Genomic DNA, 72,089 nt, shown 5'->3' with positions numbered 1-72,089 from the left:
TCATATGAATAAACACATAAAAAACTAAAATACCCCTGCTCCAAATACTTCCAAGTAATAATTCTAATGCTAGCTTTTATTAAAACAATACAGTTCACAGAAATTAAACATTTTCCAATTATAGGTGAACATAAAATGTTGCTTTTCTCTTGTATGCTTTGATTTGTTGGTTTCATTTTATAATCTGTAAAAAATGTAAGTACCTCTGGGATTAAAATCCTGTAAATGCCAATTTAAGAACATTATGTCTGTAATCTTAAGAGTCTGCACTAAAAATAAGGTTATGCTATGGTTTAGTTTATATTTTTATGTGGATTTTATAAGTTGCATTTAAGAGCGGCCATGGAGATTTATATGTTGGCAATGAATTGGAGTTTTACTTTCTATGTACATATTATCAAATGTTTGTGTTTATTTCAATAGCTGCTTTATTTATGCCAGATCACTACTGTTTCAACATAGTGAGACAGTTATTTACTATACAACATGTTTGGGGCTAATGTATGGAGCTCTTTTAGGGTCTAGGGGCCACACTCAGCCTGCAGACCTTTAGTTGGATAGCTTTGTTCTTAACCAACAAATGGTTCCACAGTAACTGCTGTAGCATACCTTTTAGACTGGAGTCTACCATATAAGATGACAGTTATATATCCACATACATATTGTTTAAATATATATATATTTATTGTATTATATTTACTTATCAAATATACGTTATAAAATATTAATATGTCAGACAGCTGTACCCCATGGCCATGATGAAGTGTTTTTAAACCAAGGTTATACACTGAAACAGATGGCTTGCTGTCATTTAAATGGTCTCACTTGTGCTCCATCCTCTATATCATGTAATCCAATTGGACTAATGCAGATTTACATGCCGTGTGGGTTGCAATAAAGTTGCACTATAGCAGTAAATCTGCATTTGTCCATTTAGTCTCTAATCACAAACTATTACCATGATGTAGTGTTTCGTGATGACCGAATCTGTCCCATTTGGCTTTGGTGAAAAATTTGCAAAATGGCGGCACTGAAGTCAATGGGTGTTTTTATTCACACACAATGCATTTTTTCCTACATTTCACAGTGTGCGAATATAATTACAATACTGCACAATATATACTCTTATTACTCTCTTTTAGCTCAAAGCGCTGGAGTTTGACCAATAGGCATTGCCAGTTAATAGTTAAAGCTTCTCCTGGTGATTCTGGCGTTGCTGGCTCCATCTGTTATTTGTGAGTATCCTGTTATGGTCAAGTCCTCTACTGGACTTCAATCTTATTAACCCCTGCGGTCTTAACTTTGGACCTTTCCCTGCCTGTGCCCCCTGTGCCTCATTACAGAGTATTCTTGCTTGTTTCATACATGCCTAACTGTCTGTTTCCCAGCTAAGCCTCTTCCTTTATTCCTGTTCCAACAGCAGCCTCTGGTTGTTACATTATAAAGGTTGCTACAACTATAAGCCAGTCATATGGACAACAAGTGAAAATAAAACATGGTTTCTGCAATGTTGTGATAGATTAGAATAATATGGAAACTCTTACAGTTTTAGCTTTTATAGAATATACAGTACCCATAAAATGCATTATATAACTTACAGTACTCTGACTTTTTGTTTCAAGATGTTTCATGTAGACTAGAGAACACTGCTATCATCACTTTATCATTACATCTTTCACTGGCTCTGCTGCTATTCTACTGTAAGTTTTTCAAGGACATGCTAATGTAAAGCTCAAAGCAATTTTTGAAATGTTAAAAAATCCCTCTTGTCAAATTTTCAAAACTTTACTTTTTAATTCACTATTCCTAGTACAAGTATAAATAATTAAATGAAGATTAGATGTTCAAAGAAACTAGAAACTCCACCCCTACCCAGTTTTTACATTTTAAAATGTCCAAAATGTGTGATATCTAGGGACACGGGTGAATCTAAATGCTCTGTGGAAGTAAGAAGTGCCATATGCAGTAGTAAAACTACATTTTGATATAACTAGTGTTAATGAGGGATATTTATGCAGTAGCAAAAATTGGAAAAAAGTTCACCAGGAAAATCTGCTTTATAACTATACTAACACTGCACAATACAATAAATTTGTCAGCATTTTAAGAAATTTGTTGCAAATGCATCTATATATATATATACAATTATTTTAATTACTTTTAGCTCCAGAGTAACTCTTGATTGGTCTAAAGCACCATTTTTTGCATACAACCAGCATATGTTGTGTGGTTCCACTGTGCAGGTGCTAAGGTACAACAATCATGGTGGTCAAGGATGGTCCACCAGTGAGTCGCAAAACAGAACTGGTTCATATATTCTGGGTCTTATTTACATTGCTTGTGTTTTATATTTCTGTATTTGACATTTTTACAGTTTTTTCAGGTCCATGTACATACAACTTGCCTGCATAACTAGCACAACTAGAAGGTTTGCATTTGAGGGTTCAGCCATAAAGAAAAGGCAGCTGCCTCTATAGCGATTGATTAAGATATCACTACAGGTATGGGACCCATTATCCAGAATGCTAGGGACCCGGGGCTTTTCGGATAAGGGGTCTTTCTGTAATTCGGATCTCCTACCTTAAGTCTACTTAAAAAATTATTTAAAAAGTAATTAAATCCAATAGGATTGTTCTGCCCCCAATAAGGGGTAATTATATCTTAGTTGGGATCAAGTACAAGGTACTGTTTTATTATTACAGAGAAAAAGGAAACCATTTTTAAAAATGTGAATTATTTGATTCAAATGGAGTCTATGGGAGATGGCCTTTCTGTAATTCGGAACTTTTTGGATCATGGGTTTCCGGATAAGGGGTCCAATACCTGTATTATATTTACTATTAGTTGTGGCGTTCTCTCTATTTATATAATGTTTTATTTTCTTTCTGAATATTTTATATTCATATACCCTGACATTTAAATCATTGTCTGGTAAACTTAGTCCAAATACCATACTGCAGTAGTACAGGGGACCTGTTATTCAGAATGCTCGGGACCTGGGGTTTTCCGGATAAGGGATCTTTCCGTAATTTGGATATCCATAACTTAAGTCGACTAATAAATCCTTTAAATATTGAATAAACCCAATAGGCTTGTTTTGCCTCCAATAAAGATTACTTATATCTTAGTTGGGATCAAGTACAAGGTACTGTTTTATTATTACAGAGAAAAGGGAAATCATTTTTAAAAATAAGAATTATTTGCTTATAATGGAGTCTATGGGAGACGGCCTTTCCTTAATTCAGAACTTTCTGGATAACGGGTTTCTGGATAAGGGATCCCATACCTGTAGTAGTAAATCCATCTAAAAGTCAATAATAAAAATGTAGGTCCTGTAAGAGAAGATAAAATGCTGGACAAGTAAAAAAAAAAAAAAAAAGGCAACAGTACTTTTCTTTTTTTAAATGTAGTCTGATTCATGTTATCTGGTAGGTCTAGCAACACATTTGTCGAGCTCACTAAAAGTTTGCTGTGAGTAAAGGATGCTGCAGCCTGAGTAATATTACAGATCAGAGATGAACAATTACTTTTGGAAAGCCTTAATCAAAAGTATTACCTAAGTCAATAATGTATGACACATAGAATAGACAAAGGTCTTGTCTGTATGATGAGCTTGAGGCCTTTCAGGCTTCTTTCTCAATTTTATTTCTCCTATCCTGTGTGGTAAAAGGCACCTTTAATAAGTAATTGACCTAAAGGAGCTACCAGTTTCATTACAGCGAGACCTATGATCATCGTGTTCAGAAACCTTTTAAGAATGGAAAATGTTACCTCTGGTAAGGTACTTGAAGAAAAAGGAAACACTTGTCAAACAATAGGTACATCATTCCAAAAAAATAGAGTATATATATATTTTTTTGGAATTGAGCTATACACATTTATATATGACACTGGTCTTTGGAATAGCTATGACTATTAACTAGCTGCCCAAATTACAATATCCTTTTAGCACAACAACTAACAGCTAACTGTTTTGCTCTTGGTTTGCAGGTTTGCAATTCAACGCTATGCCTGCCAAGGAAATGTGCAATATTAACTCAGTCTGTGTATTACTGAATAGCCCCTCCACACTTTAAAGGAGAAGAAAAGGCTAAGTCACTTGGGGGTGCCAAAATGTTAGGCACCCCCAAGTGACTTAAATCGCTTACCTTGTACCCCGGGCTGGTTCCCCTGTTAAGAGAAAACAGCACCAGCCCGGGGCACCTGGAGCGCTTCCTTCTTCTGCATTGGCACGCTTGCGCATGCTCATTAGAGTGAAAATACGAACTTTAACAACAAAGTCGGCTTTTCACTCTCATGCGCATGCCTAGGGAATTCGCCGCAGAAGAAATGCGGAAGAAGGAAGCGCTCAATACAGGTACCCTGGGCTGGTGCGGTTTTCTCCTAACAGGGGCACCAGCCCGAGGTAAAAGGTAAGCGATTAAAGTCAACATTTTGGCACCCGCAAGTGACTTAGCCTTTCCTTCTCCTTTAAGGCTAATTTCATGGGGCGGATGATATCGCTCCAACTTGCAGCTCAGTTGTAAAGTGTGACTGAAGTTTATCAGAGCACAGGTCACATGGCTGTGGCACCCTGGGAAATGAAGCATATGGCTGGCCCATGTGAAATTTCAAAATTAAATATAAAAAAATCTGTGATTTTGAAAAACAGATTTCAATGCGGGATTCTGCTGGAGAAGCTCTATTAACTGATGTATTTTGGTAAAAAAAAAATTTTTTTCCCATGACAGTATTCCTTTTAAGTATAACAATTCCATATATTGCAAGTTTAAAAACACGGACTAAGGGATGCGATGTCATCTCAGAGGAATCCAGTCAGCAAAATGCGTCAGTGGTGGAAAGAGACCCCGTTTCCCATGGTGCTAATAGTGAAATAGTAAAAAATGTTGCATATTTCCGCTAGGTCTGGCAGCTGCCTTTGTGTATACATAGGAATAGGTTGCTGTGCAAATAACGGCGTATTTTTGCAAACGCTTGAAAAATCTGTGGTAGGGCGTTTCTAGCGTATTTACGCATTGTGTGGTTTCCTTCGAGTCTTTTCAAGTTATTTCTATGGATGATGATATTGTGCGTTTTTCAGCCGCCGAGAGAATTAGAAAATACGCAGCCTAAAAACGCCACGTGTGGCATCAGCCTTAAACCTCATCTGGGAAGTCTAGACAGAAGAGGGTGCTCCAGAGTTAAGTATATGTACTTTGGCTCAATCAGAAGTTTAAACTACAAAACAAATAAGATGAGGTCTGACTGGGGTACCTGTGCAGAGGCAAAAATACACATTCCTATACATAACATCATTTGCAGATGTTGTGTGTCATGGAGAATTGTCCAAAAGCATTTTTCAAATCTAAATGTTCCCAAATGTATCCCTTTAAATATTATCATTGGCCAGGCAATCTATATTAGATTGATCTACCCTGAATTGTATATGCAAATTAATTGGACATAATTTCTATGTAACTATGCCATTTTCCATTAGTGTGATTCTATCTGTATGTATGTATGTATAACTTTATTTATAAAGTGCCACAAGGGTACGCAGCACTGTACAGTCTTACAGAATACAAAATTACACACAGGGAGGACAAGTGATATAATAAATAAATACAATAAATATATATAAATGCAGAGGGAATAAGTGCCATGTGGTATGAGACACAGTAGGAAGGAGGTCCCTGCCCCGTACAGCTTACAATCTAAGTGGTTGGGTAACATACAGGCACAAACTGGAAGGTAAAAGTGCATCAGGTATGGTATCTTCTTCTTTATATAACATTAACAAGGTCATACATTAAACTTTTTTTGTGTGGGACCCACAATCAACTGTGACCATATCCACGTCCATTCTTAGCCTAATTCAGATATTCTTTACAGTTCACAGTACATAGCAAATGTTATGAGAATTTTACAAAGTTCAGGTATTTTATGATGTAGTTTGGAACCACCTCATTAGATCTAATGTCTTGGGAATTTGGTATTTTCAGAAATATATATTTTCATATACTTTCTACCAAAAATAATGCTAATCATTTTCTGACACTGATTATAATATACACATAATGATACATGTGAAAGCAATATGTAAACATGGGGGGTTGGTAGACCCTTGGTTTATAAAAGGTTAATAAAAATGAATTGAATGTATGAAGCCTTTGGGTTTAAGTCTCATTTAAGTGAAATTTATTTGCTGGAAAATGCTACTTCATTTAAGCAATAGTAAATGCCCCCTTACGTGTATCTTGTAAATAGAAATTACTTTTACAAACTAATATTTATTAAAGAGTGAAAAAGTGAATTAGATTTGTTTATCTTTTTAACATTGTCTTGTCCCATTGTGAGCTACTTCAATACAACATTAATTACTTAGGACTTTTGCTTCAATTTTGACTCAGTTTTGCTTTACAGTTGTCAGTGTTGTGAACTCCCTTTGATTCTAGCATTTGTTCGTCTCCGTCGGTGTTTGGATCTCTTCATTTCCCTTAATGTGCACCATCTGATTCCTTATTAATAAATTATAATAATGTATCTGCCAACGCAGCACCCCTTGCAGAGCATTCCACATTCTGTCTGACCTTTTTGTTATGAACCCACTGACTAGAGCTTTAATATTTTAATCACCAAGGGATGCCCATGTGTAAAATGCATATTAATTGTCATAAACTACATTTTATTGCTTTTCATCATTGCTGAAATCTTTCACTCCCTGTTGTGATTTTTAATTCCCCTGAGTGAACTTCTTACAGTTTACTATGTATTTTTAAAATAAACTTACACTAAAGTTAGAAGGGAATGTTGCCAAGACTTTTGAGTACATAACAAGACTGTTTAATTTGTCACTGGTTATTATTGTTTACTCTAAATAACGTCTATGTTAGTGCAGATAATGCCACAAAAACTTTTGCCGATACAACAAAATTCATATTCAACCTCTGCCCTTGTCGGGGGAAAAAAAAATTACATTTCTTTAAAAAAATATTTGAAGCATATGAAAATCCATCCATGAGAGAAGCTCTTAGCATTGACTGCACACAAGCCAAAATTCTGATCTCTCTTGGTTTCTGCCCAAGTGGCTCAGTCACAATCACTGAACTATCGATTAAGTTGTTTGTTCTAAAATAAGTATATCCCTTAATTCTGGCTTCTTACCAAGTAAAGACATCCTTATTTTGTATTGCAGCACAGGCAAAAGTTTGCCTTTACATAGCATTGGTGCAGCATGTTTGCTCTACATGTATAAAATAAATTATTTTCACTTGCAGTAATGATATGGGAAAAAAAAATTGTATTGCGTTAAAATGCCAATAATGTTTTGATATCTTTTTTGTCAGAGTCTTTAGAGATATTAGTATATTTTCTGGTATCAAGACAGTACTTTTCCATCAAAAAGAAGTTTAGATTGGCAGTGAGTATTAGTGCTTCATTATGTACCTAGTGATAATAATAAAGATGAACGGGAAAACAGTGCCAAAGTTTGGCCATGAATTTCATTAACAAAGTCCATGTTTGAAAAAGAAATGAGCCCCTTAGCTACAGTATATGTTGCACAAAGTTTATCTACAATAATTTCAACCATCTGTAACTGGAAATTAGTGTGACAGATACCAAAGCTGCAAGATGCTTATGGTGCTTAATGTTCTATTTATATATTTTTGTGACCTCTTGCAACTGACCGCATTGCCACTAAAATTTTAAATCACTACAGTGTCAGCAGAGGCTGTTTTGTAATGTTCATTACAAGTAGTTACAATAGTTTTAGATATTTATTGTCCATGCTAAAATGATTTGTTTCATCACAGAAAAGAATTGCCCAAATTGTTGAACATGATTAGCTTTTGGGATAAAAATTCAGATTTCTTCTTATTATTATTAGTATTATTACTATTATAATTACTGTTCAGCACAATCTGACAAATTGCAAAATTTATCAGCAAATAAAGTTTCAAATGGTTAACACTTTCCTGACTGTCAGAAAATGACAGTTATAAAAGTGTTGATAAAGTCATAAATAAATCAAATTACTGGAAATCCTTTTAGATATCTCAGTTTAATCAACAGTACAATAAAACAGCCCCTTGGTGTCAAAGAAATAGACCACATCTAATGTGGCCCAACTGTACCCAACCCGCCACTCAACATCCCTAAGTTTCAAAAGAACATGAGCAGTATCTCTAACATAGCTGTCCAGTCTAAGTACAAGTGGTTGAAGGTATACATCCTACCACTCTGAAAGATGTCCATTTAGTGACCCGATCCCTGAGATGATTGGCCTCCATACTGGTCTCTATTCCTTATGTACCTTAGGCAAATTATAAAATGTTGGGTTTATAGGATGTTTAGGCATAAGAAATTTCCTAATCAAACCATTAATTAGATTTAAATCTACTGGTATATAAAATAATATACTGAGGTCCTTAAAAAAAAGCCACTGTATTGATAACCAATATTACCTTTAATCACCTAGTTGTCTCAAAGCTTCTTCTCTATATATTTCCAAGTCCAGTATAACAAACATCCCTCCTTTGTCTGCATTTTTGATTATTATTGACTTATCCTCTTGTTATTCTTTTAATGCTGGTTGTTCCTCCCTAGTCAGATTGGGTGTACCCTGATGATTTTGGTCTCATCGAAACATTGCCAAAAAGCTGCTTCTACTCTCTGTTGGTAAATGTTAACCAGGGGACCCCTAAAATGAGTAGGTTAGAAGCCGCTACGGTTTTTACATTTGGTGTTATCTATATGATCAGCACCCACTTTGTCACGGATAGTTTGTGGTCTCAATAGTGTCTCATTTGGGCTGTGTAAAAAATATTTCTTAAGTACTACCTTCCTAATAAATTGATTAACATCTAGGACTAAGATATCAAAATTTATACTAGGTGAGAAGGACAATCTTTTGCTCAATACTTTAATGTGTAAAGCAGACACACATTTAGATGACAAATGTAATACTTTCTCTGTGTCGTTCTCCATAGAGTGTATCCATCTCAAACTTTCTCTTTGGATTGTACAATACTCTGTTGGTCCTCTTCCGTGTCCATTGTATGCTTGATGGTTTAATCCCACTTTGTTCTCCTAATAAACTTCTTGAGCTTTTATCATCCTATTCATCTGTGGAGAAATAGGAGAAGAGCCAGCAACAGAACTATACAAAACATCACAAGCCAAACTTGAAATGCTCACTTTTTGGTGTTCCCTTAAGACTTGACCTTTTTGGTTTCCTCAATTTCCTCCTAATTTGTGCCCAATTGTACACCTTGCATTTGCCATAATCTATGGTATCTCTCTCAAATTTACTCTTTATATTTTCCATGATTTCCAATTCCAATTTCTTTTTTTCCAACCTTTTTTTTTTTTTTACTTGCATTTTATCAAATTGTGTGGATTTCTTAAATTGATCGATATATTTTTCTACCTTTTTCAACTCAACTATGAGCTGCTCATATATAATTGTGATTATATAATGCACAGAAATATCCTGCTAATTATACCGGTGCTTAGTAATGTACTTTGTGTCATATGACTCATTGAAACTTGTGCATTATTAGGATGTTATAAGTCAACTCCATTGCCTGCTTTTAGCTTTGCACCTTTACATGGTCATGAACTCATCATGACTTATATTAAGCTTTGTACTATAGGGGTGCACTATTAACTGTAAAAGTGCACAAAACTGGCAATAAATTTGAATTAGGGATTCTGAGATTTGCGTTATTTTAATAAATAGCATACATTTGAGTTTTTGTGTTTTCTCAAATTAAAAAAAAAACCTTAATATCACAAATTCAAAAGTTGATAAATAGGCCTAGAGTCACAGTTATTCACCCCTTAGTGCTCTTGCCCATGCTTCTCGGGCAATACTGGATGAGCAGCTCGAGGTTACAGCTGCTGAAGGTAAAAAGTTCCACAATGCAAGCAACAGAAAGGGTTTTCACAGAGTGAATGATTCATGATTAGAGATGAATTAATTTTCTTGGAATCCTATTTTCTGAAATGCTAATTATGGCAAATATTAATTTCAGGGTTCACTGAGACAGTGGGCCAAAGCAGCAGGATTCTTGAGTTGCTTTGTTTTCTTGTTTTTTAAACAGCAGGCTTGTTTCATTGCTTTAGACGTGAAATTGATTTGTTTAGTAAAACAGCAATTTCACTAAAACAACTGTATCAGATTTAATAGGTGACTAACCAGTATGATCTGGTCCTACAAAGCCAGAAAAAGACTATAATATCTATTCTTAATTTATTTACCAAAAGTGGACAACAATTTCTTACTACAAGAAAGCATTGTTACATTTTTACAATCATTATGCATTGTTACCACTTGTATAACAAATACTAATAATTAATACATTTGCTAAAATAAAATCTTCTACTATACCCTTCAACCCATTTTAATTTTTGGATTACATATTTATGTTACAGTTCATTTGAATGGAATAGCTTGTAGACAAACCAGCCTCATAGAAATGTTTATTCTTAAATCTGCAGTCATTGTGTTAGACATTAAGACATTATAGTGTAGAGAATAGTCCATGGATGGCCAGTAAGACCTCAGCATCAATATGGAATAATGTAAGTTCATAAAAATGTATTATGGAATTTTATAGTGAATGTACTCCTGACACAAAATCAATGGAATGCATAGAAATAAGTAGCGGCTTGCTTAAGTGGGTTTTGTATTCATTTAAGAAGCACCACTTGAGAATAAACATGAACTATATGTGTGCGTGCATGTGTGTGTGTGTGTGCGCGTATGCCCCACTTCTTTTTATCTTAATTCCTGAACTATCCCCCTCTCTTTATGCTCTCCTTGCAGTGAGTCATCCTTCCTGTAGGCTCATTGTATCCCATTTCATCATTTTACTGTGGTGGGGTGGGGTGGGGTGGGGCGGTGCATAAAATAAATTAGAAGTTGATTCAATTGAATAAATAAAATGCAATTTACTGAATAATGATCATTTGATTAATGAAATAAAAATAGTTAAATAAATGAATGCATTGATGATATAAAGTGTGTGTATAAGTACACACATAAGTTATGCTTATTTATATAGTATGTGCAGAGGTTTAACTATATTTCTATATATTAACTATTAAATAAACTTATTAACTGAAAATTAATACAGTGTAATTTTAAGTTAGTAACTTTATTTAATAGTTATTTAATGTGTCCATTAAAAATTTTCAGTTTGGTAAACATTTGCTTTATTTTGTCATGTGAGCATTAAGGGGAGCCCTTGAGGCCCTAGGTCCCCAAGTCTGATGCTTTTTATTGTAAGAAAAGAACAGCATGAGAAGGTGATATTTAGGGGCACATTCATCAAAGTACGAGTTTGAATCCCAAAATGGGTAAAATTCAGATTAGATATGATAATTTCTGATGATCACAAATATCACAAAAATGCTTACGGAAAAATTGTATTAGTCACAATAATATTGTATTGGCGATCTGAAAGTCACAACATTTTCGTATCCGAACAATTGTAAGCATCTGGAAAACCTTTCTGACTTTGATCCTTCTGTGCATGATTTTGGAAGCCTCCCATAGGACTCAGTGGCACTCTGCCGCTCCAACCTGGCCCAAGGAAAGTCTCCCATAGGGCTCAATGGCACTCTGCAGCTCCAACCTGGCCCAAGGAAAGTCTCCCATAGGGCTCAATGGCACTCTGCAGCTCCAACCCGGCCCAAGGAAAGTCTCCCATAGGGCTCAATGGCACTCTGCAGCTCCAACCTGGCCCAAGGAAAGTCTCCCATAGGGCTCAATGGCACTCTGCAGCTCCAACCTGGCCCAAGGAAAGTCTCCCATAGGGCTCAATGGCACTCTGCAGCTCCAACCCGGCCCAAGGAAAGTCTCCCATAGGGCTCAATGGCACTCTGCAGCTCCAACCCGGCCCAAGGAAAGCCTCCCATAGGGCTCAATGGCACTCTGCAGCTCCAACCCGGCCCAAGGAAAGTCTCCCATAGGGCTCATTGGCACTCTGCAGCTCCAACCTGGCCCAAGGAAAGTCTCCCATAGGGCTCAATGGCACTCTGCAGCTCCAACCCGGCCCAAGGAAAGTCTCCCATAGGACTCAATGGCACTCTGCAGCTCCAACCTGGCCCAAGGAAAGCCTCCCATAGGGCTCAATGGCACTCTGCAGCTCCAACCTGGCACAAGGAAAGTCTCCCATAGGACTCAATGGCACTCTGCAGCTCCAACCTGGCCCAAGGAAAGCCTCCCATAGGACTCAGTGGCACTCTGCAGCTCCAACCTGACCCAAGGAGAGTCACGATACCAAAGCTTGATTGAATCCAAAACTATTGTACTCGGCGCGACAATACGATTTTGTCACACACTTTTTGTCGCAAAGTATGAAAAAGTCGTGCAAATATGTGAAAAAGTACGCACAGAACAAAAAAAATATGAATTTTTTGTATTTCAGACCTGTCATACTCTGATAAATCAGCCCCTTAGTCTCTCTAGTTGTACTATGTTTTTTAATATTTTGGAAATATTACCGTCTGTGTGTTTATAAGGTTTATTGTAGCCAAGTGAGACAGCTCCTGTGAGCAGACCCCTGTTGGGAGAAGTGTATAGACAGGTCTTGTTTGTGTGTCTGCTAGATGGAAGCAACTTTTGCAAATGCATTGGAGAGAGTAGAGCTATTGATTGGTAGATGGTTGCGTTATTAATTGACCTTGAGAGGTACATAAAGCCAGTAACTGAACACAACTCTATTTGTCCCATCCAGCTTTATATTGTGGGACTGTCACTTGAAGAGATTAAAGCCAAAATATTGGTAGACATGTGTCATAATTAGCGATGGGCAAAATAATTTGGCAGGCATGGATTTGCAGCGAGTTTCCGTATTTTGCCATTGGCGGATTTTATTGTGAACTGGGAGACAAAATTTGCCACAGAAAAATTTGCCATGCTTCAAAAAATTGTTGCCTGCACAAAAAAATTGTTGCACGTAAAAAAAAATAGTTGTGTGCGTCTTTTTTCATGTGCAACATATTCGCCATTTCTCGAATCTTGTAAAACATTTTGCCATTTAGCAAATCTTTTAAAAGATTTACAATTTTTTTGCCATTTCAAAAATCTTTTAAAAGATTCGCAAAGTTTTCAGCAAAGTGGAACAGGACAGATTTGCTCATCACTGCCCATTCAGTTGCTTTCTGTATGACAAGTACTGTAGATGTAAAGCTTTGTTGGTGCTTTACAGACACACTTGGTTTGCTTAATTAGTAAAAATAAAAACAAAAAAAAGCAAATTCAGTACTTGGAGAATGGCAGAGTTGGTCTATGTCTTAAAAACACCACCCTTCACTCATTACAGTGAATGGGAGAAATAATCTGTCAAGCTATTGCACCATATAATATGTTACTAATGAATTACAAACACTTTAAACACTGTCAGGGGTTAGGTAGCTGGGACCAGCTTTCTGGGGGTAAAGCAGCCCTTGGCACAATTACAACATGGGAGAGTGTACTCTCTTTTAGGCAGTTTATTTTCACTTGCACAAAAATTGTTCAAAATAAAATCCTTGCCACTTAATTGGCTCTAACTAATACAGGTAAGTTGTCCTAACTAGCCAGGAGCAGACCTACCGCCTGTCTCCCACACAGAGAAAAGAGAAAACAAAGTTCAAACCTTGTAGTGCTTTCCAAACTCTCAGTCAGCTCACACAGGCAGCTTCCCTGTGTCTTTCCCCCAGACTGCAGCCTTCTACTTTGCTCAGGCTGCCTTTTAATTAGCCAGCTGGGATGCCTCAGGTAGACCCACAACACCTGGGCTGCACTAGCAGTCCAGGAACCATTCTTTTGGGAACCTGGGACATATATAAGCTCCGTCCTGGACTTTCCCAGGTATCCAGACAGTGACCTTACCACAACACACATTCACCAAAAAGATAAAGTACGTAAGAAAGTAGAGTTTTATAGATACTAATAGAGACATAATCCATAGAAAAATGATAATGAATAAATTAATATTATTTATTCATTATTTACAGTGAACTTTAATGAAAAATTCATTAAAATGTATACATTTTAAACTCATATATTAAATTAATTTAAGTAAAATGAGTGCTTGGATAAAAAAGACAATAAAAATTAAAAAAGCAAAAAGCTAGTTATTGCCCATTGTTAGATGCACTTACTAGTAGGGATTTGCTCAGTTGTATAGAAGGATGAATTATTTTTAAAATAAGTTAGAGGCTGTTCCACAAAGTCTAGCTGTCCTGTATTGCAGAAATGAGGTGATTCGGGGCACACACAGGCGCAGTATATCTGTCAGGAGCCCTGGGCATGCAAGTCCTCTTTTTTTCCCCTTTCTAGCAATGATGCTCAGATGACATGATCTCTCAGCCCCACCTGCTATAAATCCTGCTCCAATTAGATTTATATTTGGCTGTTACTATAGAGACGCCCTGAAGTTCGGGTCTGTCTGACTGAGATCTATAATAATAATATTCATTTTCAAAACAGAAAACATTCGTTTTATTTCTTTAAAAAAGGTTAGGTGCAAGTGCAGTAGCATTCAAATGCTGGGTCAGTGACATGGCTAAAACAAAAATGGCGGCTACAAACTGTGAAAATGTCTAAGGCAAGAGTGTGTGAAAAAGGTAATAACAATAAAACTTTTAATGTAGCATTTCAGGAGAGGGGTTATATGGAGCATTTTTACATTTTTTCAATAATTAAGGTTTTGTTCTCCTTTAATGCATTTATTCAAACTGCTAGTGATCAGCAAATCATTTTGCCTCACCGAGAAATTTTTATAACAGGAAAATTTGTGAAATGCATTGTCATTGGTGGGTTTTTTTTGTGGCAACTCTTTCCATTCCACATTACTTTTTTTTTTTTGTTTTTTGAGGTCATTGGAGTCTATGGGTCTTTTCATTTTTGTGGGGAAACCTAGAGAACAATTACTAGAAACTGCCTAATTTAGGACTTCTAATGTGGTCAGCTTGTATATATCAAAGGTTTCTTGTTTTTTCAGTATTGAAAATATATCACCTCCATGACAAATATGTGACATGTTCATGTGCCAAAAAACATAAGTTAGATAGATCACTTTTATGGCTTATTTGGAAGTAAACTGAACCCTGGCCCAATGATAAATGTTTCTAACATTGTTTTTATAACACAAAGGCTGACTGCTGTCTTAGTTCTGGCAATATATCATTTACTGCAAGGTCAAATTATGACATAGATCAATTAAATAGATGATCAATTAAAAAGATCAATACATAGATTAATAGAAACCCCATGCTGAATATACCAAGTCACAATATTCATACCATGGACATGGCTGTTATTGGTACACCTTATGGTAAGATTTGCTTTCTACTTGGGAGAAGTTTTAATGGGAAATGCTAGACAGAGCTGTATGATTTTCAGTATTAGATGAATGACTGCAATGTCTCCTATTTAGTGTTATAACAGTTATCCATCACAAATGGCTTCTTGCAATAAAGCAGTCAGAAGTTTTAAAACATGAAATATTTTCTATAAAGAATGCATTATGTATGTACTTTTTCAGAATCAACTACAATTTGAAAGAATAACTGAAGAAACAATTGTACTCACTATTGCTCACTGCTGTATGAATACTAGTTTTGGATAGTTGTGTTTTACCCTGTTTAATAGAATATATATTTTTACAGTTTAATATGGGACATTTTGCCTACTTGGTAATTTCAGTATGATGACCTATTAAAGTGTTTTTGCTTATAGAGGATGTCATTCTTTATTGATTTCTTTACATGGTATGATTATCTTATTTATAGGTGAGATTCATTTGTATGTGTTTTAATATGAGAGCAAGAAACTGTCATTTCACTCTTACTGTATATGTAGCACTGTGTTTTGCACTTCCATATGTAAGCCCTCACAGCCAATGCCTTCCTGTTCCACATGCTTCACCTACTGTTGCAGAGGAATCCATGAGCTCCAGCCATCTCCGTGCACTTTGCTTACTGCACTTGTATGAATTTTGTGGTCACAGCCTAATGGTTTAAAATCATTGAAAATGAAATGTGTGTTATACAATAAGCATAATAAAATCCTTTCTGACAATCTGCAGCTACATCTTTGCATCAGGGCTTAAACTACAAGAAGCATTTTAAAAAAAACTTTAGGATCAAAGGAACTAATATTCATGATTGCAAATGTGTTTTTGATTTTCCTTGGACTAAATCTTATTTTGTTTTTAATGATAATTAACTACAAGTTAAAAGGACCTCTGTGATTGTTTTGTTCAGACGATGGACATTTGAAATTTGAATAAGAGAACAAATTGCGTCTGTAAAATTACATCCTGTTGATCAGTACCTTTTCTGAATTAGCCTAAATGTACGCTGACCACTTCTGACCTTTTTGTTCAGATATAGCTTTGGATTAAGCTTTATAATAGTTTGAAATGATTTTAAATAATTTGTGTGATTTTTAGCTATTCAAGCCAGAAGATAAACAAGCTGAATATATAATTATACCAAGTCAAATGTAGCTGATTTGTATCAGAATTATACTATCAAAATCTCAATCAAATTGTGGGCTCCCTGTGTAAGTTTAAAAAATGAGAAAATGTGTGGAATCAACAGACACGGAAAAAATGACAAAGTCCAAACTAACAAATATTCAGCAAAGATAACCAATATCTGAAACTGTGTATAAAAGTATTATGTAAAATTTCTTACCAGCATCTAAAAGTAAGATTGACATATTATGAGCAACATTTTTTTTCAGTTTTACATGATGAATTTATGAGAAAACTACTGTAAACAGGATTTAATATTTCATCATATTGTTCTAAATCTAAAAGAACCAATTTTTGGGAAACCTGTTTATGTTTTACTAGTGTAGCAAGAGAAGTGAATACCTAGCATTCCAGTCATTTCCTTGGACTGCTTAGTTCTTGGTCAGTGCCAAAGAGTAACGTTAATGTATTCATTTTACAAGAAGTGATCCAGTGTTTCAGGAGAGGGGCAAATCAGTCTGAGGGATTTGGGGAATCTAGAAGGACCTAGGAAGATCCAGATGCTATAAAGGGTCTTCTACTGAGCTTGGTGAGGAGTAGAAGCTCTGCTTAGCAGGAAGGCCTACCTGCTGATTTCCAAGCTGCAAGATGCTGATGAAACAAATTACCCACATTATGAAAATGTCAGTGCTGCAGACCTGTCTCTGATCTCCAGCAAGCCAGCCCCTAAGTGTGACAAAGGACACAAACCTCCACTGAATTACTCAATTGCATTACATTGAAAGCAGCAATTTTACCTCAAAGAAGATGTATTCTGGGGAAGGTAGTATTACCAATACCTTGGATAAAAAGCTATTGCAGAGTAAGTTTGCCCTTTAATGACCCATCTGGTACTTTTTGAGTGGATTGTCACTTTATTAGTTTGCTCTTCAACAAGGCCCCATACCCCCAAAAGCAGGTATTGTTTGATGTATTAGATGACCACTGTATATTTATGTTTCTTATATAAAGTCCACTATTGTTGCCTTATCTATGTTTTTATTGCCAATAAGAATATCTAGGGGAAAAAATTAATTGGAGTAACTAACAAATTGTTGACAATACATACTTCAATGGCAATATAGTGATAATAATGCTTGATATTTTCATATATATGATTGATAAACTTATTCTCCTATGCTGCCTTGAATATATTAGCATAAGTGGGAGCAACGTTGCTTCCCATAGCTTTTTATTTACTTTGTATATTAACTGGAATGTTTTCCTTCAAATTCTAAATAACTCTTTTTCAAAATAATTTCCAGTAAAACTATCCAGAAGGCAACATTGTATCAGAGTATTTTGAAGCAAAAATGTGCTGTTTAACCTCTCTACTCATATTGTGAGAAATATTCATAGACAGATTGGAAATATCTATTTGGCCAAAATGAAGTCATGTTCTAAACAGGTTCCTAATCCTACAGAAAATCAAAGTAATCCCTAATGCAGGATAAGCATAAAGGTACCAATGGTTGAAGAACAGAATCCAGAATTTGTGAGACCAGTTGACAAATTGAGTTAGTAGCTAAAATAATTGGTCTACTGGGGGTTTGTACAAGTATCTTTAGCAGAAGATACAAACATTGTCTAAGAGAATCTATAATGAGAAACTCAGCTAGATATTGAAAAACAAGGTCAATATCCTGAGATTCAGTAATAATCTTTCCCAATTCAGTCAAATGTTGATGAGTTGGAACAAAAGGTAATATTTTATAACACTGATGCTCTGAAAGCTTTTATTCTGTACTAATCCTGGATGACAATCTCCCCCTCCCTTAATTTAATTTTAGTCAGGCCAATATTTCCATTTTCTCTATCTCCCTTTTATCTGACACAGTACCAATTAATTGGAGAAATATTTTTGCAATTCCAGTATTAAAAAGGTGGTTTTGGCAAACTGGCAATTATAGGGATGCAAGTTTGACATACATTGTGTGGAAGTTATTTAATAGTTTATAAAGAGGTCAGATGTAAAAGAGACTGGAAGAGGAGAGAGTTGAATAGAAAGAGAAGTAATAAACAATAACATTGTAGACTCACAGAGCAATATTTTTTTTAGCTGCTGGGTAAGTTAACATTTGAAAGCTGGAAGAAAAAAGAAGAGAAAGTCAAATAGCTCAAAATTTAGAACAAATAAAGACCAATTTAAAAACAAGAGCATCCTTTAGTCAAAAGTTAGCTAAAAGGTAAACTGTCCCTTTAAAATTATGTGATGGGAATGGATTTATATAAAGTAAATATTTTTGCAAAGGAACAATCATGTTTAACAACTTTTTGTGATGTACAGTAATAGGCAAAAAAAATGGATTGTCGGGTTCTGGTTGATTGTCTGTTAGGCTTTAGCTAAGTGCTTGATATAGTGCCATTTATTTTTCTTTCTAAATCAATTGTGCTCGTCTTGCTGGGCTGTTTGTACATGGCAAAATGATGGGGTAAAAAGACTACTTTCCAATAATACATTGCATAAATGGACTGTTTATTAATGACCTAGAGAAGGACACTGATAGCAATGTAAATACATTGCTAATATTTAAAGAATAATTTAATGCTTTAAAGAAGATCCTGGCAAGCACAATCTTTAATGTATGTATGGCAAGTTGATCAAGCTGTCCAGTTAATTCCCAATGTATCCTTTGTACCCACATGAAATGAAATCGCACCCCCTGATATAAAAAAGTAATATTCTTCATTTTTCAATAATTTGATGTATATAAATGCCCATTATAATGTAACATCTGTATGTATTTTGATAGTGGCACTGCCCAGCAAGTCTACCTCTAAAGACCATGAAATGAAATCATACCCATGAAACTAACTGGTCATTACGTGATATTATAGAACTATTTTTACCCCAATGGTGTAGGTGGTATGAATGATACATTAACTTCACTAGGGTAGAAATAAAATGGTTTACAGCATTTATACTATATCACTGAAAGCTTGAATAATCATTCATATGATTCAGAATGAGCTAGAAAATGCCTTGAACTACCTCTAGTGAAATTTACCTTAAGCACCAGGTATTCCAGTTATATATTCCCTTAATACTGATGTATCAGTTGTAGTACTGGATTTAATATTCCTAATATTATAACCAAGGCATGCATTTTTATGATTCCCTAAATACACACATCTAGCCCCCCCAGGCACACAAATCTTTTCAGGGAAGTTGAAACATTTTCATGCCTTAGTTGTGCCTGCTGCTTTTTAAAAAAATCAACAGTGACTCTATAAATCATCTTTTACATGACCATCAAATGAAATGGAAAGGTTCTGAAACATGTAAACTTGAAATGTAGGCCCCTGTGGGATGCCATGTGTGGGCTAGATCACTAGAGAGATAAAAAGAAACACATTCAAATCTTGAAAAAAAAATAGAGGTAAGTCTATGAATTTTAAACCAAATACATACATCTATATCAAGGATATAAGGGTTCATTTAGTAAAGTAGTGCAACGTTCAAAATGTCACCATAAATCACAATATTTTTATTCACAATGCAATATAGTTCTAAAAATTGCACTGTAATAGCACATGAGAGCAAAATATTGTGTGCTGCAACTTGTTGCATTTTGCCAACGCAAATTAGTGTCTGCTTTGGTGAATCTTATTCAAAGTGCGGTTTCATTTTTACATAGTGATTGGTGATGCAAATTCCCTAGTCACTAGGTCCAAACCAGGTGCATGTTTATGCACACAAACAATGGGAACCCTGGGAGTACTAGCGCCTCTATTCACATCCTATACTTTGCACCAGGGGGAATTCCACTAGGAAAATAAAACACACAATTTGCAGTAACAAAGGTTACATTTATAAAAAGGATTAAATAAGCATAAAACATTATTTATTATAACCAGTAATCCTGCCTAGGGGAACCCAGGTGGTCTATCAACCCCTAGCACAGTCTCTCAATGTGCCACAGTCCCACACTCTGCTCCGGATGGATAAAACCCTTGCTCAGTCCAGTTCCTGGCAATATGTCCTTTGCAGCACTACCTGCCACAAAGTACCTCTTCCTTTGGAAGCATTTGCTCACACATACCAGGCTTACATTCAACACCTGTCCTCACACAGGGGACACACAAGGGTGTCAACACTCAACAGGCATCACAGGCAGCTGAATATGTTATTTCTTTCTCTCTAGGGTTGGAGCCCCAAGCTGGCCCAACCTGAGTACCCCACAGTTTTAGTGTCGCTGACAGCCTCTTTATTTTACACGCTGCAATCTCACACTCTCTGCTGCAGCAGGTAATCCTTAAAGAGATACTGACACCAGAAATGAAATTATTTTTACATCTGTCATAAATTGTCTCTGCATGCTATTTATAATTTTGCCATAAAAGTATTTGTCCAAGCTTTTACATTCCCTATCTGATCCCCCAGGTTCCTCTATGAGGGGGCGGCCATATTTGTCCAGCAGGAGGCCGTTAGCATTAGAAGCTGTAACTGACAGGCTGAGAAGGGACAGTCAGGTTGGCAAAACAGTCAGGTTTTGGGATTTCAAGTAACAATTTCTTACAAATGCAGCCCTATCAGTAAAAAATGATCAACACGACCTATAGGCAACTTTTTATGTAGATTTCTATTTTAAAAAGTTGTTTTTTCGTGTCAGTATTACTTTAATACCTGGGCCCACCAGTGGTTTTGGCTCCAAAGCAAGGCTCTCCATATGTCCTCCTCTTTTCCCAGAGTTGCACTGTGGCTCCCAGCCAATCAAATTGTTCCCTAGCCTGTAACCAGGATGGATGATGTCACAAACAGAAAAACAGGGGAAAAGGTTCTCTGATGCCCTACAGGATGTTGCCTTAGGTGTGGAATTTGCCACCTAAAGAGGGCAATATTAAGACACCACTTCCCCAAAAAGTGCCCTGTGGCTGGAGAAACTGAAGAATCTCAGTTGCAATTATATCAATTATTATTGGAGCTTGAAATGCTTGCTGTGATATTTTATAAATATATTAAGAAGTAGCCACATTTCAAATTTTTTCGGCAAAGTGAAACGGGAGCAACATTTTTCGCCAGACATGGATTTGCTGCGAAATTCTGCATTTTGCTAATTTTTCAGCTAAACGTATCCACTCATCACTATTTCCCACTAATTGATCTAATATTTATAATAGTTTACAGTCTTGCTTTATCTCAAAATATATTTTTTCTATTTTTGTTGGAGTAGCCCAACATTCCAATAGTACATTCCCCTTGACAAAAGTCTGATGCTTCATAGTGCTAAATATTACAATCGAGAAGTACTTTATTGGTTACTCTTATAAGGAATTAAAGTGCATGTTTAACTTCTCACAAGTTGCCTTATATAGAGAAAATGGCCAATTTAAACACAGTAGAAATTAACCTCTGGAATCACCATACTTCCAACACTTACAGTATAAGAAGGGACATCTGCAGAAGGTTGCTGACCCTCAGAGCCTTCTGGCTAACCCTACCTATGCCCCGGCAAAACACTGAAGATAGTGGCAGATCCTGAATTCTCCTTTGTTTACCAGCTTATGTGACATCGCCTTGTTGCCACATTCATAATTGGTCACTTTTCCCTCTCCTGCTGAATTATTTATGCATGCAATTAAGTCAGCTTCATCAGCTGGGAATTGGAGCTCTGCCAATCCCTTTGCTTTTAAAGGACTAATAATGGTGGGCAAGAATAAAAATGAGTCTATGAGTTTAATAATGTTTTATATTTTGCTGAAAACAGACATACCCACTTAACTGGCTGTATACTTTCCATCGTTAGGGTTTTGTTCATGAAGTTAACATCCCCTTTAATAGGGGTTTCTTGTCTGCCTTCACCATGGAATAACATACTGTACAAACAGACATGGAATTATAGTACCGGTGCAGGCATAATAAGGCACATGGACAGAACAATTTAAACATTTTTTTTCTTTTATAAATCTAGATAGTTTCCTTTTTATAGTTTACACATTGCAATACACCCCTCTAGACACTTGCAAAGAAATCATTCCCAAATCTCTACAGACACAAATGTGTTCAATGCAGCAAGCCATACCCTTTTTTATATTCATATTTCAACCTGTTTAATATTCATTTGATGTTCTGCTAAAACTCATTTCCATGTTTCTTTCTCATCTGTCAGGTAGAATTTTTACATTACATTGTGAGTAATGGACTTGTTCTTTTTGTGTTTTATGCAATGTTTATGGTTGTGCTTGCCTCATTGATTTGGCTGAAGTCAAGATAAAAGTGTTACCACATATCTTAACTACATTGTCACAGTGAAGCTCACCTAACAAGATGAGATTTCAGAAGCCATTATGTGGGGGTTTCATAAAATGAGCAAAAAAGGAATTTTCATGGTCAAAAGTTGCATATTATGCCACTTATTATATTGAATATAAATCCATTACTAAGGTGACCTGAAAAAGGCAAAATATTGTTTAACAGGCTACAATTAGATACTGGTATGTTTCTGGATCTGTGCCTAAACTGAGTAAAGTAAATGGATGTACAAAGTCACAGATACGTTCATGCAAAACACAAATTGCTACATTTAGATCAATCCATAAATTGATATGTGCTTTATTTTTTGTGATTTGCGTGCAATTGGTAATGCCTAGTTACATTTTAATTTCTTAAAAAGTAAATCACTGTGATTGAAGATATAATCGATTCAGTTATCTTGTTTCTCGTTTATTGGGTAGCATAGTGGAGCTTAATATGCAAGAGAATGGACTCTGCAGGCACAGAGTTACAGTTAAAAGCCTTCTTGGGCACAATGCCCAAATCATTTTATGCTTCATTTATTTATACAGTAGTACTACATTAAATACCATATCTGTACTATACAGAATTTTGAGGTGCTTACTAAATACACTGCCTGATCCACATACAAAGGTACAGAGTTAATTAATAAGGCAGCCGCATTTCTATGTCTATAATGTGCAAACTGCCATATTGCTTGTTTTGACAAGCTTTTTTAAATCTCATGAAAAGTCTTTAAAGAAATATGCCCCCCAGTTGGTTTATTTGGTTGGTGTTTCCACAAGCACAAACTTTTAACCTTGTTAACACTATGGGGCCGATTCATTAAAGCTTCTCCAGCAGAACCCTGCATTGAAATCAATTTTTCAAAAACACAAACAGATTTTTTTAATATTTAATTTTAAAATTTAACATGGGGCTAACCATGATCACCATCTCCCAGGGTGCCACAGCCATGTTACCTGTGCTCTGATAAACTTCAGTTACACTTTACTGCTGAGCTGCAAGTTGAAGTGATATCCCACCCCCCATCCTCCCAGCAGCCAATCAGCAGAGCAATGGGTAGATAGCAAGATAGCAGCTCCCAGTAAATATCAGAATAGCACTCAATAATAAGAAATCCAAGTCCGGCTTGGGACTCCTCCAGTTAGATGGGAGTAGGAGAAACAATAGGTTACCTCTAAGCAGATGTGTAGTCTCCTTCTGAAAGCTCAGACTCAAACACAATGCACTAAGATCAATATTACAACTAACACCAATATTACAACTAAAAAATACATTCATTTTTTTCAAGAATAAAATTTTAAATGGTAGAGTGAATTATTTGCTATGTAAGCAGTGTAATTTAGAAATAAAAAGTACCCCATAAAAATCATGACAGTAGTAAAAGAACAACTACTGTTAGCACAGCACTTTTTGTTGCATTTTTTTCTAATAAAAACTTGTGCATCTGCAGAGAAAGGTAAGACAAATGCATATTAAATCTATCATAGTTACAGCTCCATACAAAAATTCAGTATTTGACAAAAGCTTCAAAATGTTTTCCAAAATAAGATATGAGTTATTACAGAGTATTATTCATAGTTAAATGTAGTTCTTTTTCTCTTTTTTGTTTTATTTAATCATTTATTGACTTGTTTTACTTCATGTACATAATGTATAAGATATTCATTATTAATCACGCCAGGATGTTTTATGTTTAAAAGTGTAACTCTGTTTCATCAGTGTTGATTTATTAATCTGAAAAGTTATTTTCTCCCTTTCTGTACACATTTGGAATTGTATTGTGCAGTTTTCTGTAGACATCACATAGTACCACTTTCATGCTTGTTTATCTATTTCATGAGATCATCCTCATACTGTATATAGACTACATTTACAGAAAACAGAGAAACATTCTTAAAGTTTTATAAAATACAAATAATGTTATTGGATTCTTGTGAAATGGGATGTATTATGTCTGCTAGGGACCTTAAATTCTAAACTCCAGTGGGGCAGGGACTAATTATGAATAAGGACTAGTGATTAGTGATGAGCGGATTTTTGTATCAGGCATGGATTCGCAGCGAATTTCCACATTTTGCCATTGGCGAATTGTTTCGCGAAACTTCCATGAAAATTTGCCGCTGAAAAATTTGTTGCACGTCGCATGAAATTGTGTCAAAAAGGGTGCGGTCACGTCAAAAGGGCGACAAAAAAATAGACGCAGGCGACAAAAAAGATGTGTGCGACAAAAAAAATTGCACGACAAATGCGTTTAGCAAATTTTTTGCCGTTTTGCGGATTTTCTTGCCATTTAGCAAATTTTATGGCGAAACAAAACAGGACAGATTCCTTCATCACTACTAGTGATGGGTGGAATAATTAGACAGGCATGGATTTGCGGCGAATTTCCACGTTTTGTCATTGGAGGATTGTTTTGCTAAACGGGCGGCAAAATTCGACACGGAAAAAAAATCACTGTGCGTCAAAAAATTGTCGCCCGCATCAAAAAAAATTGTTACACATGTCAAATCTTTTAAAAGATTCACAAATTTTCCAGCGAAGCAAAACGGGACATATTCGCTCATCACTAATAATGACCAGTATCTACAGTATAATGCAATGCATAGATATGTTGGTACTATATAATAAAGGATAATAATAAAATAAAAATATTTTTATTTCAATACAGTTTTTAACGTTTCTGTAGAAAAATGCCATTAAAGTTATTGGCCAGTAGATAACAAGTAAAGTGAACAAACAGGTGTAAAGTTGGGTGAGTTGGTGGGTTTGTACTTTTGCTAAAGGAGGTTTTGGATCTCCCACACTACATGCTAAACTTTAAAAAAAAAAAAAACTGGCAATTGCACTTTTCTCACTGCACTTAAATTATAATATGTGTTTTTCCATAAGCATGGAGCATTCTTTGACACCAGTTTCATATTGATCAGATACCTCTGGCTGAGACTGACATTAATGGTGACATTGTGAGGCAAAGGAGACAGGCGTAAAAGAAGAGCAGCTGGAATTTGAATGTACAAATCTATCTGTATAAAGAAACTTGTATACAAGGACATCTATTATCATTTAATATAGTACGAAATGCAAAGGTAATCCCACCAATAACAACATAATTTTCTTGCTTAACATAAGCTTTAACTCAACCTGTCTTATTAAATGATAGCAAATATGATGGGCTTCTACAGATGGGCATGTGTAACAAGTAGTGATAAGGGGATTTAGCTGGGATTTCACTAAAGGCTTTGGAGTTATGTTATTGGTGGGATTCCCTTTGTAACTAAGGCTGCTTAAGAATATGTTATACATGGGTTTTGTTTTAGAAACCCTGCAAAGTAGATGAATAAATGAATAAATGCAGCTGTATTAAACAGTGCCTCCAAGTCTGTTTTGCTGGAGTTGGTTCTCTAATATAATTTGAAAACTCTTACTTTTAAGAAGCAGTGACCCTTTAACAAGCTGTACACACAACTTAGCAGCAAGATATAAATCAAAACTGAACCAACACACAAAGTCAGTAAGAAAATATCTTTAACTTTAGATTCAGTATACTTTTATAGATAAAGGCATGAGACATTATAGCAGATTGGTCAAAGAAACACCACAGCCTTCGGGGACTAAGCAGCAGGGTAGATTTCAATTCTTTTAACTTCAAGGGAAGGCACGGCTGCTTTCATCTGTCTGCATACCTATTGGTGAAGTCATGAACTCCACATTACATTCATTATTTAATAAGATACAAAAACACTAGTCTTTCATGGGCTTTAAAATGATTACTGATAATAAGGAATGCTCTTTTTCTGGCAAACTTTACTCTGCTGCATATGTTATAGGTTGAATGGAATACCACACAGAAATGCACTTCTTCACATAAACCAAATGACTAAATCTATTTAGGAAGGAATTGGTAACCGTGACAAAATTCTTATTTCGAAAACGGAATAGTGATGAGTGAATTTTTTTAGCAGGCATGGATTCACATAAAAATTCCACAGTTCAACATTGGCAAAGTTTTGCAGCAACAAAAAAAATTGCCAAGACAAAAAAGTAGCCAAGAAAAAGTGTCTCTGAGACAACAAAGTCACTGCAAAAAAAAACAAAAAAACCCCATTAAATTTAATGTATTTGGAGTGAGAAAAACTGCCTATTGACTTTAATGAATTTGAGTGAGAAAAAATGCCCATTGACTTTAATGCATTTACGCCGATATCCATGTTATTTCAAGTTTGTTTCATAAATTTCACCAATGTTTCCCGAAGCAGAAGCCCACACATTGGTGGGAGTGACACAGAGATATGTCATATCATTTACAAAAACATAAAATAGAATAGAAAGAAAAATATAAAATCAACTATTGTTGCAATAATTAATCAATATAAGATATGGAGTTTTTTAACTTATTAACTGCATTTATTGCATTAACTACAATCAATTTTCATATCCATGATAAAAATGGAAATCCACTTTGCGCAGTATTTTACAACATCCAAAATAATTGGAGATAAGAGAGAACAGTTGTAGCATCAGTTCATTTAAACATGATGATGAATACTTAATCGCTGGTGGTATATTGTTAGGGAGAAAACTGTATTATATTTATCAGTGTACATTTAGTAGAAAATTAGATGTATCAATGACAAAGCATTTTTCAGTCCAGTGTATTTTAAAGCTCAGTTCATTTCAAGTGAACTAAATAAAGGCCAATATTATTGAAATAAGGAATAGTAAACAACAATGTTCTGTGGTGTTAAAAGATACTTGATCTAACAAATTCCAGTGTATCTGTGTGCCCAAGACTGGTACAAGATACCAGCCCCAGTAGATGAACAGAGAGACAGGAAGGATTGAAATGTTCTTAACCAAAAAACAGGTTGCTCAGACTAAAGGGACATCTCACCAGTGTGTAGGAGGAGACAAATGATAAACCGATGGACATAACCAGATGTTACCTTGATATAGACGACATAGCATGAGAGTTGTTGTTAATGCCCCTGGGCCAAAGGAATTCATATTACAGTGGTCTAGAGGCTTTATGAGGTGTCAACCCACAATGCAATATGCCTAGAATAGTAGAGCTAGAGAACTAAGGTCACTCCAGGAGTGCCAGAAACTATGTGAAACATGTGAAAAAGATACGTTTGACAAAAGTGTGTGAAAGGAAGTTATAAGAACATAACTTGTGGCATCTCCTATATACAAAGATCATTTGTATATCCAATAGATGTCCATATTTTAAAAATCAAGCAGGCATCTTGTCCATGTTTTCAATCCAGTGAGGAGAATCAGCATGTCCAAGCAGTCATTCAGCACAAGTCTTATTTAATAAAGTGATGTATATGAAACCATTTCATTCAAGCCTCTGGGGTTAATTTTGTAAAGTCTATGGATCCACCTTACTTCTCCTAGGTGGTATGGGTATGTAATCTATCATACTCTTGTTGTCTGTAATCCAAAAAAATATATAGCCACATGAGTGTCACCTTTTCCAGTGGAGAGGGCAGATCTAATAGTAGAGAGTTGTTTGAACATTCTGTCACTAAGGGGCACATTTACTAACCCACGAATCCGAATCCGAATTGGAAAAATTCCAATTGGAAAACGAACATTTTGCGACTTTTTCGTATTTTTTGCGATTTTTTCGGCGCCTTTACGACTTTTCGGATATTGTCGCAACTTTTTCGTTACCAATACGATTTGCGCGAAAAAACGCGAGTATCTTGTCGCGACTTTTTCGTATTGAGCGCTCGTAAGCGGCGGGCGAAACTTTCAGACTTAGCATGATTTTGGAAGCCTCCCATAGGACTCAATGGCACCCTGCAGCTCCAACCTGGCCCAAGGAAAGTCTCCCATAGGACTCAATGGCACCCTGCAGCTCCAACCTGGCCCAAGAAAAGTCACCATACTGAAGCTTGAATGAATCCGAATCTTTCGTACTCGGCGCGAAGGCTACTAAAAAGTTGCGACTTTTCGCGCAAGTAGTAACGCTACGAAAAAATCGGCAGATTTTGAGCAACATTCGGAATGGCAACAAAAAAGTTGCGACAATTTTCTGAAAAATCGCCAAATACGATCATTACGAAAAAAACGCAATCGGACGCATTCGCCCCGCTCGTGAGTAAGTAAATGTGCCCCTAAATGTTTAACCACATACATTTGTCCACAGAGGAATTTTGGAATATATATTATAAATTTTGACATACATGACATTCTGTAGTTGATATGTATAAGTTTGCATGAATGTGGGTGTGTAAATGTAGTTCCAGTCAACATTTGTCTGCACAGTGCAGTCACTACATTTGTAGCATCCCAGTTTTGTTGTGTTATCCAGGTCAACTCTGTGTTAGTCTGGTAATTCTGTGTAGGATCTGTTTTTGCCAGAATGTCCCTTCAATTACGATCTCCCTGTAGGCAATTTGTGGTGGATTCCTAAATATTAGTGGAATGGTTTTATCCTTTTGCAGCACAGTCCAATGATCAATATTTTTTCTCTAGACAATATGTTGCTAGGAATGCTAAATGATTGGTCTTTCTCTGTACACCACACTTTGCATGTGAGAATCTGCAAAAAGCTGCTCAAATTAAGTATGTCATGTTCTGTCTGAATTGTTAGATCATTCTTACCATCTGAGATTATGGTATACTTTTTTAATTCACTTTTCTAATTAATTTTTAATCGATAGGCCCATATTTAATGATTCCAACAAAAATCCAGTGTTTGTACGAGAGGGATCTGGTTTTGCCACAAGATGGTGTTGTCATCAATGCCAAGTTTTGTTAGTATGACAGTATATAATGACGTTACACCCATAGTTGATAGTTTGGCATTAGGGGGTAATGGCATGCTATCCATTAGCTTGTTCTTAATGTATGTGGGGTTTTGATGGTTGTAAAATGGATCCCCTGGCAATCACTATGGGCAAACCTGAAAGGGAGGTGGTATCTGAAGGGCATTGTGAGGAAACTTGTCTTAATTTAAACCCACAGTAGGATCTCTCTCAGGTTTCTTATACACTATGGTGTCAGAGAGTTGTTGCATGACTTCCCCGCTGTAGTCCTGGTAATTCAAGATTACAATTACAACCCCTTGTCGACTGGGAAGATTATGCTGTTAGGGTTTTTCAAGGGGTTTACAACTGCTTCCCTTACAGCATGCATGAGGTTATTATGTCCCATACATTTTGATACTTTATGGAATTCATTAATTAATCACTTGATAGATAGATTATTTATAATTTAGTTATGATTTAGGTATCTTTTGTGGTTATGCACAGATTGCCGCATTGAGTTTCTGTAATACTTTCACTTGCCTGCTTATACATTCATATATGGAAGCGTATAGATGCAGAGTTCCCACAGTGGCCTGAATCAATTGACCTAGAGAATTTGTGCCTAAAGAATTAGGTAGAGAAGTAATTTTCATGGTGAGCACTGGAAATTACATTTGAACATCAAGGATTTGCAGAACTGCTACATCCTACTTTCACTCACAATTGCACGTATTTGAACGCATTGGGCACACTTATGCCAGAATGTAGGAAAAAAGTTGCATTGTGGGTAAAAAATATGTACACATATCCAGAATCATACTTTGCATGCTGCAGTTGTAAAGCTGGTGCACACCTGGCAATGCCAAAAGATTCCTGCATGCTGAAAAGTACAGCAACAATATGTATATATATATATATATATACTGTATACAGTGGCTTGCAAAAGTATTCAGCCCCCTTGAACTTTTCCACATTTTGTCACATCACAGCCACAAACATGAATCAATTTTATTGGAATTCCACGTGAAAGACCAATACAAAGTGGTGTACACGTGAGAAGTGGAACGAAAGTCATACATGATTCCAAACATTTTTTACAAATAAATAACTGCAAAGTGGGGTGTGCGTAATTATTCAGCCCCCTTTGGTCTGAGTGCAGTCAGTTGCCCATAGACATTGTCTGATGAGTGCTAATGACTAAATAGAGTGCACCTGTGTGTAATCTAATGTCAGTACAAATACAGCTGCTCTGTGACGGCCTCAGAGGTTGTCTAAGAGAATATTGGGAGCAACAACACCATGAAGTCCAAAGAACACACCAGACAGGTCAGGGATAAAGTTATTGAGACATTTAAAGCAGGCTTAGGCTACAAAAAGATTTCCAAAGCCTTGAACATCCCACGGAGCACTGTTCCACCGATCATTCAGAAATGGAAGGAGTATGGCACAACTGTAAACCTACCAAGACAAGGCCGTCCACCTAAACTCACAGGCCGAACAAGGAGAGCGCTGATCAGAAATGCAGCCAAGAGGCCCATGGTGACTCTGGATGAACTGCAGAGATCTACAGCTCAGGTGGGGGAATCTGTCCATAGGACAACTATTAGTCGTGCACTGCATAAAGTTGGCCTTTATGGAAGAGTGGCAAGAAGAAAGCCATTGTTAACAGACAACCATAAGAAGTCCCGTTTGCAGTTTGCCACAAGCCATATGGGGGACACAGCAAACATGTGGAAGAATGTGCTCTGGTCAGATGAGACCAAAATGGAACTTTTTGGCCAAAATGCAAAACGCTATGTATGGCGGAAAACTAACACTGCACATCACTCTGAACACACCACCCCCACTGTCAAATATGGTGGTGGCAGCATCATGCTCTGGGGGTGCTTCTCTTCAGCAGGGACAGGGAAGCTGGTCAGAGTTGATGGGAAGATGGATGGAGCCAAATACAGGGCAATCTTGGAAGAAAACCTCTTGGAGTCTGGTTCACCTTCCAGCAGGACAACGACCCTAAACATAAAGCCAGGGCAACAATGGAATGGTTTAAAACAAAACATATCCATGTGTTAGAATGGCCCAGTCACAGTCCAGATCTAAATCCAATCGAGAATCTGTGGCAAGATCTGAAAACTGCTGTTCACAAACACTGTCCATCTAATCTGACTGAGCTGGAGCTGTTTTGCAAAGAAGAATGGGCAAGGATTTCAGTCTGTAGATGTGCAAAGCTGGTAGAGACATACCCTAAAAGACTGGCAGCTGGAATTGCAGCAAAAGGTGGTTCTACAAAGTATTGACTCAGGGGGCTGAATAATTACGCACACCCCACTTTGCAGTTATTTATTTGTAAAAAATGTTTGGAATCATGTATGATTTTCGTTCCACTTCTCACGTGTACACCACTTTGTATTGGTCTTTCATGTGCATGATTAAAAAATGTACTGAGATTTAGGTTCTGCTTTAAAAGGGTACTCTAGGTGGGAATCAAAGTTGACAATAAAATGTGGTCTCTTTGCATAAAATATATTTATATATATGTATTTATATGAAACGTTGGAATTTTTTTAATAAAAACATTTTAGGGCCGATTCACTAAAGTGCATTAAAACGTGCGCTATTTATAGCATGCTGTAACATTTTTATTGCATCTAAATTTTAGCCATACATAACAATACTTGCGGAAAATTACTGTACTGAAAATGACCATTTCCTGCAAACTGGAGGCTACATCACTCTAGGGCCAACACAGACTTGAATAAATCCCACTGCAAAGTCCATATTGTGTTGCCAAAAGCTCATTAACTGTACTTTTCTATAATTACCGCCTGCCTCAAGTAGGTGTTTATTTTCGCATGGACTAATGCGATATTTAACACGTCTAAGTGTTTGTGAATCATGCGTTAGTGTTATTTCTGCTGCACGAATTAACGCACGCGGTAATACTGTAGTGAATCACGCGATAATTTTCGCATCTATTTTAACGCAAAAAAGCATGCGATAATAATTAACGCACTTTAGTGAATCAGCCCTTTTGTCTTTTGTATAAAGCTCCTGTGTGTGCGGCACTCTTTGTATTATATATATAAATAAATAGATATATACACACACACACACACACATACATACATATATATATATAAATCAAATTGATCAACTAATCATATCGAATGAATCTGTAATGTATATGTTAACTGATAAAGAAAGCATCTTTAACAGAATCTACACACCAGCAGCCCATTATATCATAGTGAAGAGCATGTTAGTTGTAAATGCATTTAGAGGATTGGTGAAGTACAAAATGACAGCTTTTCTCCATGCAGTTCATACTATAATGAGCATTTAAGACTTGATGCAGATAAACATGTTATTAGAAATGCTGAAATAGAGTGAGAAATACAATTTACTATTATATTCACACAGATGCTTCAGGCTTATATTGTGTTGTGAGCTTGCATCCGAGTGTTTCAATTATACCCTACACACTGCAATTCCAACATTGGAAGCAATTAATCTCTACTGAAATAACTGGTTCCCACATACAGTGTGCAGCCATTTAAGCTGCTTTGTCTTTTAAAAAATGTGCCCAACATACATGGTAAAAAAAAAATTGTTCTGTGTGCAAACATATACAAATATATAATTAGAAAAATACAACTTTATTAAAAATGAATAATTTCTACCTGATCTTGGTCCGGTTTTTTTATTAGCTGCTTGTTTTATTATTGATTTTTTTTTTCTCTCAATCTCAAATGTGCTTTCTTTAGTGATGAGTGAAATTTTTTGCCAGGCTTTGGCTTGAAAAAACATAACACAGTGTTTCGTTAAATAAATGAAAAATACGCTGCATTGACAATGTGTTTCACACATTTTTGCCAGGACAGATTAATACAGCATTAACTTTTATTATCAGCACTATCGTCATCTTTATTATTACTAAATAGACATAACAACATAACTACAGCATGCCAACTTTCACTTTTTTTCTAAAATCTACAGACACTCAAAGTGGCAGATTTATCAAAGTGTGAGATTAGAACTCACCACAGTAAAATTCACCCACTTCCTAATGACTTCTATAGCATTTTTAGAAGCATATTTATCAAATGGTGTACTCCGTTAATAAATAAGTGCAGGGGATCAGGTAACCCTTTCCCCTGTTTTGCCTGTGACTTCATTCAGCCTGGTTACATGCAGAAGAACAATATGATTGGCTGTAAGACCCAGTGCACCTCTGGGAAAAGAGGAGGACCCAAGGAGTGCCTTGCTTTGAAGCCCAATCCACATGTTGGACCAGCAGGTTATAAAGGGTCCCTGCTGCAGATCCAGCCAGAACCAGTGTGAAAGAGACTGTCAAGGAGATCAGACAGGTTTCCTCTTCATCCTTGTGGAGCTCGGCCAGGAGGAAAGGCCTCGAGTCTCAAATGTTCAGAGAGAGCCCATCCTGTTCCCTGCCAAGCTGCTAGAGAATCAAGTAGTTATAATTTGCAATGTAATAAACTATATAGGAAGCATTATTACAATGCAAATGCAGATTTTTTTTTCTTATTTTTGCTAATTTTTATGCTGTGTATGCCTTGTTTTACACATTACAATTCATCTATAATCTAACACAAGAAGCCTTTAATTCGTTGAAGTCATAGGTATACAGTAGAACCCCAGATTTACTACCTGGATTTTATGGTGTTTTTTACCCCCCGATTTCACTAAATTTATGCCATTTTAACGATATCTACTGTATTTTGTATCACTGAAAAAACAGTATTAATCTAAAAATTATAGCTTTGCACTATCCCCGCTATCTTTGATGTTCCTATGGTGAAGACAATCTCTTGCTCTTCCTATTCCCTTTGAAGTACTTGTGCATTGTGCTGTCACAGATTATAGAATGCTTGTCTACACAAATTAACATTTTAGTGAGTATGCATAATACCTAACATTCTTGGGGTGGGCTACAGGTACACCAGCACAAGGCGTATTTGTTCAAATTAATGCAATCCATAGTGCTGTAAGTTGAAGTGTTGAAGTGCCTTTGAGCAACATAATTCCCTTTTTTTTATAGTCTGTAGTCCCTGCTTTTTTTCACTCCTATGCTGTGCTGAAACATAAGGAACAGTGTGAAGAATGAGCTAATAGATTAACATATGTCAGAGTAAATTAAGCAAAAATTCAATGTGTTAGAGAAATCTTTCCTGCCACTTCATTTTGTTTCTGTTGTATAATCATTAGACAAATGGCTGAATGTAAATAGTCCCAGAGTGTAAGGAGAGCAACAAATAAACAGCATTTTGTAGTTTTATACAAACACACACAAAATCCACATTGTGGAAAAGGCACTGTGAGTGATCTTTTTTGCCACAGGGGATCATTCTTAATACTTGCACTTGGGTAGTAACCCATAGCAACCAATCAGTGATTGCCTTTTTTTAGCCAGCTCCAAGTAGAAAAATGAATTTAACCATTTGATTGGCTGCCCCAAGCTACTGTTCATAAGCAAATTTGCCCAGAGTTTATAAATATCTTTTGTTTAGATATGGGCCTTATGGGCTACAACTGCCTGAAACCCTGAGTAGAGCATACAGTACATTACACAGGACTCAGGTGGACTCTCACAGCACAGGCTCCTCAAAACTTTCCACCCCCTCCAGCAAGTGGGGTGGAAGTGGAACCTAATACTGCATTACAAGAACCCACTTGTTAGTGGTCCATAGTATACTAACAGCATAGACAAGATACCCATGGGTGTCTTTGAGATTTATTTTCTATACTGGAACAAATCATTTTAGTGCAAAAAATAATTTCTAGAATTTTTGCCACTATAAATGGGGAGAAATTATGGACCACAGTGGTGTTTGACAGCCCAAAGCAGTTGACCATATTCTGTATAATTGACACTGGTATCAGTTTTGATAAATCTGTAAATTCTAAAAATGTTTTCTTCAGCCAGTAAAGGTTTGATGAATGGGAAAAATGCTGGCCTGCTGGGAAACCTTAAGGATTCTTAATTCAATATTTCATAAATCAGTCTCCCAGTATCTCCCAATAACATCATGGAATGTGAGCCAAGAGGTTACTGCTACAGAGAGCCATTTAGCATTGAGTGTCAGAGTATGTTACCATTAGTGCTACACTATTCTCCTTAAGTGTTTTTAATAAATTATGACTCATCATTTTCATAGGGGATCTGATGTCAATGATCAGATGTGATTATTTCATTTATCATATTACATTTATGAAAGATGCCATCGCAAACTGCTTGGAGTTGAAAATAATTAAGGTTTCATGCCATTTTACTGTGCTTTAAAAAATACATTAACTGTGCTTCTGCAAATTCAGATGAGTATTTTCAGTATCATTTATCTGAAAATTAAATATAGATAACACAGTAAAAAACCATTTAAATAATTTAAAATAAAAATAATGTAAACACTTTAGAAAAGATGTACCGTATGTTCCGCACTATAAGGCGCACCCAAGAGCCTTAAATTTTCTCAAAAATCGGCCGTGCGCCTAATAATCCAGTGCGCCTTATGTGTGCACTGAGTTCCAAAATCTGTAAAAATGTTGTTGTACGACTTTGGTAAGCGCTCCGCTTGTTTGGCTGTCGGACCATTTCCCGCTGACACAGGGACGTAATAAATACACTACATACGTTGGCATCGATAAACTAATCAGAGAACTTTACGTAATATGTACAGTACGTACGCTTACCTCTGTCACGCCTCCGTATGTTTTAGCATGCGCCTTATAATCCGGTGTGCCTTATATATGGGTTAAGTACAGAAATAGACCCCGTAATTGAGACTGCGCCTTATAATCCGGTGCGCCTTATAGTGCGGTAATAAGTTTAGCAAAGAGGCATAATGAAGGAGGATTTCTATTTGCATCCACAATAAATAGTCATTTGAAAATTATTTCAGTGCCCAGTGATTTATTAGAATTTAGATTATTAGACTTAGGGAGCCATTTACCAACCATCAAAATTTTTTTTTCTGATTCATTGCAACTTTTTCAAGATTTACTATGCTTCTAAATGGCTACAAATCCAATTCTGTCAATTTGCCAGCTAAAACTTGCTGAGATCATGTAGAAGTCAATGGCAGGTGACCCTTTCCTTTCCTGATCCTTCTTTGATTTTTGACACTGTTTTTTGTGCAACAATTTGAAAAAGTTGAGTTTTCAGCAAATGTCAGACATGAGGGTTTTTTTTAGAATTCTTAAAACTAAAAAAAAAAAAATTTTGTAGTAAATCTGCCCCCGATTTTTTCGGCGCCTTTACGACTTTTCAGAAATTATCGCGACTTTTTCGTTACCAATACGATTTGCGCGAAAAAACGCGAGTTTTTCGTAGCCATTCCGAAAGTTGCGATTTTTTCGTAGCGTTAAAACTTGCGCGAAAAGTTGCGCTTTTTTCGTAGCGTTAAAACTTAAAAGGCGCGACGTTTTGCGCAAGTTTTAACACTACGAAAAAATCGCAACTTTTTGCGCAAGTTTTAACGTTACGAAAAAATCGCAACTTTCGGAATGGCTACGAAAAACTTGCGTTTTTCCGCAAAAATCGTATTGGTAACGAAAAAGTCGCGATAATTTTCCGAAAAAATCGCAAAATACCGATCATTACGAAAAAAACGCAATCGGACGCATTCGGCCCGTTCGTGAGTAAGTAAATGGGCCCCTTAGAGTAATGTTTTTGGTCATTGATCAATGCAAGCTTAGGAGGTTCGCCAAATTGACACGTTATCGGTATATGTAATTGATCGGATGAAGAAATTTCAACAATCAAAAGAAATTCTCTCTCTGTCACCAAGAAGGTGTACATGTATTTATTTAATAAATAATGAAATATTTTGAAAAGTGAAGCACAAATCAGACTTCTATGCACAGAAATACAGAGAGAGATTATCCTAACCCCTTGTCACAGAAATTTGCACCTAGGAATCAACAGTGAAATTGTTTACACCTGGTTGTCGTGAAATTATTCCAGTAAAATGGAAGAAGACCGATTTAGAATCCTCACATTTGTATTTTAAGTTTTTCTCTTCATGTTGTAAGGGGTAGAAATAGTTTCTTTTGTGTAAATAGGGTTATTTCAGCTCCAGTCAAATGGTGCTTTTAAGTAGAGGATGCCCTTGAGAAAGTTCTAGAGCAGGTGCTCCTCTGTGGTACTTAGAAAGGATTTCCCTAGAGAGAATGAAAGCAGTGCACCACTTTTCCTTCTCTGATGAAGAGTGTGAATGATAATAAATAATAAACATTTATTTATAAAGCGCCAACATATTAAAATTATTTTGTAAAAATGGGCATTAAGTGCTCAGTTGTAGAGATGGGGGTGGAGGAATTTAACTGTCCTGTACAAAACCCTGACCTCAACCATAGTAAATACCCATGAGATGAGTTGAGACACCAATGAGACCAGTCCTGATCACTCAACGTCAATGCCCAACCTTTTTCTTAGAATGAAAGTAAATTCCACAAGCAATGTTCCAACATCTATTGGAAAGCCTTCCCAGAAGAGTAGAGTGTTAAGGCTGCAAAGAGAAAACTGCATATTAATACCCTTCGTTTTAGAATGAAATGTTGGACAGGCAGTTGTCAATATATTTTGGCCATATGGTGTATTTGGAAAAGTCTTTGTTTACAAGCAGCTTTATTTGAAAATACAATGAAGTAAAGAATGTGTTTATTTTAACATGCTATAGCTTCCATACAGCATTTTAAAAAAAAAGCATATATGGCCTTTGCCTCTTTATATCTGACAAACCAGAACTTTAGTCAAAGTATTCCTTAACCAAGGTAATACATTTCAAGACAGATCTTAAGTGAATCTTCATAGTTTTAATACTGTTAGTTTTCCAAATAGTCTTTTAACTGAATCTGTTTCAGAATCAAAATGTTGAAGGAGAATTGTACTTTAACAAATGCTTTTATACTCTCATTTTATATGACTCCAGTAAGAGTGCTTTGCGTTTTGCTGAGCACAGGTTTATTAGACATGGCCTCAAGAGACTCTTATCAATTGTGGATCAGTCTTTTCAGTTTCATAAATATATTTCAATTATTTATGTTTCTGTTACCCATTATTTCTTCTTTTCTCTTTTCTGTTGACATTTATAGACGGGATATTAGTTGTGCTTTGCTGTTTCTTATTTAAGAATACATTTTCATGGTAAGTTTCACAAAATTATTAACTGATATTGCACAATAGTCCAGGGACTTCTTTATAATATGTTCATATAAAAAAATAAAGCATTACATAAATAGAATCAACTTACAAAATATGTGCTTAAAAAATTGTCCATTATTTATACCTTACCAAGTAAGGTAGATGAGTCTGTGGTCAACTGAATTGTTCACTTTTAAAAGGGTAGTTTACCTTAAAATTCAAGTTATTATGATGATTTACAATTAATCTGCTATATATTGAGCAACTCTGTTTGGATGAGAGACTGCGAGTTGAATAGAACAAAAAGTAAAATGGAGCAATAAGTAATAAAATTAACATTACCTAAAAAATTGTTTACTCACAAAAGCAACAGATTTTTCTTTGCAGTGATCCCCATTAGGTATCAACATGAAACTGTATTGGCACAAACTCACATATTGGAAATGTATTCCAGTATTTGAATATTGTATTACCCCCTCTAAAATCTTTCCTACCATTGATGTCACACTGACTTGCCTATTGTTATCATGCTGAGAACAGGATCAGGATACCATTTTGAATAATGGGATCACCAATCTGTAAGCCATGCAAGACATAAATTAAGTAAAGTGGCTTGGCAGTCTCAGTGCTGCGCTCTTTTAGTATTTTGTGATAATAAACATCTGGCCCTGGACCTTTGTTTACTTTTACATGTTCTAGTCACTTTTAAACTTCCTCCTGAGTAATCAGCCTTAAATGAAACCTTCATTAACTGGTTCCTCCTTGCTGCTGCTGTCTTTTCATTCTCTATTTTAAATTGTCTGATAGCTTTTTTGCATGCCTTATTGTCCTCATTTGACCTTATAAAAGTTTCAGCTGTTCCAGGTAACTTAAATGCCTTAAATGCATGTTTTTTCCAACTATAATACTAACCTTTCTATAAAACTATAAAGGAATTGCTTTTCTAGGTCTTTCCTTTCTTACAAGGGAAATATACTAATAGGTATATTTATTAAATAACAGTTTAAAGACATTCCATGTTACTTCTGTGTTTAATCCTGTGAAATGTATTTCCCTTATTACTTTAGTCATATTACTCCTTTCTGACTTCTAATATCCTTTTATTTTACAACAAATGGTGCATTATTCCATACATAATTGCACGCCTCACTATTCTGGCTTTTACTGAGGAAAAACTATGCATGCCTTTTACTTTCCCAGAGTGCCTAGTGTGGAACTCCTATGTACATTCTAAGGGGCTGATTTACTAATCCACGAATCCGAATGGGAAAAATTCGGATTGTAAACGAACATTTTGCGACTTTTTCGTATTTTTTGCGTTATTTTCATCGCCGTTATGACTTTTTCGTAAATTGTCGCAACTTTTTCGTAGCCATTACGACTTGCGCGAATTGTCGCAACTTTTTCGTAGCCGTTAAGATTTGCTCGTATATTTTCGCGACTTTTTCATATTGAGCGCTCGTAAACGGCGGGCAAAACTTTCAGACTTTGCAGGATTTTGGAAGCCTCCCATAGGACTCAATGGCACTCTGCAGCTCCAACCTGGCCCAAGGAAAGTCTCCCATAGGACTCAATGGCACTCTGCAGCTCCAACCTGGCCCAAGGAAAGTCTCCCATAGGGCTCAATGGCACTCTGCAGCTCCAACCTGGCCCAAGGAAAGTCTCCCATAGGCCTCAATGGCACTCTGCAGCTCCAACCCGGCCCAAGGAAAGTCTCCCATAGGCCTCAATGGCACTCTGCAGCTCCAACCCGGCCCAAGGAAAGTCTCCATAGGCCTCAATGGCACTCTGCAGCTCCAACCCGGCCCAAGGAAAGTCTCCCATAGGGCTCAATGGCACTCTGCAGCTCCAACCCGGCCCAAGGAAAGTCTCCCATAGGGCTCAATGGCTCTCTGCAGCTCCAACCCGGCCCAAGGAAAGTCTCCCATAGGGCTCAATGGCACTCTGCAGCTCCAACCCGGCCCAAGGATAGTCTCCCATAGGGCTCAATGGCACTCTGCAGCTCCAACCTGGCCCAAGGAAAGTCTCCCATAGGACTCAATGGCACTCTGCAGCTCCAACCCAGCCCAAGGAAAGTCTCCCATAGGACTCAATGGCACTCTGCAGCTCCAACCTGGCCCAAGGAAAGTCTCCCATAGGGCTCAATGGCACTCTGCAGCTCCAACCCGGCCCAAGGATAGTCTCCCATAGGGCTCAATGGCACTCTGCAGCTCCAACCCAGCCCAAGGAAAGTCTCCCATAGGACTCAATGGCACTCTGCAGCTCCAACCTGGCCCAAGGAAAGTCTCCCATAGGACTCAATGGCACTCTGCAGCTCCAACCCGGCCCAAGGAAAGTCTCCCATAGGGCTCAATGGCACTCTGCAGCTCCAACCCAGCCCAAGGAAAGTCTCCCATAGGACTTAATGGCACTCTGCAGCTCCAACCTGGCCCAAGGAAAGTCATTATACTGAAGCTTGAATGAATCCGAAACTTTCGTACTTGGCGCAGCAGCTACGAAAAAGTTGCGACATTTCGCGCAAGTCGTAACGCTATGAAAATGTTGCGACAATTTACAAAAAAGTTGTAACGCTACGAAAAAGTTGCGACAATTTACGAAAAAATCGCTAAATACCGATCATTACGAAAAAAACGCATTCGGACGCTTTTCGGACATTCGTGGATTAGTAAATGTGCCCCTTAGAGTTATTCTTAATATTATATTGAGTAGTATGCAGTGAGTATGCAATAATTTGGTTGCTTCCTTTGGACAGGTCAGGTAGGACATATGGGTATAGAACAAGCTAGAACGTTCCTATAGTATTGTGCAAAATAAAAAATGATTGACACTTGACACTGTCCAATGTTCAGAAAATGTCAATCTGCATACTGATTAAACTAGATCTGTAGGATAGGGGTTAGTAAATTGGTTTACCCACACAACAAGTTGTATGGGTCGGTTCACCCACACAAGTTTGTTGTGATGTTTTTGTTACACATTTCAAATAGATTTTAGAACAGTAGAAAATTGTCCAAGATCCTTTTACCACTGAAAAAACGGATTTATACATTTTCAACTTGCTCTTGGACTTAACATAAATTTTATTTGTTATATTCTTCTTTTAAAAGCCTTGTGCTGACCTTTCCTCAGAGTAGCTCTGCTGGAAACATAATTTAAAAACAATGTGTTATAGTATTAATACTAATTCAGAAAAATTAATGTGTTGATATCGTACAACTGAGCGAGTCCAAGACTCATGATTTTCTAATAACAATTGAATTAAATGTAGTGACAATAAATGAACAGCATTTTAAAGTTTATGAAGCAAAATGCTGCATAATTTCAGAAATTTAACAAGTTATAGACTTTCCTGGGAAAAATGCCAGTGCAAAATGGAAATGCTGACTTTGAAGCATGTAAGTCCTTTACAGAAATACAGCTTCAAATTCACAAGATTCTTGATATTAGAACATAAATAAAGCATTAAATGATTCGTATCCATCTTGTATTGTGTAGCCAAAAATATTGCCAAATACTTAATTTATATATAAAACAAGTAAATTGCAGGTATAGATTTAAGTTGGACCAGACATGCACATCTTGCATGATCATGATTCTCATATTGTTACATTCAGTTCATACTTGCCTTGTCTTTGTCTGTAAAATAAAGACTACATGCAATGTATAATAGAATAATACTCTTTATATTTCCATGCTACCCTTTTTATATTCTAATTTTCACGTTTGATTGTTGTAGTTTCTTGCCTAAAAAAATTAACTCTTATCCATGATCTCATGACAAGTGCAGCATTGATGTCTGCCTGGACCCCCATTCCCCTTTACTCACAATAAATTACTTGACAACAGTTTTTGGAAAGAGAAGGCCACAGTTATTTATTTAACTACAACCATCCAACATATTTTAAACTGTTAGTACCACACACATTAACCTTAGCAACAACCTTATGTGAGAGAAATGCTGGGTTAGAGGTAGAAGGTGTGAATATTTCTCCCAGATTTCTCTCTTATATATATATTAAGCTCCAGGGAAAGTATGTCAGCAGTGAAAGAGTGTTCTTTCACTGCATTCGGCTTTTTGAAAAGCTGGTAAAATGGGCCCTGGAGTGAATGGAAGTGAGCGGGTGGGACTTCCATTCACCAGGCTATCCAGGTTTTGGTGAAGCCTGGCTAATAAGTGGCCTTGTTAGGCTTCAGGGGAAACCCCTTTAAACATGATATCTGCAGAGTTACTCCCTCTCTCCCTTCCTGGGGAACTGCCTGCATGCAGTATGGAGAGAGCCGGACACAGTGAGTAACCTAACAAACTATTGTTGTTTTTGTAAAGTTGGATGCTAGATCCTCTCTATTGCATAGAGAGGGAGCTGGTGTATGTTAGTTAGAGCCGGACAGGCTAGGATTTATTTTTATGATTTGTTTTCTGATGTACTCCTGTGTGCCAGTTATATGTGAATAAAGCTGATTGCGGTCAGCTTAAAACAATATGCTGGGGGTGAACTGTTGTTTCTGAGACCAATCTGATCCCTACAATCTGCCTAAACCCCAAGAGACTGCACCGTTTGGTCGAGTTGCCTTACACTTAGCATTAACCTTAACAATGCCAACATATCCTCTCAGAGGACTGATTGCCCTGGAGCCTAAAGTCTGGTTCCTGCCTTCTTTATCAAGCCCCCATCTTTGGCTGCCACCTTTCCCAGGACCCCAGGCCTACCCAGTTACCCATTAACCTTTTCAACTTCCCATTTCAGTCCCTTTAGGGCTCAGAGTCAAACCACTCCCAACTGAGATTAATTCCTTTGGCCAAAACAAGGGCGAAGGGGGGGGAACACTGATCCCACTGCTAATCCTCCCGCCTGCTAAGTCTGGGAAATCCACCACCAATAGCTTCTCGCAATAGAAGGGGGAACAGGCCCTACTAGCCTTGTTAAGCCCTTCTTCCCTACGTTTCTATTTGTCAATGGGTCCCATTCTTGGATCCGTGATCTATCTTCTCTGAGTCTATCCTTGTCTGTGATGTAACAGAAATCTGGTTTTACAAAACTTGTGATGGTACTGAGAATTTACTTTCATGTAACATTTGCATAGTCTGTTTTTCAAAGAAGAAATAGCCCTCTGGTCTTTATGCTGGTGTTTGTAAGTCACAGACTAGTTTTACAAGTGTTCCATAGCATACTTATTGATGCCAGCGTATGCCTGTTACACCTGGAGAGATAACTGCCACTATACTGGAACCATGTAATCATTGACACAATAACAAAAATGCATGTTTGTCTTGTAGAGTGATTAGCAAGTGACAGCATTACAGACCTCGGTTTGAATCCATGTGGTAGCTTCACATGACCCTAAACAATTCACTAAACTTTATGGTCTCCTGGACTAATAAGTGCACTCAATAACAAACTAATTTTTAGACTCAAAAATACTACAAAATAAATAGCTAAAATATGAAAGAAAAATGTTCGTGATATTTGAGGTATATTATTTTAACCCATTTTAGGAAATTATTAAATGTGCTGTTACTTACTCTTCTGTATAGTGCCTAAAATTATGTGTAATCATGTTTGTACTGAAAGTATTGTTCTTAGTCTTGCATTTTTATAAATGTCAATGATAAGAGTAAAGACTTTTGTTGTAAATAAGATAATTTTAGTTATGTGTAATCTACCATTAGCAGTTTCTATATATTGTATAAAACTTCATGAAAGTACAAAAGATGCTAACCTGGTGCTACTTGTCTAGTTATCTGTCTGATTACCTTGTCAGTGTATCTGCAGCTGTAAAACAAATAGGGAACTTTACATATATTTCTCTGAGGGTTGTCATTATTATGTCGTAAAACCAATAACTAAATGCATTATTTGTTACACTTAAGAATATGGATATTGACAGTTTTCCTTTGTATTTAAACCAAATTTAGTCCACAACTAGACAAATAATCAGATGCAATAACAATGATCAATAAATGGGAAAGCTAATGTTATCTTACAAATACAGGTATGGGATCCCTTATCCGGAAACCCGTTATCCAGAAAGCTCTGAATTACGGAAAGCCTGTCTCCCATAGACTCCATTTTAATCAAATAATTTTTAAAACTGATTTCCTTTTTCTCTGTACTAATAAAACAGTACCTTGTAATTGATCCCAACTAAGATATACAGTAATTACCCCTTATTGGAGGAAAAACAACCCTATGGGGTTTAATTAATGTTTTATTGATTTTTTAGTAGACTTAAGGTATGGAGATCCAAATTATGAAAAGACCCCTTATCCGGAATACCCTTGGTCCCGAGCATTCTGGATAACAGGTCCTATGCCTGTAAATGCATTTTTATGGTTGTTAATAAATTAAATAGGAATGCCTTATGCTGAAGTAAAATAAGTAGAGATAAGGAAACTGATGTCACACTAGACATTTTTGTCAAATATTTATTGAAACACCAGTAACGTACCTTGGTTTGATTTTCTTAAAAAGTAATGGAAATCATTGTAGCTCATCCCTGACTGCTAATTATCAAACATAAGCTCATGGGCAAGATATTACCTGATTATGGTAGTGATCAGAATGTCCCAGCAGATTAAAAGTCTCCCATTTGGGGCCATCATAACAGTGTTGAATTTGTAGATAAAATATTACAGCGGAAGTCTCTGTAGGTCAATTGCATTATCTTAATTAGCCTATGGCCACTTATTATCAATTCAAATAGCACATTGGTGGGGATTCAGGCTATAAGCAGGAGTTGAGGTCTACTTCCAAACATAATAGGGGAATCGGCACATTGTAAAAGTCCACGTTTTGATTGACACTTCTTAATGGCAGTGATTAAAATTTCTAATTTACATTGCCTGCAAACTAAACAGAAAATAATTCAAACATGCTGAGAAGGATTTTCTTTTAAAGCAAAAATAACTGAGTGCTGGGAAACACTACAGGCTATCTTTTGAAGATACTTTTGTGGAAACACTATGCTAAAATTCCCTAACTACCCATAGAGAAATGTTTGGTAACCTTGCCAAACATGCAGATCTTGTAATGTATGTTCAGCTTTAGTCTTGGCATTTCTGATCAGGAGTCTCTTGCTTCCTAAAGGTGTTCTGGCCATTGGTCCTGCCTTTTGAATTCTTGTTTCTTCTTTTTGTTGCGCTTGGGATAGGAATTTTTTTTTCCTGTATAATCTGGCATGCTTGGTTCTCACATTGATTAACTATTCATTTTCTCAATAAGCTGCCTTTTGTCTGCAAATATAATTCAGTGCTGTTGTTAACCTTGACCTGTTTGCTCTATGATGTTCTCCCGTGTTATTCTTCTTCGTTCTTTCCTTCGAGACTCTGGTAATAAGTGCTTACCTACCATTTTACATTGAAACAATCTGTGACTCGCCTGCTACTGCAGCAATATTTGTCCTTTTGTGGGGCTTCTCAGACTAAAGACTTGTTTTATGAAAATTAAAGAGACAGACTGTGTCAAACACCCACTGGTTCAACCCGGAACAGTTTGTGACTCACCTACTATTTCAGCTCCATTTCAACTCTGCTGTGCATCTCAGATAAAATGTAAATACTTTCATCTTTTTATCGTTTGTTTCATAGTCAGACCTATCTGACTCATTTTGTATCATATGTTGGCACTTTATAAAGAATTAATGTTTTAATGATCAGAATTCAAAACACATGCTGTGGAGACTACGTCCAATACTAAACACTTAGTCACACTGAATAAAATGTACATCTCAACAACCAAACAACTACTTTAATGTTGGCCTTTATTAATTTAGATCTAGTGAGGCATACAGCTTGTTGCATAAACCTTTCTAAATCAGCTATAGCTTCAGATTGCCTGTTTCATGTTCCTCTTAATATGCCTCTACACATTAAGATTTGTGCTAGCTATAACCACTTCAGCTTAAACAGCTTAATGGTGCATAATGTGCAAATATTGATAAACGGAAAAACATGATCAATCACTTTATCAGTTTGCTCCATTATTTGGAACTATTTCTATTTCTTCTTTATATTTATATTTGGGGTCATCTAACATTTATCTAATCATATTGTCCCTTACAACAAACACATAGGGGCAGATTTATCAAAATGTGAGTTTAGAGCGTAATACATAAAAACTTGCACACATTCTATTCATTCCTATGGGATTTTTAGAAGTGAATTTATCAAATGGTGAGTTCTAACTTTCACTCATTGATAAATACACTTCTAAAACACTCATAGGAATGAATACAACGTGTGTGAGTTTTTATGTATTAAGCTCTAAGCTCACATTTTGATAAATCTGCCCCATATTATTGGGTCATAGGTATAACCAAAAGCTTGGTAAATATATTGGTTTTGTAATTAAAATTGTATCCTGAGAGTCATCAAATGAACAGTCCTTATTAGTCTGCTACTTGAAATGTCTACACCCTTTCCCCCTGCAGACAATAACGATATTGCAGGTGTCATAAACCTAAAGCAACCCAATGGTATTGTATTATCTGCTAAAATGCTTTGCAGTTTATACAATAGATCCAATACTAAGGCAAAAGATGACAAATTTACAGAATTACAAATGTTACACTAAAATTATGTTCCCAGTGATACAGTAATTTTTATTTCAAATCAAAACTATTTTTAATAAATATAAATTTTTAATGTAACTTTGTTTATGCTTTAAAAAAAAGAGGAAAGTGCGTAAACTATTTTTTCATGGTTTTGACCCATAGGGGAAAGTGTAAGCTGTTTGGCACCATCAGCAAAGCCTGAAGCATGGGGCTCAGGCATGTGTGTGCACCAGTGTGACCAGGAAGAAACACCAACAAACATTACACTCCTTTCAGGAACATTCTTAAGGTGCGCCTAAAGCTAAAAGACAATTTAGTGTGGAAGCTATTAAGCAGATATGACCGAAGACCGTACCCTTTCCAGTTAACCAGATGCTGAAGCACCTTGACCATCAAACCTTTAATGAACATCAGTAAAGGCAGGGCATTGATGAAATAATGAAAAGATCCTCTGTTCATATGGCTTGATCTAAGAAGTCTTAGCTAAGAGAGAGAGAGAAAGATTTGGGCTGTGACAGATGCATCTAATTATTCAGTCTTTGTTGATAAAGATAAAGATTAAAGTGGCCTTGGGCTTTGGGGGAAAAATGGCCACCATTCCAACATCAAAGATGTCTACTTCAATGGTAAAAGATTGATCCAGATGAGTCCCATGACATTAATAAAGGGGTATTTAATTTATATAAAATCAGATTGGGCTTTAGATGTCCAAGTGATCTTCTTATAAAAAGCAGAAATGGAGGTGGCAAACTTGGAAGCCTTCGATAAAACATTGTCATCACTAGACAGACAAAAAGCATCAAGTATTCAAATTCGGAAACAGCATGATCCAAGGAAGCAGTTGATTAAAAATACCTCTGGAAAACTTATGTAATCCTTACATTTTAACAAGAAATGTTTTTTTTTTATTTCATGATTCACATGATTGTGTCCTTCTTCAAAGGTAGAACAACTAGATTTTTTCAAGTTAATCAATTAAAAAGCTCTATAGAAATCCACAAAGAATATATTTAACAAAACCTTGCAAAACAGCAGGAGCACTGCAGAGTGCAGACATAATCAATACTGAAAACTTAGCAAGTGCAATTATTGAAACCTCAGTAAACAACAGGTCAATTCAAACAGTTAGTAACACACTGAGAGTGCAGGTAAGCTTAGTCCCCCACAGTGTGGACTCTTGGCCTAAGCTTTCTCTGTGGAGGGCATTATGGCTTTGGCACTATCGCTAGGGCCTCTGGCACCTCCAATCACCATTTCCTGCCCTAGTTTCCCTTAAGGCCACTGGCAAAAATCATCAGACATGGTTACCTTCCAATATCTACTGGCCAGGTTTAAAGATTCAAAATTGGCCATCCATTTTAGTTTAACCAGAAACTTCATAATCAAAGTGAGTGGGTAAGCATCCCAGTGCATACCAGTGTTAAACCACCTACAGTCCACACAAAACTGAGAGAACCCATCCTTCAGAACTAGGCCAACAGGGGCAGCCAAAGGGTTTTAACTCTCCAGATATGATTGCTGTCAAGTTATTTGGCAATCTTTTGAATCCCTTCCAAACTCAAATGCTTCTGTAATCTTCTTTCCAAAGACCTTAAAGAGCTCTTTCAGTCTAATCATGGTGATTTCAGCAACATTTCAGCAACAAAAAAAGACCAAAAATTAGGTTTACAAAAGACAGGTTGCTGCAATTTCCTTTGTGTAACTGATTTGGTGCACCTGATTCTTATTTTATTTAAGCTTGAGTTAAAGAAGGGGTGTACTAACTTTTTTCACAAGCAAAATTTGCAATTATATTTATTTATTTAACAAATTAACTATAACATGTAAATAATTCACGATATTTGTAATATTATATCACCTTTATAATGAAGATTAAAGCATGCTGAAATATGTTGAAAAAAAAGTCAATCTAAGTCATTATACAGCTTGCAATACTTTTTTTTTTAAGTATAGTGGAAAAGAATCAAAAGCATTCCCCACTGTTTGCCTCTGCAACCCTTTTGGAAATGTTGTGGCAAACTAATCAAGGGGCATTGTCTTATAGGCCACAGCCATGAATATAAGGACATATGATGTACCAATTGGTGATGGGCAAAATAATTTGCCAGGCACGGATTCACAGATAATTTCTGTGTTTCGGCATTAGCAGAATGTTTCGTGAAACAGGCATTAAAATTTGAAGCAGAAAAATTTATTAAACCCATTTTTCACCATTTTGCTAAATTTCCGACGTTACGCAAATCTTTTGAAGGATTCGCCCCAAGTTTTCTGCAAAGCAAAATGGGAAAGATTCGCTCATCACTAGTACCAATTACTCAAGGCACCATAATGGAAATTAAAATGCAGAAAATAACCGTATGATATACTGTTCATGTAGTGAGCAAATGATATGAACAAGGAGAGTACTGCTGAATTTTCATTAGTTAATAAATCCCCTAGGACATATGATAAAAAAAAGTCTAGAAATAGAATTTAAAGCAGGTTTTCTGGTAACATAATTAATGTCACATTCGATTTATGTTTATACCCTTTAATTAATGCCTTTTTTGTTCATTTTTAATATCTTAAAGCATATTTATAACAATCTCAATGAATTGTCTTGAAAATAGATTATTTTCCTAATTGTCCTGAAGCAGTCTCATAAGTGATCATCATTTGAATTCCCCTGTACTTAACATTTAAAAAGACTGTTTTTTCCCTTTTTCCCCTCTGCTATCAAACAGCTAAGAGCTAACGCTGCAATCAGGAAAACCAAAATTCTGTTTGCATAATAAATAATAATTTAACATGTCATGTTTACAGACTCACAATTAAGTTAACTTATGTCGTCTATACAGTGAATAAATATACTGTATCACATTTTATTAATGTGTTAGGCAAATATTTAGAGTCAGTAGCAGAAAAGTTAAGAAAATAAACATGTCTGTGTTGACAAACTTGGTGGAGTAACAATCTAATCTAGTCAATAATGTTTATTTCAGCCAATTTATACATTAAAAACTGAAACTTTAATAGTATGTGTATAAGGGGATCCATTATGTATTATGCTGATGTTACAACTAGAACTTGCCATGTCCTGCCTCTCCGGCCTGCCCCACTGCCCACTTTTCCAGGCCCTTGGTATCACGGGGTATGGGTCATTGATAACTAGTAATGAGCAAATTGGTCCTGTTTCACTTCGCCAGGAAAATTTGCGTAATGGCAGGAAAATTTGCGAAACGGCGAAAAATCTGACTTCTTTGTCACCCGCAACTCTTGTTTGTCGCCTGCAACTTTTTTTGGCATGCAACTAATTTTTCTGTGGCTAATTTTAGCTGAAGTCTTGCAGAACAATTTGCCAAGCCTGCCGAAAAAACTTGCTCATCTCTGTTGGTAACTCTCAAATGCTGAAAAAATGCAAATATCATTCCAAAGTTAACATACCCATTTAACTATACATTTATTTGTCCATGAGTAGGGTTTCTTAACACAGCATGGTGACCCTGAAATGTTTACTTTGGACACATCTATGCTTTTTATAGCCTGTAGAGTGTGTTTCCCTCATTTTTCTTTGACAAAGGGTCAAGAGCCTATGACCCTGTATCAAATATACAACGGTCTTATCTGCTCTGCTTCAAGAAATAATGGTTACTGCATTCACCACATTTACATTACTGGAAGTATATGTACAGAATATGATTATTGATCTGTTAAATACTGTCTATCCCATCTGTTCATTAAGATACAATTAATTTTTGCTGTCATAGAACATACGATGATGAGAAAGAGAGAATTAAAATGACACATAATGAGGACTAAGAGTAGTGCAATAGATAGGGGGCGGGAGGAGGAATGCCAAACATTGGATATGCAGAAAGATAGAAATAATTTCCCTAGAACACAATGACACAGGAATTTTCTTTGCAGCTCACTTTATGCCATAGACATAGAAAGTCCAATAACAAGTTTGTACATTTACCACATTTCAATGAGGTTCTTGTTTTTGATTTAGTAAATTGATTAACTTTGCTGACAGAGTTATAGCAATTGTATGCCCTCTGTTTTATAGGCAAAGACAACTCTGCAGAAATTCAATATTATCTGTACTGAACTGTAAGCGATATTGTGATAACGTTTAATGTATAGCCTTGCTATCACTTTACTTTTCAGCCCTTGGGGATCACAGGTACTTGAAGGTGTGTAGGAAATTTATTTCAGTTAATTTAGGACAATTATCTTTGCGACTGATGCAATAAAATCCTGAGGGTCGCAGCAGATGGTGTGTTGTCTTGACAGCTGTTTTGTGTTATTAATTGCTTACATGTTCACTTTCATGATGAATTTAAAGTTTTATTATATGCAACATTCAGGATATATCTAAACTTTGCAATTTGATGCTTCAGAAACTAAAGCACCAAATTAAGGTATGTAAAAACATATTGGTGAAAATATCAAAAATAATTGGTATATAAGGGTGTTGAAGAAAAACTGACAGATAGAATGAGGATGTAGAAAACTATGGGGAGTGTATAACTTAATGTGACAAACCTGTGCTCTGCAATTAATTAGTAGTTTTATTTACAGAGAATCAGGGTAAGAATAGCAGAATGTTGGTGGGTGGAATGCACTTTATTTTATAACATAACACTGGTACGTCTTCAGTGTTTTTCTGGTAATTATAATTGCTGCCCTCCTATGAATGGAGATGTCACAGTTCATTAAGGGCTTGTCATACAAGTCTACACAAGGGAATTTAGCATTTGAGATATATCATTGCATAAACAGTAAGTGCTATTTTCCTATTTTAGCTGTTATTAATGTAAGGACATCAAGTACATTATTTTTGTAGAATTTTAAACAAACAGGAATACTTTATTGAAGGCACAGCATGGCACTTTTTTGTCATCACTGTGCTCTGGACCAGCAAAGTCATGAAAGTCTCAGGACTCCATAGAGAGGAACATATTGAGGGACATATGGCACAGAATCAGGCTGGCAGCTTTCATAGGGGAGTGATCTCCAAGCCCAACATTCATTTTTGAAGGCAAAAGTTTATAATGACTATGGGGTGTTACAACCACCTTCATTTTCTTGCAGAATTAAACTGCTAACATACAAATGGAGTTATGGAAGGACCCCAAGTATAAAGGAAGTTACCAAATTTACTACAAACAAATAAAAAAAAGGGGAAGTGTTATTTAACATACCCAGGCCACATGTTTTTTTAGTAATCTATTCTGCATATATTTTCAAAAACAGGAGTGTTTTTAGTTAAAGGGGATGTTCACCAGACTTTCAGTCCTTCCATATCCTTCCATATCCTTCTTCATTTGCATGCCTGTGATACAACTAGCTGGTGAGATTCAGCCAATCGGATCAATGGACTGCAAATGAAGCAGGAGAGGGAAGGCATGCAGAGTAACCAGTTCAGTTTCAACTTCCTGTTTTGGGTTGAATGCCAGTTGGAGTCGGCAATCCCTTTAGAAATCAGAGGGAAGAGCAGAGAGTGCTATAGCAGCGCTGATGCTGGTCTGTAGCTTCAAAACTAAAAAAATTAAATAATAAAGATGAATTATAAAAATGTTTTTTTTTCTGACAGGGGCTCTTAAAATTAATGTTCCCTTTAAAAGCTACAGTAGGGAAGGATTAGCCCATAAAACCAATCAGGCTAGGCGGTGTCAGTCTATTAAAAATATAACTAAAAGTAAATAGTAAGGATTGCCATCCTACCTATTACCTTGAGGAAGTATGGTGGCTTGGCAATTTTATGACCATAAACATGTAACTATTAAACCCCTGTTTTTTTAAAAATATATGTATTTGCACAGACTATATTACCTTTCAGCTTTTCATAGTATATTTGACCAGATCTGTCCCTTTACATTATACTTTAAATGGAGTGCTCCTGCAACCCCCCTCCCCTGTACTTTTAGGGGCACAGTGGGATTGACAGTAGCTTAGTGGCTCACTTCAGCTACAAATGCTGCCCCCACAGTGCATCACAGGAAATGTCATCTTGCTGTATAGAAACACTGCTGTACACAAATAGATAGGGCTGATGCTGACATTAAAATGCACTTTTTCTCTTTTTTTCTGCTCGCTGTTCAGAATCCATATTTTTCAAATGTAGTGATGACCGCCTCATTATATATGTAAGGCATGTACAGTCCTAGAGAAAAATAATCATGTTATTGCAGCTAGTTTTTCAGGGTTTTTTTTGACGTGTGGCTTTTTTTAGGCAAGTATTTTTTTTGTCATGCAGCAAATTTTTTGCACTCATTGCACAAAAAAATCCACCAATGGTGAAACATGGAAATTGCCCGCAAATCCATGCCTGGTGAAAAATTTCACTCATCACTAGTGAAAAGTGTATTCATTCCAACATCACTTTTATACCAGATTCATTGACTTCCAAGTTTAGTTTCCCCAAAGGGCTTCAATAGAAGAGTGTCAAAGACAGATTTGTGTTGCTAATTGTTCAATATGAATAAAGCATCTCCCATAAAAAGACACTCTTCTTACATTATTTAGCCAAAAGAGCTCCACAAAATATAAAACAAGCATAAGAAAATAATACACAAGCATTTTTTTCCCCTCTGGTGCAAAAACTACTTTAACTACAGATGCAGATGTACTTTTCGCCTTTGGTTAATTTACGTATTTGGGACGGGAGAGAGCGATCACCTTGGTTCATGTGGCAAAAGCATAAATAGATCTATGTTGGCCTTCCTGCTGTTCCATAACTATAAAATTGGTATCTTGTTGCGAGTGCAGATTGCTGTATAATATAAAAAGATTACTTCTGCATCTGTTTATGTGTTGGAAATGCTGCTTGGAGAGCAGACTAGAGGAAGTTAGTAGTACATCCACCAAGAAAAAAAGAAATCATGTTAAATGTTACATATATTATTCCAATATTTCAAAGGCACCATTCCATGTAATTGCTGTTTTTAAAGAATTGTATTTCAAATTAAAGACAAAACCTTTATAAGAATGCAGATGTGTTACATGGCTTAAGAGCTCTGTTTGATCATTTGTTTTTCTCAACTCTTAATGCAAACTGAGAATGAAAATATTTTACTTTTAAGGGCATATTTTAAAAGGGGGTAATCTATTTATACCCTCTAAAATAAAAAAAAAAGACTTAATAATAGGGATGCACTAAATCCAGGAATTGGTTCAGGATTCGGCCAAGATTCTGCCTTTTTCAGCAGGATTCGGATTCGTCCGGGCAAACCAAATCCGAATCCTTAAAAATCATGTGCTTTTTTTTGTCACTTGAACACGGAAGTTGAAAATTTTAATTTACCCTTACAAAATATTTAACCCTTACAAAACCTAATTAGGATTCAGTTCGGTATTCAGACAAATCTACAAATAGTAGTGAATTAAAGCTTGAATTAATACTGTGTAATCACAAAACAATCGATCACAAAAAAGGGATACATAAACAATCTATTTATTGAAGCGTGTATCATTTTTGCCCTAGGCTATGATAACATTTTTTGCACCACCTAAGATCTTGTGTAATCCATTGATGTCAACAGAAAATATTCAGACAACAAAAACTATATGAAAATTAGTAGTATCCAAAATGTTTAATTTTTTTCCCCAGACACCTCATTTGAACTCTTTACACTGCTTCACAGACACAAAATGCACTACATTGGAAACTGAATAAAAATGGGGTTTGGGATTCTCATGTCAGTTTTTTACACAAATCTATATTTTTAATTTTACAGAAAAAGTGCAGTAAAAAAGCTGAATATAATTGTCACATTTATATAGCAAAGCTTAAATGCACATTGATAAAATGTTTTTATCCACAATGCAGCATTTTTGCCCAGAAATTTCCTCCCCCACTTTTTATGCCATATTACCACATGGAAATAACTCTTTAGGGATCATTTACTATGACCACAGACTGAAGTGCAAGAGCACTAAGAGGTGCTAAATAGTGATGAGCGAATTTTTTGCAAGGCATGGATTTGAAGCAAATTTCTGCATTTCACCATTGGCAAATTGTTTGGCAAAACTTCAGTGAAAATCTGCCGGAAAAAAATAGTTGCGCATCAAAAAAAGTTGTAGCGTAAAAACGGTAGTGGTCGCATAGTGGGCATTAAGAATTAGGCGTTGTCCCGTCAAAATAAGCAGAAAAATAGATTGACGTGTGCATCAAAAAATTTGCGCTACAAACGCGTTTCGTAGATTTTTCCCAATTTTTAAATCTTACTAGCGTTTCGCAGACTTTTCCCCAAAGCAAAACGGGACAGATTCACTCATCAATAGTGCTAAAGCATGACCCTGGGAGGCTGATTTATCAAAATTCTATTTGGAGAAGAAAGAAAAACACAATCAGGAAAAAAAATGCAGATCGCCAAAGCACAAGTTTTTTTCCCTCTAACGCCAGTTATTTAATAAATGACTAGAACCAAATAGTCAAGTTCATGTTGATTTACAGAAAGCAAATTTGCATGCTGGCAAACAACACATAGTTCTATTCATTTTCCATGAAGTTGAAAAACATGATGTTTTAGTAAACTGGGAAAATAAATAACATTGTTAGAGAATATACCCATTGACTTCCATATAACCTTGCCAGTTACTTGACAGGTTTCTTCTTGTGACTTTTTAGTTTCAGAAAATACTCCAGGTTTTTTCATGTCTGCATTTTTTCACCACGTTTTTCTTAAATCGAGAGAAAAACATCAACAAAATTTTTTATAAATAACCCCTTAAGTTAATGAAGAGTGCACTTTTGACTGGGGTCTGATTGTACATGATCGTTGGGTCGATACAAATCTATTGTGAGGTGCACATTGTGGCCTGCATCCGCAAGCACTTTGTAACTTTTACATCTCAATGCACAAGTTTGATAAAATCATTTCTGCCAAATAAGGTATTACTGTATTCATTTAGGGAACATAGGTCTTCATCATTGAAAACATAGAAACCTGCAAGGCGTTTCTTGCACTTTTATAATCTGACCTTCATATATTAAATTACTCCTTGCATCCATGGGGTCCTGTGCAGCTGTGCAAAATTCAAAGGGCCAGGATGAATGGGCACATTGCGCTCGCCATAAGATGCTAATGGGCATATAGCCATATATGCATGCTTGTGGGTAGATGTTCGTATGGAAAAAGCCAACAGAACATTGAAAATCGATTATCTGCAAGCCAAAAGTATTTTAAGTTGTACATGTATCCTTTAATTCAGAATCAAACACAATCTACAACACTGTGTGCTGTAAAGTAAACATTGTTATTATTACCTTTCAAACCAATATAATTTCTCAAACATTTTTAACAAAAAAAAATGCCCAATGTCTAATGTTTCAGTTTTAGTGGCTCATTAACACTTGTCTGTATTTGGAGACCATCCAGGTCCCTGTTTTTTTCTTTCCAATAACAGACAGAAAATTGTGAGGATATTTTGGACCACTGCCAGTCTTGGCTGATTTAATGTGAAGCAAGTCTAGTGTACAACATGTTACTGAGTCACTGTCTCATATTGGAAACAACAATTAACTTGTAATTAGCAAGTCCTCTCTACACAGAATGACCTTGGAATTGCAGAGCAGGCAATTTTGATTTATGCTACAAGATTTTAAATGGAATGTACAGGCAATAGAAAAGACTCGCTTTAGGGGTCAGAATGGCATTGATACTGCATATAACCTTTCCCGGTTACATGATCCTTTTATTTGTTCATACTCTGTAATCTGCATTTCAAGAATGTCATTCTATATAGCTTTACAAACTACTAGAACTGAAACTAGTTCCTCCACTATCAACCATCCATATACACAAGTGGACAAGCCGCCCTCCTTGTGTAACTACTGTATCTTTCAAGCTTAAATATTGTTTGTTTTACTTTTTTGACAGATTCACCATTGCATCATTAGCAAGTTATTCAGTGCAGTTGTCTGCATAACTACAATCATTATTGGTTGGTGTCATGAGTGACACTACTGTATCTTTCTACTTTCATTTAATGGGTGTGGAGTCTTAAGAATTTGACTGGATAACCTGGTGAGTACTGGTGATGAGTAAGAAATAAAAAAGTAACCTCTAAACCTAAAGGAGGTTATTTGCAATTTATACTCAGGGGGAAGATGTCTCACTGATGAGTGTAGCATAATGAACATTGCTTATAGTCTACACGTTTGCATTCTATATATATATATATATATTCACGGGTATGGTATCCATTATCCGGAAACCCATTATCCAAAAAGCTCTGAATAACAGAAAGCCTTTCTACCATAGACTCCATTTAAATCAAATAATTCAGATTTTTAAAATTAATTTCCTTTTTCTCTGTAGTAATAAAACAGTACCTTGTAATTGATCCCAACTAAGATATAATTAATTCTTATTGGAGGCAAAACAAACCCATTGGGTTTAGTTAATGTTTTATTGATTTTTTAGTATTAATAAAGTATGGAGATCCAAATTAGAGAAAGACCCCTTATCCAGAATACCCTTGGTCCAGAGCATTCTAGATAATGGGTCCTATACCTGTGTATATATTCTAGAGTTAAATAAATACTGTCATGGAAAACGTGTTTTTTTTTCCAAAACATCAGGTAATAGAGCTTATCCAGCAGAATCATGCACTTAAATTAATTTTTTAAAGACACAACAGATCTTTTTATATCTAATTTTTAAATTTCGTACTTTATTGCTGTGCTGCAAGTTTTCACCCCTCCTCCAGCAGCCAATGAGCAGGACAATGGGAAGGTAGCAAAAAAGCAGCTCACTGACACCTGTATTGCTAAATGTGGTAGATATCAGAATGGCACTCAATGATAAAAAAAATTCAAGTCCGGCTTTAGAATGCTCCAGTTACACTGAGCAGGAGACACAATAGGTTATCTGAATGCAGTTCTAATGTGTAGCACTGGCTCCTTCTGAAAGCTCAGACTCGGGCACAATGCACTGAGATGGCACCTACACACCAATATTACAACTAAATAAAAGAAAAAACATTTGTTGGTTCAAAAAAACAATTTTAAATAGTAGAGTGAATTATTTGCTATGTAAACAGTATAATTTAGAAACAAGTACACCATGAAAGAATCCCCTAAAAGATGTCAAGGATATACTGGGATTAATACATCTGTAAACTCTATGGGGAATGAACCTCCTTTTTCCTGTGTATCTTTGCACATGGAAACTGTGTATATATGTGTAATAATAAAACATGCTCCTTAACAGGTTACACATTTGCACCAGCTAAACACTGCTTGCTTTAAATAGAAGCTTTTCTAAAATATTATGTACGCACAATGTTCTACAATTTACTACATGCTTGTATTGCTCTTGCTATTGATGCAAATGCAAGAGTACTAAGGGGTGCAAAATCACAATCCACTTAGACATTATTAAAACATAGGGTAGGTGGGCTCTGTATTCTATGACCAGTTCCAGGTAAACACCAAACGCACATCTTGGCAACTTTTGATCTTATTTTCTAGGCTGCCACCACCCAGTTTGGTTAAATTTCTTGGGAAGTAGGTATGGACTTAATACAAAGATAACAATGGGACTTGTAAAGAATTATAAATATTGCAAAACATAAAAATGGAAATATTTTTGTAACTATGGATGCTGAGGATGCTAAGGGGCTGATTTACTAACCCACGAATCCGACCCGAATTGGAAAAGTTCCAACTTGAAAACGAACATTTTGCGACTTTTTCGTATGTTTTGCGATTTTTTCGGATTCTTTACGAATTTTTCGTTACCAATACGATTTTTGCGTAAAAACGCGCATTTTTCGTAGCGTTAAAACTTACGCGAAAAGTTGCGCATTTTTCGCGTAAGTTTTAACGCTACGAAAAATGCGCAACTTTTTACGCAACTTTCGTAATGGATACGAAAAACTCGCGTTTTTACGCAAAAATCGTATTGGTAACGAAAAATTCGTAAAGAATCCGAAAAAATCGCAAAACATACGAAAAAATCGCAAAATACGATCATTACGAAAAAAACGCAATCGGACTCATTTCGACCCGTTCGTGGGTAAGTAAATCAGCCCCTATGTAATTCATTTTACTTATGATAAAATAGAGCAGCCTATTCTGGCTATGCACTGAAGCTCTGGTAGGATGGAATACTTCTCTTTACTTTTGTCATGTTAACAGGCCGGTACAATCAGTAAATTAAAATGCCCTTTACAAATGTTCAGTCAGTCTGTACTTTGGAGAATCCTTTACCATTTTTAGAAGCTTTATATTTAATTTGAAAATACTTTTGAGAAACTTCATGAATATGGATCAAATTTTGTGTTAATTGGTTATTAAGAGGGTTAGTGGCTGGCAGCCAGGACTGGGCATGGCAGTAAAAACAAATATGCTTATGTACTTTAGTGCATAGTGATACTACATCAACATCATCTTGTATTTAGTAGGTTGTTTTTTTTTGTTTTGGTTGCTTGGTTATTTTTTTATTTTTCATGTACTGCAATGGTAATTTAGAGTTATTTTTATTTAGTGTTTTTTGTGCAACAAGTCGTTGTTTTGTATTAAAAATCCTTGGAGAATGTTTTGCTGCAAAGACTTCATACATCAACAATTCAGTCCTGTAAAGTGTTACACATTTACTGTGACAGTCACCCTTTCTGACCTACAGTTTTACACTGGCCAGGATTGTACACAATTGTCAGGTTCCTGCCAGAAATTTGTTACAGGGACCGGGATGCAAACTTAGTTTCTCCAGACAAAAAAAAAGAAAAAAAGCCAGATACTATTTAACAGTAGGCAGGAGGAGAGCAAGAGGTATAAGGAGACAGATATGGGAGGATCAAACTTGTCACTCAAATGTGAGCCTTAAATTAACACTATGGGGCACATTTACTAATCCACGAATCCGAATCACGAATGGGAAAAAATCTTATTGGAAACGAAAATTTCGGAAGATCGCAAATATCACGAAAATGCTTACGAAAAGATCGTATTAGTCACGATAATATCGTATTGTTCGGTACGAAAATTTCATGACTTTTGGATCGCCAATTGTAAACAGCGGTAAAACCTTTCCGATTTTTTCGTGCAAACGTCCGAAAAAGTCGTGCGCTGTACGAAAAAGTCGTGCGGACGCCCAAAAAAATCGGCAAAAATACGCTCGGAGCGTTCGCATGAACGCTCGAGCGTTCATGCCTTTGTAAATGTGCCCCTATGGGGCAGATTTATTAAGACACGAATGCTCAGAGGGTCCATTTTCGCCGAATTTCTCGTGTCTCAGAAACGTTTTCCCGCTGTTTACAATCTTTCGGTATGAATATTCCGTGCCTTTCGGATCACCAATACAATATTATCGTGACTAATACGATTTTTTCGTAAGCATTTTCGTGATATTTGCGATCTTCAGAAGTTTTCGTATCCAATCCGAATTTGTCCCATTCGGGATTCGAACTCGCGTTTTCATGAATGTGCCCCTATGACAATTGCACTAAGAAAGGTCAAATAGGAAGAGGAATAATACTTCAAAACTTATAATACTTCAATATTAAAGAAATAGCATAACATGTTCTTGAATCATCCCAAGTTAAAATGTAAGTTAAAGATAAGAAACATTACTATGATTATGATTGATGGTGATGATCACATCACTTGTATTTATCAGAAGATGAACAATAATTGTATCTTGCAACACTTCTCCCTTCAAAAAGTAAAATAACTGAAAAACAGAAAATCAATGAGGCTAATAATGAAAGTTGTAATGGTGTGAATGTGTCATTAAGTTATCCCGACACGCACACACCAGGACAGAAGTCTTCGTTCCTATGCATATTTCTTTTTCTAATAATGTGCTAGAGGATTGCTAACTGGGACTGCCTCATCTTATCACCAAAAGCTACATGGCAGACTTTAATATTGCTAGGTAATATAAAATGGTATTAGTATTAAGCTGACTTACTTAGATATTTGTGCCCCCTGTAAAAATATATTCAGTCTCTTTTATACGTAAATATGCAGTATTGACAAAACAACAACAATACTTGTATTGAGAGAATTATACAGTTACGCAATCTTTTTATTAACTGGGACTCTACACAACTCAAGTCATTTCACGGATGGACCATAATTACTATACAGTATACAGACTAATTGCTTTAGGCACCTTTTGGGGACACTGAAAATACTAAAACAAATGAAAAATTTTAAGTTATAAAAGGCTCTCTGCAATTACAGACATGCATAGGGCAGAATGTCACACCACCTCTGTCCAACACACATGGGTTTGGTACAGTGAAAGAGCCTGGATTGTTAAAAGAAGTTGGTGTCCTTTTAGTTCTTTTTCTACAGCACTAACCAGTATTAAGTGTTTAGACTATAACCACATCAGTATTCTTGTATTAAATATATTTTACAGTTACATCGATGAGTGAAAATTTTCACGAGGCATGGATTTACGACAAAATTCTGCATTATACCATTGGCCAAAATTTTAGCAGCAATTTTTTTGCTGGTTTTGACAAAATATCCAGTGATGGCAAAATGCTGATTTTTTTTCCACAAATCCAAACCTGGTGAAAAATTTTGCTTATCACCAAAGGTAACTGCATTTTTAGTTACTGTATGTTCATTATTTCCCATTCGATAACCTTTACAGCTGGTAGATTTCCCTACAAACACAGAATGCTCATTGGAACCCAGCTAGCCTTACAGCTTTACCTACGTATTATTCACAGACACTACAGAACATTTGTTTCCCCTTGAGTCACCTGATTCCCAATGAATAGTTATGCTTGAAACACTGATTTTCTTCACAATTTCATGACCTATTAAAATTGGTTATGTGCCTGAAGCTAAAGTGAGTGCCATATTTGCATCTGCTGCTATCACCCTATTTCCCCAGACAGAATGCAAAGAAAGGAGGTTCTCTGCATTCACCCATAATCAATATACTAAGTACATTTTGCACATTAAGCTGCCCCCCCTTTAAAAAAAACAGTTGGGATTGTTTATTAATGTATTTAAAAATATACAAACTGTCCAACTATGTCAGTCATCCCTGGTTAAACCTGTGGGCATTGTTGATAGTTAAAGCACAAAATGTTTAAAATGGTTTATTAGTGAGAACAATGTTTCCTCTTTTTGCTATAGCAGTGCCCAGCTCCTTGTTGTACCTCCCATCTTTCCCAGCTACAGTCAGGTGCTCCCAGTGGTGGCCAATAAAAGGGCAACCATTTGGGAGTTCTAACCTTGAAAGAAAGCAAGTTGCAGGTATAACTCATTCTCTGTGAAAAATAAAGCATCAAAATTCTTAATAAATCAGATTAAAGCGAGTGTAGGACTGGCCAGACCAGGGATGACTTTGACATAGTTAGCCATCTTGAATATTTTGCAATATAAAGACAAACAATCCCAATCATTTTCTTTAAAAGGGAGGGCATTTTTGGTAGCTTACTGCACAAAATGTCTTAGGGGTATGTTTATCATGCTGTGTAAAAAGTAGAGTAAAACATTACTGGGGATGTTGCTCATAGCAGCCAATCAGATGCTTTGCTTTGGTTTTCTAACTGTTGAGATCTAATTGCTGATTGGTTGCCATGGGCAACAGCACCAGAAATGCTTCACTCCACTTTTTACACAGCATGATAAATATACCCCTTAATGTCCTTAGCATTTTGATAATGGGTGAGTGCAGAGAACCTCTTGTTTTTTGTATGATTTTTGTGGTCACAGCTCCTTTGCACCTCGCCTAAAGATTCAAAATGTTTTGAAATTTGGTGGTGAGCACAACTTTACCTTTTTTTTTGCCATACTTTACTTCCCCAGCCATATACAGTACATCAGCATGACTTTTTATCTAAGGACAATGCAGATGAAGGACCATATGCACTAACCATATACGCACAGTCATTTTCATTGTATTCTGACCTGACCTCACATTTACACAACACATTAAACAGTCTACCTGTATCCTTTTTTTGTTTACTCATTTGCTCCTTTCTTCTTCTACTTATTTCTTTCTTTCTTTTTCAGTACCCAAGCTCTGTCTTTGTGTTCAGTGAGTCAATCCTGAACTAGTGTAGTAAAGTATGCTGTATGCACTACTAGATCATGGGCAAACTCTTGCCGCTCATTTTTTTCATAAAGGCCTCTGCAAATATAAATAACTGTTTTGTATGTGTTTCATACAAACCTTTGATTTAAGACACTGGACATTGCATTAATGTTTATTTTGATTGCTGCAAAGTCTTGCTATTTATGCATATTTTCAAGCCATAAGCAAATTTAATATACTATAAACAGCATCTGGGTTTCCTCACTGGAATATCCCTATAGTTAAACTCATTTATCAAACCTGGGCAAATTTATACTCAGAGCAACTAATGAGTGATTAGTTATTTTACACCCAACTGCAGGTAGAACAATTTAATTGGTTTCCAGCTTGATAAAAGGTCTAAGTGGACCTGAAACATTGCAGTGTGTGGTCTGAACCGCACAGCACTTTAGGCTGGGCAGGCATGGGGAGGTTAATTATCAGGTGTACAGAGGTGTTAATCAGGGCTTAGGTAAGGTGGCTAGTTTGGGCTCAGGTGTGGGTTAATGAGTAATTAGCAGGGTATAGATACTTACTTTGTGGGGACTTCATTGCCAGAAGCTCCTGAGGCTGTCACATATTAGACTTCAGGGGAGACTGCTTACTCACCCTCCCACTCCCTTTATATTTTATTAATTATTTAAAAAAAATGTATTTGTCACAGCACTAATGCCTCTGAAGAGTAAATTGCAATATTACTAAGTGATTCATTGCTTTAAGTTAATGGCCGGGTCACGTGACAATTCAATCTTCCCAGTATTTTATGATGAAGTTATTACAGCGTGTTTTATATCATCATTGCTAGGATCAGCCATCTTTTATGCTACCTAAACACAGCCCAACATAGTTGGTTGTGATCAAACTTCGGATTAAATTTATAATATGTATTTATGTGAAAGTGCAGACCAAGGGGCAGACTTATCAACATTCTGATTTTAGTGATTTTAGTGTTCTTTAAAACCAGGAATAAACACATTTCCATGAAAACCACAAATGCCTTGTCATTTATTAAAAGATCTGAATTGAAAAAGCATGAACAAATTAAAAGGCAGAACAAAAATGAAAAGAAAATTAAATGTTTTCCCACAAATCTGCTGGACTTACAAATGACCCCCCCAACCCAAACCTCTAAAACCATGAATTGTTACAATTTGCCTAGGACAACTCCCATTGATTTCTACATGACCATGACAGCTTTTAGATGGCTGTTTTATACAGTGAAACCTCAATTTTAAATCCCCTGATTTTAAGTGTTCCTAAATTTTGCGCCATTGTTTTTTGATCCCACTAATAAATAACACATAATAAATTTTCTCTGATTTTACATTTCCCCAGATTTTACACCATTTGTTTCTGGTCCCCTGAAAAACATAAAATGGGGGTTCTACTGTATTAGTGTTTTTCATGGATTTTACACTTAATAAATCAGAAAAAAATGTGTTTCTTATAAAAAAAAGTTTTAGTGCAAAAAAAAAAATCATGAAATAACAACGTTAGTAAATGCCATCCCCCAAGCATAATGTGTAAATGCTTTTCGAGCTTTTCGTCTTTCTGTGTAGTCTTTAATCAAATATTTAGTGATGGGCGAAATGTTTCGCCAGGCATGGATTCGTGGCGAATTTCTGCGTTTCGCCATTGGCGGATTGTTTCGTGATGAAAAAATTTGCAGCGGAAAAATTCGCCACATGTCAAAAGAATGTCACCCGTGTCAAAATAATTGGCGCAGGCAGCGAAATAATAGCCGCGCACGACGAAATAATAGCTGCGGGCGACAAAATAATAGCCGCACGACGAAAGAATAGCTGCGGGCGACAATTTTTTTTTTACGTGTGACATTTTCAATGTTTTGCAAATTTTTCGCCGTTTCGCAAATCTTTTGAAAGATTCACGAATTTTTCGGCGAAGCGAAACGGGACAGATTCGCTCATCACTACAAATATTCATATACTTATATTATAAAAATATTTATCAGATTGTTATTCTAATCAAAAACATTGCTTAATGATTTATATAATATAACAAAAGCCTTCTTCATTTTTTAACTATTCAAAATGTATCATACAACTCTTAAATAAATTAGGATATACTAAGATAATTCTCTATGACTTTGACTATTATTATTGCTCCATTATTTAAAATGATGGATTGTGTTTGATTATGATTCCACTGTGATACAATCTAATAAACCCTGACCAGTTGTTATTCTGCCTCTCTATAAACAAAGATGTAAATTGATTTTCTATTTTTTATTTTTAAATACAGTACAGTTTTCTCAGAAATAAGCACAATTATGTGGTTAGATTTTCTTTGTTACACACATCTGTGGTTCTAATTTAGTGACAATCATGGAATCTATGGTGTGGTAGGAAGAGAGCAGGATCTAATATGAACAATAAAATACTATGTGACTGATCTGAAAATGTAAAAACTATAAACGTAATTCATCGCCAGGCATGGATTCTCTGTGAAATTCCACATTTCGCCATTGCCGGGTTATTTTGCAAAACCAGTGAAAAAAATTGCAGCAAAAAAAATTTGTAAGTGAGGAAAAAGTTACGGTCTTATCAACAATAAGTCATGTCAAATACATTGCGGTCGCTGCGTCAAAGAAGTCAGTCAGTAGCCGTGTTTTGCAAATTTTAAGCCGTTTTGACAATTTTCCACAGTTTTTCAAATTTTTCAGCGAAGTAAAATGGGGCAGATTCACTCATTACTAGTCAATACTATAACACGCCTTCATTTTGCATTATAAATGATATCAATCATTTACTAAAGACACTTTTCAAGTTGAATCTTTCTTGTTTGCCCCCCTCTCCATGCATAAATGATCATAATTAGTGATGGGCGAAATGTTTCGCCAGGCATGGATTCGCGGCTGAAACGGATGAAAAAATTCACGTGGAAAAATTCGGCGCACGTCCAAAAATTGTCGCGGGCATCAAAAGAATAGCCGCACAACGAAATAATAGCTGCGGGTGACAAAATAATAGCCGTGCGACAAAATAATAGCCGTGGGCGACAAAAGAATAGCCGCGGGTGACAAAAAAATAGCCATGCAACAAAAGAATAGCTGTGGGCGACAAAAGAATAGCTGTGCGACAAAATAATAGCCGCGGGTGACAAAAGAATAGCTGCGGGCGACAAAAGAATAGTCGCGGGCGATAATTTTTTTTGCTGCACGCCATTTCCGCCATTTCACGAATTTTTCAGCGAAGCAAAACGGAACAGATTCGCTCATCACTAATCATAATTAAATTATTTTAAAATTTTACATTTGTTTAATTTCTTAGTCTTAAATTGTTCTTCTCCTCTTACAGGAGTTAAAGTTCATGAAAAACATGTTTTTTTATTATAAAAAACCTATTTTATTGTCATATGAAAATTGTGTGTTTTTTTCCTTCAGGTTAATTAAAATTAAGCACAGGTGCGTCCATATTTAAATGGTAGACATTGGATGGAGATTTTGCAACTAGTGATGAGTGAATCTGTTTCACCGTTCGTAAAAACAGGGAAAAATGTGCAACTTTTTTGTCACCCACGACTTTTTTTTGCCTGTGTTTTTTTTACATGACCACACCCATTTCAACATGAGCGCACCAATTTTGACACGATCGCGCCCATTTTGACGCAACTGCAGCTTTTTTGACTCACAACTAACATTTTGGCAGCAAATTTTATCTGAAATTTTCACAAAAACAATTTTCCAATGGCGAAATGCGGAAATTCGCTGCGAATCCATGCCAGGCAAAAAAATTTTCTCATCACTATTTGCAACTATTCATAAAAAATTTGACTGCATCTCCTACACAAATTGCAGTAAGAGGGAGAAAGAAAGCATGGGGTTACTCAGCAGCAAGGACTTTGAAATCTCTAGAGGGCAAGTTACATGACTTGTGAATTATCAACTTGCTTGATTGATTTGTTATAAATATTTACAAAAGTGGGAATAAAAATTGGCAGTTATAGGAAATGTCGCGGCAGTTATTAGTAGCATTTTTCTTCTACAACCACAATTGTTTTATTCTGTTTTTTTGCTAAATGTGCCACTCAATAAAATAATCTTTAGACCCAATGAGGGAATGTTTTCATCATAGATGTTTTTTAAGTACAGGTATCATACATTTGCAACTGATTTTTTTCTAAAACTAAATTTTTTTTTTTTTTAAATTATTAGTAGATTAACTACTGAATGAAATAATATGTATATGCATATTTTTATTTAATATATTTGAATATATTTTAATTGTAAATACATTTGATGGGTTGTATCAATGTGATTTATTTAGCAGCAGTAATACAGCTAAATAATAAAAAAGTCTTAAGAGAAGATAATGATAAATGTGCAAGTTGAAAGGGATAATGTATAAAATGGTTTTATTTCACTTCTACTTGCTTCAAACATATCATTGGTTGTTTTAGGTTACTTTATATGGGCATCACCCTGAACCCTGTTGGTATCTGTAAGCCACATTTGTTATCATTTAATTTTTGTGAAAAATGCATACTCATCTGTATGAAGTGTGTGATTACTTATTCAGAAACAAATATGTCATGATAATGTCTACTTTTACCAAGTGAGGTTAGATATATAATGTAATTACTTACATTCTGGGAAATGTAATAACAGGCACAAATTTGATCTGATCTCCTGGGGGTAACAATCGGCTACTTAATAGTCCCTATGTGGACTGGCAGCCTACAGAAGGCTTTGGTATTATACTTGGTTTTTATGCAATCAAAGCTTGCCTCCTAACCAGGAATTATGCAAAAAATGGATAATTTACCACATGTGTTGCACTTTGCTCTCTCCCCAGCATATAAAAGATTTGCTGCAGGTCTCTAGGCTCCTAAATAAAGTTCAAAAACTTGTATCCACCCCAATGAATATAGTTCTATCTGCACTCTGCAGCATTGTATTTATGAGGCATATAGGCACCCATTCCCTCTTAGAACCCCTTAGTGCTTTAACTTCTGTCCAGGTGTGCATAAATGAGACTTTATGTGAATTCTGGAATGCACAAGAGCTCTGAGAAAATATGGATTATCTATGTGAAAATATTAAGTACTAAGAATGTTGGAATGTTAGCATCTGCTAATATGGTCCCTTATCTGGTCCCTGTATGTCAATGAAACCATTAATATTTGATCAAAGTGAATCATGCTTGAAAGAAAAAAGATCAACCAATGTTCAGTTAAGTAGATTTTCAATTCATTGACTTTTATGAATAGTATCCTTATAAACATCAACACATATTTTCTGTAGTAATATTGCTTAAAGTCAATTTTACACAGCTCTCTATGGTGAAGCTTTGCAATTAGATTTTTGGAAAGCACTAAATTGACCAGCTCATTTGCTGCCCTGATAAACAATTTAGGGCATGGAAATAGATTAAAAATAAACATCTGAGTCTCTGATATGAATTTCCCTTGTGGATCCTATACATACAGTATTTGTTTGCTCTTGAGTCACATACAAAGTACAAATAACTAATGCCTAAGAATATTGATCACATTCCAAAGCTTTTACCTTACAATTTTCATTTTGTAGAACATTTTGAAACATTAAATATGCCTTAAAAATAGAATATACAGATAGAATGTTGGTGCAAGGGGTGCATTTACTAATGGCAAAAGTCACTAACCCCGAAAAAGTCAAAGGAAAAAAGTAGTAACTTTTTTGACATTTATTATGCAATTCCAAACCTGAAAAATCTCCACCTAAAAACTATTGAGGTAATGTAGAAGTCAAAGGCATATATACCTTCCCTGGAAAAAAAAATTATTTGAACTTTGAGATTTTTGACGTTGGTTTTTGTGCAATAGTTCAAAAAAGTCATGGTTACCATGTGATTACCATGCAAGTAAAAAAAGTTGTGCTTTTTGCAAGTTTTCTGTGACTTTTTCCCACGCATGCTTTTTTTACATTCCTCGAAACGAGTTTATTTGTGGTTTAAAAAAAAAATAAAATGAGATAAATTCAAGTTTTAGTAAATCTGCCCCATAATTTATGTTTAATTGTGTAGAACATATTAAAAAACAACAAAGTACAGTAATACATTTGCCTTGAAAAATAGAAAATATGGATATCCTTTTGGTGTAATTAAAACTGAGTTTGAAAGTATACCAAGTTGTTTTATAGATTTATTATGTCTTAATAACTGTCAAAATATACTTTTTAAGTAAAAACTGATACATTGCAAGTAAATATAAACCATGGCATTAAATTGAAAGATATTCAAGTCAAAGATTTAAACAGTTTATTAGACAAATGTCTGCACAAAAATGCAAACCATACAATTCCAGGCTTAAATGGCTTACTCATCACAAGACATATAAAATATGTTGTAAATAACAGTGTAAATTCTGTCTCTCTACATTGGGGAGAAAAGATTAAGACAGGTGTTAAGGCTCAGGGACTTGACTGAGCAATGTTGAGCACTGATAACCATAGAAAATAATGTCCAGTTGTCCCAATCCATAGGGATACTTTTTCAGTCTACAGTAATGTCTTAACCTTTTATAATTTGTTTTTAAAAGTTCCCATCACAATAACAGAATTTATCAGGACACCAGTCCACAGTCAAAGAAAAGAGAAGAAGTCACAAAGTACTATGACCCACTAATAAAGGGTTTCAGTAAGTAATAGGAGCAGCACTCAAACAGAAATTCTGGTAAACTGACCTTTATTTTAAGACACAGACTACTTGTACAGCAAATTCCCTTCATCAGGAATTAAAGAGATACAAAAGCAAGGGAAAAATGTAAAGACACAAACCCCCTTTATTTAGATTGAGTACTCAGGTGTCATCAGTTAAAATCTATTATAGGTCAGGAAGTGGAAAAAGTCAGAAAAAATCAGAAACACCCTACACTACGAAAGCAGTGCAACGCCAACACCACAATTTCTAAAAAACAAATCTTACAAACTTTTAACTTAACAGAAGCCAAGAAACATGCTATAATAACTAATAGCTCAGCTTCATTGATTCTATTTTCTTTTTTTATCATTTCATAACAATTGAATAACTGTGAAAAGCAAATAATATATAATGGATTATTCTTGTTAAGACCATTTGGTTTATTGGAGTTCAGATACCAAATCTAGTATAATTGGCTTCGTAATATATTTTTTAAATGTCTATTCCTTATCTGGAATAAACTTCAGAACTTTGTGATACTGAGGGGCTGATTTACTAACCCACGAATCCGACCCGAATTGGAAAAGTTCCGACTTGAAAACGAACATTTTGCGACTTTTTCGTATTTTTTGTGATTTTTTCGGCGTCTTTACGAATTTTTCGTTACCAATACGATTTTTGCGTAAAAACGCGAGTTTTTCGTAGCCATTACGAAAGTTGCGTAAAATCTGGCGATTTTTCGTAGCGTTAAAACTTGCGCAAAAAGTTGCACTTTTTTTGTAGCGTTAAAACTTACGCGAAACTTCGCACCTTTTAAGTTTTAACGCTACGAAAAAGGCGCAACTTTTCGCGTAAGTTTTAACGCTACGAAAAAATCGGGCGATTTTACGCAACTTTCGTAATGGCTACAAAGAACTCGCGTTTTTACGCAAAAATCGTATTGGTAACGAAAAATTCGTAAAGACGCCGAAAAAATCGCAAAATATACGAAAAAATCGCAAAATACCGATCATTACGAAAAAAACGCAATCGGACTCATTTCGACCCGTTCGTGGGTTAGTAAATGTGCCCCTGAGTGTTTTGCCAGTTAATTTTCTCTTTTGTGCTTCCCTTTATCCTTTACTTTTTCTTTTTCTTCTTCCTTTTTTGTTTTAACGTTTCTTATAGTACTTTTGTGTTTACTTAGTCAGATTCTCACCTGTCTTTAGGTTTTCCCAAGTAACTAAATCCCCAAGAAATACATCCACTTAAAAAAGATGTATACGTATATAGACTCATAAGGATGGCCACTTTCTGGATTTAGTCTTTACTAAAAATCTGTCCCTGTCTGATTTTAACAGTGTCCCCTTTCCCTTCTCTGACCATCACCTCGTTACATTTTCTGTCTCTCACTCTCCTTCCCAACCTGCTCCTTCCCCCGCTGTATTAATTAGAAACACACGTGGCGTAGATCTCCCGGCCTTAGCTCGCTCTTTCAGGTCCAGTCTCTCCTCCTTCAATGAGTTGTCTGACCCTGATACCCTGGTTTGCGAGTACAACAGAATACTAGCCTCCACTATTGATTCATTTGCACCCCTTCAGCCTAAGCGCACTCGGGTGCAAAACCCCCGCCCCTGGCTGAATGTGCAGACCAAATTCCTACGCTCCTGTGCGAGGTCTGCGGAACGTATGTGGAGGAAATCCCGTACGCAAGCAGACTTTATCCACTATAAATTCCTATTAGCCTGCCTCAATTCTGCCCTGTCGAAGGCTAAACAGGAATACTACAACACCCTCATAAACCGTAACAAATCCAACCCAAAACACCTATTTTCCATATTCAATACCCTTCTGCGTCCCTCGCAGACTCCATCACCTGACTTTATGCACTCCCCCCAGGACTTTGCTGATTTCTTCCTGAACAAAGTGGAGTCCATCCGCAATCAAATTCCCCCCTCTAATAATACTAACCAGCTCCTCCTTCCTCAGCCCCCCTCTGCATGTCTTAGCTCATTTGGTCCCGTAACTGGCTCTGAAGTCTCCCGGCTTCTGTTGTCGGCTCCGCTCACCACTTGCTCTCTAGACCCCATGCCTTCTTCTCTTCTCAAACACTGTGCTGCTGAGCTTACTCCGGCTCTTACTCGCATCTTCAACTCTTCTCTGTCTTCTGGAAGTTTCCCCTCTTCTTTCAAACAGGCCTGTGTCAAGCCCATCCTTAAAAAGGCCACGC

The 72,089-nt window shown here is 36.2% G+C and overlaps 1 long non-coding RNA gene across 1 annotated transcript; it reads left to right on the top strand.

Moving 5' to 3' along the window:
- The first annotated feature begins 42,902 nt into the window (after positions 1-42,902).
- Positions 42,903-48,635, top strand: LOC105947123. Its single transcript, XR_001170525.3, has 2 exons — positions 42,903-42,942; positions 47,368-48,635. It is a non-coding gene; the product is annotated as an uncharacterized LOC105947123 (long non-coding RNA).
- The last annotated feature ends 23,454 nt before the right edge of the window (positions 48,636-72,089 follow it).

Source organism: Xenopus tropicalis, chromosome 4 (assembly GCF_000004195.4).
Source record: "Xenopus tropicalis strain Nigerian chromosome 4, UCB_Xtro_10.0, whole genome shotgun sequence".
In the NCBI taxonomy this organism is placed as follows: domain Eukaryota; kingdom Metazoa; phylum Chordata; class Amphibia; order Anura; family Pipidae; genus Xenopus; species Xenopus tropicalis.
Note: the sequence above shows the minus strand (reverse complement) of the source record. Positions and strands in the feature narration are given on the sequence as shown.